We start from the raw sequence: 72,089 nt of genomic DNA on the forward strand, positions 1-72,089 counted from the left end.
TTTTTACTTCAATGGCGCAAGCACCTACCTAGCTCTCGAAAACCCTTCTTCTCGGTACATAGGGTTTTCAGCGGTTACATTTAACCACGGTTGGCTCCATGTGAACTACAATTCCATCGCTGTGTTTTAACGTTTAAACATGTCAATAATCAAACCGGTTTTCGGAACATATGCTGATATGACCCTTATATTTCATATCACTGAGAAACAAATGTATGCACGCATGACTGTAAGTCGCTTTGAATAAAAGCGTCTGCTAAATGGCATATTATTATTATATTATTATAAATAATCTTTCAAATAAAAAAGATACACTGTAGCAGTTTTGTACAGATCAACAGCTGTGTGTGCCTCCAATTGACGAACGACACTTCCTCCTCAGTTACGCTTACACACAGGTGTTCGGAGCACGCTAGATAGCTAATTAGCATAGGTGGGCGTCTATGTCTTCCATCTGTCTTCCGTAAACAAGCAATGTAACATGGCGATATGGCCGTGTGGGAACACTAACCCTAACCCTATAAAGGTGTATAGTAATATAACCTTTTGTTTTTGGAAAATGATTTATTGCTTTTATGAAAGATATGTTCCTTATGTTTCCAAAACAGTACAGCAAGCGATGCATTTTAATGTTCAGAATGAGCGTCTGGGATCTTAACAAAACTCCCCCGACCAGAAGATACTATCGTCAATAGGCGCTAAAGCGGTTAGCGTCTATGAATAGGTTAGCGCATACCATGCATGTTTTAATCATTTACCACTTCTATCGCTGCTGTGACAAAGTCAAATTCCATTTAGATTAGTGACTAAGCAAATACCACTGCATTTGATTTGTCATCATCTCAAGTCTCTAACAAGTGTAGTAGCCTAGCCTAAAGGCCTACATGTCCCCAAGACATGCAAACAATCTAATATGAAACACACAAATTACTGACAGAGATGGGAATGCCTATTTCATATGTTAATGGTTAGTGAACTGTATCTCTTTCTGCTCTTTAGGTTGCAGGGATGAAGCAGGAAAAGACTCAATGGAAGGATTTCCTAGAGAATATCAGTGTTCTGCAATGGATACTGACCTTCCTCTTATTAGGTGAGACCCCACATCTGCCTGTGTGTGTGTGTGCGTGCGCACGAGTTTGTGTGAGAGAGAGAAACCTGCTGACTGACTGGCATTGAGCAAATTGTATGTGTCATATTTTGCATCCCTTCCTGTGGACTCACTCACCATCCCCTATTCGTCAGGTCTGGCTTGTATTGGGTTGATGGTGTACCTTATGTTTACCTCTCTGTGCCCGCTGCTTACTCTCTACTTTATATGGCAGCTGAAGGACTGGCACACACCTGAAAGAGGTACTGTCATACTGAATGTTGCCCTGAATTCTTGAATGTTGTACATTTATCAAGTAAGACTAATTTATTTTAGGGTCTCTTTTAAAGTGATGCTCCAGAACTTTTGTATAATTTCAGCCAGTAGTTTTGAAAGTGGTGCTCACAAGCCAAAACGGGTCCCCATTTTTTTGTGTACTACATTATCCAATTGTGTACTACGTCATCCAATTGTGACTCCTGAGTGGCGCAGTGGTCTAAGGCACTGCATCGCAGTGCTAACTGTGCCACTAGAGATCCTGGTTCGAATCCAGGCTCTGTCGCAGCCGGCCGCGACCGGGAGACTCATGGGTGGCGCACAATTGGCCCAGCATCGTCCAGGGTAGGGGAGGGAATGGCCGGCAGGGATGTAGCTCAGTTGATAGAGCATGGCGTTTGCAACGCCAGGGTTGTGGGTTCAATTCCCACGGGGGGCCAGTATAAAAAATATTTAAAAAAAAAAAATATATATATATATATATATATATATATATATATATATATATATATATGTATTCACTAACTGTAAGTCGCTCTGGATAAGAGCGTCTGCTAAATGACTAAAATGTAAATGTAAATGTGTACTACGTTGGCCATTTCGTATTATCTGTTATGTCCTGCAAAAAATGATATGTTACGTCTTGCAATTTGTATATGTTACAAATCCAATCGTACAATATCTTACGAATTTGTTGTGCTTAAGATCCCGGACTGCATCTTTAACTCTCAAGTAAACAAAAAATCTCATACCTGAACTTGTGTAACTCATTTGCTTCTGTGACAGTTCTGCTCTGTCACCACCAGGGGGCAGGAGAACTGCATTTGTGAGAAAATGGAAAGTGTGGAAGCATGTTAGGGTCTACTTCCCAATGAAGGGACACCACATGACCAAAAGTATGTGGACACCGGCATTAATATGGAGTTGGTCCCCCCTTTGCTGCTATAATATCCTCCATTCTTCTGGGAAGGCTTTCCACTAGATGTGGGAACAGAGCTGCAGGGACCATTTAGCCACAAGAGCATTAGTGAGGTCCGGCACTGATGTTGGGCGATTAGGCCTGGCTAACAGTCGGCGTTCCAATTCATCCCAAAGGTGTTCGATGGGGTTAAGGTCAGGGCTCTGTGCAGGCCAGTCAAGTTCTTCCACGCCGATCTTGACAAACCATTTCTGTATAGACCTAGCTTTGTGCACAGGGGCATTGTCATGCTGAAACAGGAAAGGGCCTTCCCCAAACTGTTGCCACAAAGTTGGAAACACAGAATCATCTAGAATGTAATTGTATGCTGTAGCATTAAGATTTCCCTTCACTGGAACTAAAGGGCCTAGCCCGAACCATGAAAAACAGCCCCAGACCATTATTTATCCTCTACCAAAGTTTAAAGTTGGCACTATGCATTCGGGCAGGTAGTGTTCTTCTGGCATACGCCAAACCCAGATTCATCCGTCGGACTGCCAGATGGTGAAGCGTGATTCATCACTCCAGAGAACGCATTTCCACTGCTCCAGAGTCTAATGGCGGCGAGCTTTACATCACTCCAGCCGTCGCTTGGCATTGAACATGGTAGGCTTGTGTGCGGCTGCTCGGCCATGGAAACCCATTTCATGAAGCTCCTGACGAACAGTTCTTGTGCTGACGTTGCTTCCAGAGGCAGTTTGGAACTCGGGTGGGGGGTATTGCAACCGAGGACAGACGATATTTACTCTTCGGTCCCGTTCTGTGAGCTTGTGTGGTCTACCACTTCGCGGCTGAGCTGTTGTTGCTCCTAGAAGTTTCCACTTCACAATAATAGCACTTACAGTTGACCGGGGCAGCTCTAGCAGGGCAGAAATTTGACGAACTGACTTGTTGGAAAAGTGGCATCCTATGACGGTGCCACTTTGAAAGTCACTGAGGTCTTCAGTAAGGCCATTCTACTGCCAATGTTTGTCTATGGAGATTGCATGGCTGCGTGCTCAATTTTATACACCTGTCAGCAACGGGTGTGGCTGAAATAGCCGAATCCACTCATTTGAAGGGGTGTCCACATACTTTTGTATATATAGTGTATGTATGGTGAATATGACAAGCTTTCTAAACTGACAAGATATTTTTTGGTCTTAATCATTTTAAACACCCCTCTATTATTTTTACAGCATTGAACACTGAGTTTCTACACATTAATAAGTCCCAGCTTCTATTCCCCAATCTGTATCTCTCTCTCCTCCAATCTGTCTCTCTCTTTGCCTCTGCTCAGTTGGTGCTAAAAGTGAGAAAGGCAATGCGGTAGTGATTGTGATAGGGGACGCTGCGGAGTCTCTTCTGAGTCTGCTTGGGGTCAACACTGTGGTTATGAAGCAGAGGCAAGGCATTGTCTGAGTGGCCCTGGAGTTTGGGTGAGTTATCTATTTATGGATGGACCCGTAGTGAGAGGCCACAAATGCACAAGAAAGCACAGTGTTGTAGTTATAAAATAATACAACCATACATCACATAGCTACATCATTGATCCCTAGATCCACCCAGTGGGTCAGTTCTAATCTCTCTTGTTGTTCCTCAGTGCTGACCTGATGCCTGTCTACTCGTATGGGGAGAACAATATATTCCGCCAGGTGACCTTCTCAGAGGGCAGTGTGGGCTGGAGGTTACAGCAACTCTTGAAGAAGATCATGGGCTTTGCCCCCTGTCTGTTTGTGGGTGAACACTGGTTCTGGATTCCTTACCACTGTCCTGTCACCACTTTCGGTCAGTTACCATGTCAATGAAATACCTTGCTTAGCTTACTATTATGTTTGTAATTTTGAAAATGTCTTATGATCCACAATCTCTTCCACAGAATCGCCTTCGGTAACTGAGGTATAGTTTTTTTCTGTTACACAGTAATGTGCAGAAGAAGTGGCTTCTGAAGTATTTTAGTAAGTTGATAGATACTTTTGTAATTCACTATATTAGAAAAACGCTTTGAGTGCTCTGATTGTAGAACGCAGTGCTTGTGTAGCTTTGAACAAATGCTCTAACTCTACTTTGGTGTACAGTCGTGGTCAAAATTTGTGAGAATGACACAAATATTAATTTTCACAAAGTCTGCTGCCTCAGTTTTTATGATGGCAATTTGCATATACTCCAGAATGTTATGAAGAGTGATGCAATGAATTGCAAAGTCCCTCTTTGCCATGAAAATGAACTTAATCCCCAAAAAACATTTCCTGCCACAAAAGGACCAGCTGACATCATGTCAGTGAATCTCTCGTTAACACAGGTGAGAGTGTTGACGAGGACAAGGCTGGAGATCACTCTATCATGCTGATTGAGTTAGAATAACAGACTGGAAGCTTTAAAAGGAGGGTGGTGCTTGAAATCATTGTTCTTCCTCTGTTAACCATGGTTACCTGCAAGGAAACACGTGCCGTCATCATTGCTTTGCACAAAAAGGGTTTCACAGGCAAGGATATTGTTGCTAGTAAGATTGCACCTAAATCAACCATTTATCGGATCATCAAGAACTTCAAGGAGAGAGGTTCAATTGTTGTGAAGAAGGCTTCAGGGCGCCCAAGAAAGTCCAGCAAGCACCAGGACCCTCTCCTAAAGTTGATTCAGCTGCGGGATCGGGGCACCACCAGTGCAGAGCTTGCTCAGGAATGGCAGCAGGCAGGTGTGAGAGGTGTGAGGTGAAGACTTTTGGAGGATGGCCTGGGGTCAAGAAGGGCAGCGAGGAAGCCACTTCTCTCCAGGAAAAACATCAGGGACAGACTGATAGTCTGCAAAAGGTAGTGGGATTGGAATGCTGAGGACTGGGGTAAAGTCATTTTCTCTGATGAATCCCCTTTCCGATTGTTTGGGGCATCCGGAAAAAAGCTTGTCCGGAAAAGACAAGGTGAGCGCTACCATCAGTCCTGTGTCATGCCAACAGTAAAGCATCCTGAGACCATTCATGTGTGGGGTTGCTTCTCAGCCAAGGGAGTGGGCTCACTCACAATTTTGCCTAAGAACACAGCCATGAATAAAGAATGATCCCAACACATCCTCCGAGAGCAACTTCTCCCAACCATCCAAGAACAGTTTGGTGACGAACAATGCCTTTTCCAGCATGATGGTGCACCTTGCCATAAGGCAAAAGTGATAACTAAGTGGCTCGGGGAACAAAACATCTACATTTTGGGTCCATGGTCAGGAAACTCCCCAGACCTTAATCCCATTGAGAACTTGTGGTCAATCCTCAAGAGGCGGGTGGACAAACAAAAACCCACAAATTCTGACAAACTCCAAGCATTGATTATGCAAGAATGGGCTGCCATTAGTCAGGATGTGGCCCAGAAGTTAATTGACAGCATGCCAGGGTGGATTGCAGAGGTCTTGAAAAAGAAGGGTCAACACTGCAAATATTGACTCTTTGCATAAACGTAATGTAATTGTCAATAAAAGCCTTTGACACTTATGGAATGCTTGTAATTATACTTCAGTATACCATAGTAACATCTGACAAAAATATCTAAAAACACTGAAGCAGCAAACTTTGTGAAGACCAATACTTGTGTCATTCTCTCAACTTTTGACCACAACTCTACAGTATGTACAGTAACATAGTGTTAAGTGTCTCACTCTGCTTCACCCATTGTTTCTTTGTGTATTCCTCTCCAGTGGGTAGTCCTATCCCAGCGCCAAAGCAGCCTTCCCCCACTCAGGACTATGTGAATGACGTACTTTGTCATGGTGCCCTTCTGTGCCTATCAGTCAGATGCTGTAGCCTACCGATCTTTGCAGTGAGACTACTTGAATGAAAGGAACGCATTCCAACTCAGGATCTGATCCAGCGATGTCCCAATCATTGATCCCGGGATATACAAAGCTGCCAGACTATTCATTTTTGACTGTATTTACTGTAAGAATGACTACAAGGGAACAGTGCATGTGCTTTAAATGTGGCAATAACTTAACCATGAATCTGAATACCTCTAAGATACACTCTCCATTTAATAACAAACAGAGATGTATTGTGTGACTTAGGGTTTATAAAAAAACACTGTGCATACATGTTGAGTACAATCAATCAGACTTTGTAGTCACCTGCAGCATCTGAGCGGTTTATCTGGGATCATAACATTCTTTCATTTATAATAACTCAACCATTGTTTGAATAACTTCCAGTTACTTGCAGTTGAGCTGCCAAGTACTGACTATTTGTAATAGAGTAATATATTGAAAGTATGACTTTCTGCTGATATCCATTTCAATAAATATGGCTTGTGGTGAGGGTCCACTTTGACCATGGGATTTTGCCTCAAGTTCAGAAATGTGTTTCATGGGATTTTGCCACAAGTTCAGAAATGTGTTTTTGGCTACTGCTCAAAAGTAGCCCGTCTAAAGTGTTTGTAAATATATTGTCTATCTATGAAAAAATACTAATGGCCCAAGTGCTGGTTTAAGGTTTTAATAATTAGTGTCCTTTCTTTGCTTTTAGACAAATATCACTCATACAAGGTATTTTTTGTTGTTGTTGATAACTCAAAAAATCTCACTGAGGCATCAAAGGTGCCCTGTTAATAAAATCAGGATTTTAATCTATACTGAACAAAAATATAAACGTAACATATAAATTGTGGGTCCCATGTTTCATGAGCTGAAATAAAATATCCCAGAAATTTTCTGTACACACAAAAAGCTTATTTCCCTCTAATTTTGTGCACAAATTTGTTTACATCCCTGTTAGTGAGCATTTCTCCTTTGCCAAGATAATCCATCCACCTGACGGGTGTGGCATATCAAGAAGCTCATTAAACAGCATGATCATTACACAGGTGCACTTTGTGCTGGGGACAATAAAAGGCCACTCTAAAATGTGCAGTTTTGTCACACAATACAATGCCACAAGTTTTGAGGGGGCGTGCAATTGGCATGCTGACTGCAGGAATGTCCACCAGAGCTGTTGCCAGATAATTTAATGTTAATTTCTCTACCATAAGCTGCCTCCAACGTCATTTCAGAGAATTTGGCAGTACGTCCAACCGCCCTCACAACCGCAGACCACGCGTAATCACGCCAGCCCAGGACCTCCACATCCGGCTTCTTCACCTGCAGGATCATCTGAGACCAGCCACCCGGACAGCTGATGAAACTGAGGAGTATTTCTGTCTGTAATAATTCCCTTTTGTGGGGAAAAACACATTCTGATTGGCTGGGCCTGGCTCCCAAGTGGGTGGGCCTATGTCCTCCCAGGCCCAGCCATGGCTGTGCCCTGCACAGTCATGTGAAATCCATAGATTAGGGCCTAATTAATTGATTTCAATTGACTGATTTCCTTATATTAACTTTAACTCAGTAAAATCGTTGTAATTGTTGCATTTAGATTTTTGTTCAGTATATGATTGCCAAATTCAGGCCTAGGCTGAAGCGCAGACACACACTATGGAGCGAACACCATTCACTTTCTGAGTTCTCTCTATCTCATGCAGGGGCTCCCATCGGATCACCACATGCCTGTTGCGACAGCAACAGCACTGGACCCATTCAGCCACTGTCTGGTGCTATGGAAGGGAGTCATACAGCTCATTCAGACTGACTGGACGGGAGTCATATAGCTAATTCAGATGGACTGGACGAGAGTCATATATCTCATTCAGACGGACTGGACGGGAGTCATACAGCTCATTCAGACAGACTGGACGGGAGTCATATAGCTCATTCAGACTGACTGAACGGGAGTCATATATCTCATTCAGACGGACTGGACGGGAGTCATACAGCTCATTCAGACAGACTGGACGGGAGTCATATAGCACATTCAGACTGACTGAACGGGAGTCATATATCTCATTCAGACTGACTGGACGGGAGTCATACAGCTCATTCAGATACTCTGATGCTGCACAAAAAAGAAACCTGTCCTTCAGTTGATGACAGGAGGACATAGGATCAAGCAATAGAATGAGGCAGCCATTCACACGTACCAGCAGAGAGCATCACACTGTCCACTTCAGACACCTGTGAGAGAAGGAGGGAGAGAGGGAGTCATGGTAAAATTGTGCTAAATTAAGAGTGGAATAAAAAATAAAAACATATGCCATTTAGCAGACGCTTTTATCCAAAGCGACTTACAGTCATGTGTGCATACATTTTTACGTATTGGGTGGTCCCGGGAATCGAACCCACTACCCTGGCGTTACAAGCGCCATGCTCTACCAATTGAGCTACAGAGGACCACTGAAAAGCTCTCACAAGTTCTACCCATCATAGCACTAACAACACTAAACCAAAAGAGAAGAGCCCTCTGCAGTGCCAGTGGTGTACCTGGTCTCATGATGTGTGCCCAGGCAGCGGACACAGCAGTAGCGTGCCCCACAGGAAATGCAGGTGTAGGGAGACGGGAAGCCACACACGGCACAGAAGTGGCGCTGCGGCAGTTTGGAGGGCTCGGCACAGGCAGTCAGGTAGTTAGGTCCCTCATTCCCACTTAGTTCCTACAGGGAGCAGGTGGGATAGGGAAGGAAACTGAGAAGGATTGTGAAGAGAAGGAGCAGATGATTGAAGAGAGGGGAGGAAAGCAGAGCTGCAGAGGTGCCTGACTTATGGACCTCACCTCTTCCTCCAGTACAGCCTGGAAGTTCTTCCGAAATCTCAATTTGAAATGATCTCCTCTTGTCTTCTTCCTCTTCTTGCCTGATGACATGAGTTGAGTGAGCCATAAATAGACAGAGCAATCATTGCAAAACGTATTGGATTTTGGATTATTAGTAATATTATAATCAGGTCTACATCACTGATCAGATTATGTTTGCTTTACCAGACTCATTGCTGTCATCAAACTGAGGGAGCCTCTTGGCCAGCTGGGGTAGGCTGGCATGAGGATCATCCTGGAAATTGTCCTTTTCAAGTGCCTCTAGTTGTCTGGTTAAGCGTCGCTGGCGCGTAGCGCAGTCCAAAACACGCCGCTGGCCTGGGTCCTGGGAGCGCACTGTATAAAAAAAAAAAAAAAAAAAAAAAAAAACGTGATAGAAAAAATATATATATTTGAAAAAATAACTACTTTTGTATGAATTGTTGTAATCAATTAAGAGGACACTGTACAATAAATATGTAAAGTATTGTAAATTATAATGGTGGGTTTTGAATTTGCCCCGGACCGTTGAGATGCGCGCGGAGGATGAGCGATATACCGTTTTTCTTGGCATTGTGATAGCTAATTGGAGAGCGTGCTAATGGAATCTCATTAGTGTAGCCTACGGACGTGCTACTAGTAATACTTTTTTTCTTGCAATTTATCAACAACATTAGAGTAGATCAATATGTTTAAGAATACAAACGCCACCAAACATTACCTGCTATTTTCTTTTCCACCATCGCTGCATAATAATTTCACGGGTGGGCGTGAGGGACATTTTATTGCTGTTGGACCATAATGACGCGTTTTCGATTGCAATAAAACCTCATTTTCATGAGAAGAAAAACTGATTACTGATATCTATATGTAAACATTATCTATTTTCCTAATAGCTATCTACTGTCGTCTAAATATGAAAAAGACTATATTTAGCCTAGTCTAAATGATCCTACATGACATAGTTTACTGCATGTGGTAAGGTGTTAAGGGACAAAATGAAACTTTGGTTCTGGTGTTTAATTTCTATTCCAAGTTATAGAGAAGCTTTGCAGGAACACAAAACACTATTTCATGAGGATGTGATTTACCATTGCTGAGATATCTTATTTTGAAATGATTGGAAAAGGTTGTGCAGAGGTCAGTGTTAATCCCTAGTCAAGAATGGCACCAAATCACCTGTTTGGAATGTTTTATTCAACACGTTTTGTTCAATATCTCAAGATAGGGTGGTCATATTGTTATGATGATTCAAATTAAAGTAAAATGTATTCAATTAAAATGCTATATTATGCAAATTACGCATACAAATGACAGAATACATAATTATAGCAATTTAAGACCAATAATTGAAGGTAGGGTGGTCATATTATGAACTAACAAATATTCGTGCTTTATGCATAACAGAGTTTGTAACAATTTATGAAATTAGAATACAACTTCTTATACTATGTTATGCAAATTAGATAATATGTTACTTAGTCTGTACGGAATTAACAAAAAAAACAGCATGTTTAGCCAATTAATTTAAAGTAAGGTGGTCATATTATTAACATATATTGACAAGTAAGGTGCCTCCCATGTGTGCACACACACCAGTGGTGGTAGGAGAGTACATATAATTGGGATTACGTAATAATGAACAAAAAGCAGGGTTACTATTTAAGCAATAAAGCCAGAGGGGGTGTGGTATATGGCCAATATACCACGGTTAAGGGCTGTTCTTACGCAAGACTCAATGTGGAGTGCCTGGACACAAGATATATTGGCCATATACAGTGCATTCGGAAAATATTCAGACCACTTGACTTTTTCCACATTTTTTTGTGTTACAGCCTTATTCTAAAATGGATTGAATAATGTTTCTACAACTTGATTGGAGTCCACCTGTGGTAAATTCTATTGATTGGACATGAAAGGCACACACCTGTCTATATAAGGTCCCACAGTTGACAGTGCATGTCAGAGCAAAAACCAAGCCATGAGGTCGAAGGAATTGTCCGTAGAGCTCTGAGACAGGATTGTGTTGAGGCACAGATCTGGGGAAGAGTACCAAAACATGTCTGCAGCATTGAAGGTACCCAAGAACACAGTGGCCTCCATCATTCTTAAATGGAAGAAGTTTGGAACCACCAAGACTCTTTCTAGAGCTGGCCGCCCGGCCAAACTGAGCAATCGGGGGCGAAGGGCCTTGGTCAGGGAGCCCGATGGTCACTCTGACAGAGCTCCAGAGTTCCTCTGTGGAGATGGGAGAACCTTCCAGAAGGACAACCATCTCTGCAGGACTCCACCAATCAGGCCTTTATGGTAGAGTGGCCAGACGGAAGCCACTCCTCAGTAAAAGGCACATAACATCCTGCTTGGAGTTTGCCAAAAGACACCTAAAAGACTCTCAGACCATGAGAAACAAGATTCTCTGGTCTGATGAAATCAAGATTGAACATTTTAGCCTGAACGCCAAACGTCACGTCTGGAGGAAACCTGGCACCATCCCTACGGTAAAGTCAAGGTGTCTGAATACTTTCTGAATGCACTGTATATGGCCAATATATTGAACAAGTTGAGGAGACTAAATTACTCCATGATACCTTAGATTGTAAACTGTCATGGTCAAAACATATAGATTCAATGGTTGTAAAGATGACACCACACTCCAAAAAGCAAGTCCTGCAGGCTCGAGTTTAGTCTTATCTTGATTATTGTCCAGTCATGTGGTCGAGTGCTTCAAGGAAAGACCTAGTTAAGCTGCAGCTGGCCCAGAACAGATCGGCACGTCTTGCTCTTCACTGTAATCTGATATAAATACTATGCATGCCAATCTCTCCTGTCTAAGAGTTGAGGAGAAACTGACTGCATCACTTCTTCTTTTTATAAGAAACATTAACGTGTTGAAAATCCCAAATTGTTTGCATAGTCAACTTACACACACACTTACCCCACCAGAAATGCCACCAGGGGTCTTTTCACAGTCCCCAAATCCAGAACCAATTCAAGAAAGCGTACAGTATTATATAGAGCCATTATTGCATGGAACTCCGTTCCATCTCACATTGCTCAAATGAACAGCAAACCTGCTTTCAAAAAACAGACAAAACAAACACCTCACAACGCCTCTCCCCTATTTGACGTAGATCGTTTGTGTGTATGTATTGATATGTAGGCAACGTGTGCCTTTAAAAAAAGATTGATGTAGTTCTGTCCTTGAGCTGTTTTTGTCTATTAATGTTCTGTATTATGTCATGTTTTGTGTGGACCCCAGGAAGAGTAGCTGCTGCTTTTGCAACCGCTGATGGGGATCCTAATAAAATAACAAATACCAAATGGTGGTTGCAGCCTCATGCTGTGGGGATGTTTTTCAGCAGCAGGGAGACTAGTCAGGATCGAGGGAAAGATGAACGGAACAAAGTACAGAGAGATCCTTGATGAAAACCTGCTCCAGAGCGCTCAGGACCTCAGACTGGGGCGACGATTCACCTTCCATCAGGACAACGACCCTAAGCACACAGCCAAGACAACGCAGGAGTGGCTTCGGGACAAGAGCTGCCCAGCCAGAGCCCAGACGTCAACCCGATTTGACATCTCTGGAGAGACCTGAAAATAGCTGTGCAGCGATGCTCCCCATCCAACCTGACAGAGCTTGAGAGGATCTGCAAAGAAGAATGGGAGAAACTCCCCAAATACAGGTGTGCCAAGCTTGTAGCATCATACCCAAGAAGACTCAAGGCTGTAATCGCAGCCAAAGGTGCTTCAACAATGTACTGAGTAAAGGGTCTGAATACATGTAAATGTGATATTTCCGTTTTTTTAATTGATACATTTGCAAACATTTCTAAAAACCTGTTTTTTCTTTGTCATTATGGGGTATTGCGTGTAGATTGATGAGGAAAAAATAATAATTTAATCCATTTTAGAATAAGGCTGTAACGTAACAAAATGTGGAAAAAGTCAAGGGGTCTGAATACTTTCCGAATTCACTGTACCACAAACCCTAGTGGTGCCTTATTGCTATTATAAACTGAACACCAATGTAATTAGAGCAGTACAAATAAATGTTTTGTCATACACGTGGTATACGGTCTGATATACCATGTCTGTCAGCCAATCAGCATTCAGGGTTCGAACCACCCAGTTTATAATTACCAATTAGTTAGGCTGTATATATCACAGTTATGTTGTATTCAGTAGTCCAACTAATTAGGCCTAGAGTGCCAAATAATACACCCAACCCTGTGCTTGTGCCACCTGAATACACACACACACCACACAGCCCACACACACAGCATCCCCACACACTTATACAGCACCCCCACCACCACACACCCACACACAGCCTAACACAGACACACACTTCTCAGCATCCCCACACACTCACACATAGCCTAACATAGACACACACTTCTCACTAAGTCTGGACTGTAACACAGAAGGCTACTAGTCTAATAACATACAGTGGGGAAAAAAAGTATTTAGTCAGCCACCAATTGTGCAAGTTCTCCCACTTAAAAAGATGAGAGAGGCCTGTAATTTTCATCATAGGTACACGTCAACTATGACAGACAAATTGAGAATTTTTTTTCCAGAAAATCACATTGTAGGATTTTTAATGAATTTATTTGCAAATTATGGTGGAAAATAAGTATTTGGTCACCTACAAACAAGCAAGATTTCTGGCTCTCACAGACCTGTAACTTCTTCTTTAAGAGGCTCCTCTGTCCTCCACTCGTTTCCTGTATTAATGGCACCTGTTTGAACTTGTTATCAGTATAAAAGACACCTGTCCACAACCTCAAACAGTCACACTCCAAACTCCACTATGGCCAAGACCAAAGAGCTGTCAAAGGACACCAGAAACAAAATTGTAGACCTGCACCAGGCTGGGAAGACTGAATCTGCAATAGGTAAGCAGCTTGGTTTGAAGAAATCAACTGTGGGAGCAATTATTAGGAAATGGAAGACATACAAGACCACTGATAATCTCCCTCGATCTGGGGCTCCACGCAGGATCTCACCCCGTGGGGTCAAAATGATCACAAGAACGGTGAGCAAAAATCCCAGAACCACACGGGGGTACCTGGAGAGAGCTGGGACCAAAGTAACAAAGCCTACCATCAGTAACACACTACGCCGCCAGGGACTCAAATCCTGCAGTGCCAGACGTGTCCCCCTGCTTAAGCCAGTACATGTCCAGGCCCGTCTGAAGTTTGCTAGAGTGCATTTGGATGATCCAGAAGAGGATTGGGAGAATGTCATATGGTCAGATGAAACCAAAATAGAACTTTTTGGTAAAAACTCAACTCGTCGTGTTTGGAGGACAAAGAATGCTGAGTTGCATCCAAAGAACACCATACCTACTGTGAAGCATGGGGGTGGAAACATCATGCTTTGGGGCTGTTTTTCTGCAAAGGGACCAGGACGACTGATCCGTGTAAAGGAAAGAATGAATGGGGCCATGTATCGTGAGATTTTGAGTGAAAACCTCCTTCCATCAGCAAGGTCATTAAAGATGAAATGTGGCTGGGTCTTTCAGCATGACAATGATCCCAAACACACCGCCCGGGCAACGAAGGAGTGGCTTCGTAAGAAGCATTTCAAGGTCCTGGAGTGGCCTAGCCAGTCTCCAGATCTCAACCCCATAGAAAATCTTTGGAGGGAGTTGAAAGTCCGTGTTGCCCAGCGACAGCCCCAAAACATCACTGCTCTAGAGGAGATCTGCATGGAGGAATGGGCCAAAATACCAGCAACAGTGTGTGAAAACCTTGTGAAGACTTACAGAAAACGTTTGACCTGTGTCATTGCCAACAAAGGGTATATAACAAAGTATTGAGAAACTTTTGTTATTGACCAAATACTTATTTTCCACCATAATTTGCAAATAAATTCATAAAAAATCCTACAATGTGATTTTCTGTTTTTTTTCTTCTCATTTTGTCTGTCATAGTTGACGTGTACCTATGATGAAAATTACAGGCCTTTCTCATATTTTTAAGTGGGAGAACTTGCACAATTGGTGGCTGACTAAATACTTGTTTTCCCCACTGTAGCTTACTTCTAAGGTAGGCCTACAGCTGAGTTGGTTTACATTGTAATGTTATTTTTGGTGTTGATGAGTTACTCTGATGAAGGGAGGATAAACTGCACCATTTCCAGCAAATAATTAGCCTAGGCTCAGAAGAGACAGCGTGAGCTGCCTGTTAGCCAGCTGCACAGAAAGATAGATTGGACACATTTTCAATTCACTGGTATTTAGCTATGTTTTTATTGATTGTAGTGCTGAATAAAATATATAAACCACTGAATTCTGTTTATATGCTTATATAAAGTTGATGCAACCACTTTGGTCAAATTCCCCAAGAGTGCTTCTAATTCAAGTTCCATCTGACTTCCAATGTACTATGATGAGGCGTAAAAGAGCTCTGTGTAGCTGTGTCAGCATTAGGTTGCTTCCTAAAAATATGATTGTTTTGCAATATTCCAGTAAGAAAACAGAATGGAAACTAATAGCTATAAACTCAACAGAAATGAAGGCAGAAGTTACCCCACTGGGCAAAAACTGGTTGAATCAATGTTGTTTCCATATAATTTCAACCCAAAAAATCTATGTGATGACATCAACGTGGAAAAACTGATTTGATTTGCAAAAAGTCATCAAAGGGCATTGTCTTTTTTTCACCCAACTTTTAACCAGTGGTGTAAAGTACTTAACTAAAAATACTTTAAAGTACTACTTAAGTCGTTTTGGGGGGTATTTGTACTTTACTTTACTATTTATATTTTTGACAACTTTTACTTTTACTCCACTACATTCCTAAAGAAAATAATGTACTTTTTACTCCATACATTTTCCCTGACACCCAAAAGTACTCGTTACATTTTGAATGCTTAACGGAACTGAAAAATTGTCCAATTCACACTTATCAAGAGAACATCTCTGGTCATCCCTACTGCCTCTGATCTGGCGGACTCACTAAACACAAATGCTTCATTTGTAAATTATGTCTGAGTGTTGGAGTGTGCCCTTGACCATCCGTAAATTAAAAAACAAGAAAATTGTGCAGTTTGCATTGCCTAATAGAAGTAATTTGAAATGACTATAATGACTATAATGGACTATAATGACCCCATGCTGACCCTAACCTACTGTGCAAGTGTCCTGTGACTACTGTCCAAAGTAAGAGATCATTTTCTGAGGAAATATGGTAAGAGAATTTAAACTTCAAGCTTCAACTTAACCCCACCCCCACAGTTCACAGAATTCATAAGGACTACTCAAACATTGAACTCTTCACAAACCAATCTCTAACAGTTGCAGCAATCAATGGCAGATACAAAAGAATTGCGCCAAGAGCTAATCGCTATGGATGAAAATGAAGATAAAGCATGGTGGAGACCAGGTATAGAAAATTACTGTATACTATGTATTGAATTGGAACCTTGTGACTGCAGGATTGCCAAGAAAGGGGACATAAGATAAAGCAACATCACCATGTATGGGCCAGGGGCAAAATTAAAGTTAATATATATTTCCAGAATCCTCTCATGGGTACGGTCATCTGCTGCCTGCTGGCCGGTCCCAGTGGTACCTGTGTGCAGCACTATGTGTTACCCTCACTCTCTCCTTGTCTCTGCTTATCCTGATGCCCAGTCGCTGTGAGTAATGTACATGGTTTCTCAACAAAGGATATATTATAAATCAGGATATGAGCTCTAACAAATCCTCCTTTTATTACCCATATATAGTCTATATCAACATTTCGTGATTTATTTACCTGTTTTATCATCATGGTAATTTTCTGTAGTTGGCAGTGTGGACAGAACATTATCTGATTTGGAGAGATCAGTGTCAAATCTGACTGAATCTGTGTCCCTTCACTTATCAAAACTACATGAGAAAGGTTGGTCCATATTCAATTCCTTATTGATCATTGGTTATCTTGGACATTGTTGCAGTGTTTAGGAATCAGGATAGATTAGATTAAAATATATAGAACACCTTATCATCACTATAATAACGATAGCATACATTGTTGTTATGTAGTTAAAAACAATAGCTACAGGAGCATAAGTGAAATTAGAAAATAATGCAAATGTATAACATTAAACAACACAACAGTTCAATTCCATGGTCTACAATCCAATGGTTCAGGACAGAAGGTATCCGACTAAACTCAACGATTTATGGAGTTGTGCTGCGACTAGTGTGGGCGGACTGGAGCATCGACGTCATATAAAATGCATTTTTTATCCAAAACGATTGATTTCAGCACCCAAAGCATAGCCCACTATTACGTGTCGCGGAACAACTACATCGTAAATGGTAGAGTTGAGTTTAATCGGCAAGACAGAAGATTACATAATGTTTGTGTTATCATCACGTCCATTTTCTGCAGTTGGTAGTCTGGAAATGAAGTTATCTGATTTGAAGAGATCAGTATCAAATCTGACTGAATCTGTGTCCTTTCACTCATCCAAACTACCAAAGAAAGGTTGGTCCATATTCAATTTCTTATTATTGGTTATCATGGACATTACTGTATCAGATTTTTCAGTCTACTTGTCAGTTGCAGTGCTTGGGATACATTTTGATTAAAATATAGTCATCATGACTATGATTTGATCTCTGACACGCTCTTAACCCCTGTCCCTAGATTAGTCCTATTAAAGCTCAGTATTATATAATAGTTATCTTCAGGTGTCAAGCTCTTCAAATGTACTGTATACAGTGTTAGTGTATCCATCCGTATCTCTCCTACTTGTTAAAGGTGAAGTGGGCTGTCCTGATGGCTGGTATCTTCACAACTCCAGCTGCTACTTCTTCTCTGCCTACAAGGCATCATGGTACACAGCCCGAGACTCCTGTAGGGATATGGATGCCACACTGCTCATCCTGACTGACGAAGAAGAGTGGGTGCGTCACAGTTACACACACCTATAGCGTTCATTACAACTTCTTTGTTCTTTGCATTTAGTTCATTTTCAAAGTGGTTCAGTATAGACGCTGAAGATTATTACGGAACTAGTGTAATTCGGGACTCTGAGGGCTTTACACTGCCCTATTCATCAAATGCATTTCGACATTGCTTTAGAAGACCCTGTCCTGACACACTCATTCCTGCTGTAATAGGGCTTCGTTAACAGAATTAGTAATGGTCGCTACTTTTGGCTTGGCCTGTCAGATGAGAGGACAGGAGAGTGGGAGTGGGTCAACGGGAGTCCTTACATCATGGACCGTAGGCAAGTACAATTAAGTCATTATGAGTGGGACAAATATATAAATGCTTAATGTGATTTCCCTTCTCATTGTATGTTGGGTGCTTACTGTATTTTCACTGTGTGTTTGCAGCAAATGGGTACCAGGCCAACCTGATAACTGGGCGGGGCATTCTATAGGGGGCACAGAGGACTGTGCCCATATCTCCATTTCTGGGAAACTCAATGACAACCACTGCACCGTTACCTATCCATTCATCTGCAAAGCCACAACTAATAAAGCTGAACATTTCTAGGCTTTATAATAATATGCCATTTAGCAGACGCTTTTATCCAAAGCGACTTAAAGTAATGTGTGCATACATTTTTACATATGGGTGGTCCCGGGGATCGAACCCATTACCCTGGCGTTACAAGCGCCATGCTCTACCAATTGAGCTACAGAGGACCACATACATTTTTACGTATGGGTGGTCCCGGGGATCGAACCCACTACCCTGGCGTTACAAGCGCCATGCTCTACCAATTGAGCTACAGAGGACCACTTTATGATAACACAAATATAACAGTAACAGGATTGGATTGAAATCATACTTATGAAGATGTAAAAATGACCCTTTTAAGCAAGTCCTGTTTTCTATTTGATTGTCACATTTGTGGATTTCTGAATACCGAAATGTATGGTCTGCTGTATTTCTAATCTAACACTCCTATATAAAAATAAATATATATTTGTAATTTTTTAGTTTTTATTGAGGACATTTTCTTACAATTCAAGTTTGTTCCAATTGCACTGAGCCTGTGCTCTGCAGACATTGAAAAAAATAAAAATGCTGAATCATCACTTTACATAAGGGGATGAGACAGGGAAACTACACAATGATTAGAAACATAAAGAAAATATTATAATAAAATGAATAGTCTAGAAGAAGTCGATGTCATCAGGTGCATCCAGGTCACGATATTCAATGATGTTGCGTGGATCTCCCCGGGACATTCTAAAGGAAACAGACAGGATGCCGAGCGGAGGGAAACAGCATAGATATGGGAAAGAGTGAAAGAAAAATGAGGTTTCTAAATGCAAATAAGTCATTAGCAGAAAAGGAGAAGCAAGTTGTGCTATGTTTGTCCATAACTGACCAAGGTCTCACCTGTTGTTGCGGGGTTTACCAGGGTAGCCACCACCCTGTCCACGGAAGTTGTCATAGTTACCCCGGCCGCCTCCGTACTGGTTTGGTGGGTAAGGAGGTCCACCTTGAAGAGAAAGGTACAGTATGTGTCATGTCAGAACACCTGAGAGCTGCAACCAAATTAATTACATAGTTGTAAACTGCCTTTGTACAAAATGTCTCAGGACAAGCGCTGATGTAAAAAGGACTTAATTAATCAATGTGATTGATAATATGACAGGAGGTGAGGAGGTAGAGGCTCACCTCCGTAACCCATGACAGGAGGACGAGGCTGACCGGGCCCGAAGCCCATGAGGCCCTGAGGAGGGAAGGGCATGCCTGGAGACAGAACACCTACAGAAAGATGGAGAGACAATGACAGAAAGTCAGTGGGAAAATAATATACACAAAAGATTCAATGATACAGCATCACCTACACCTAAACTATTCAGAAGCATTTGATATCCGAGGGCCTGTTCAGGAAGAAGTAACGTTACAGAACGTTAAAATAAAAATGGGATGGTGTAGAACAGATATGACTGTCTGTCAGAGAGAACAGGGAATCGTGTCAGCTCTATTGATTATATTTCTATGTGCAACGTGTCCCTCACCTTGTCCTGGGCCGAGCGGAGGAGGGGGTTTCATCTCTGGGAGTGAAGGTCGCTTGGCATCCATCAGGAAGTTGTTGAAAAACACCACCTCCCTTTTCACCTCCTCAATTTTGTCCCCGTGTTTGTTCAGGATGTGCTTGCGCACAAACTCTGGGCCCTGGCCAGGCAGAGGGAACCAATTAATTCACATTTTAATCTGCACAACACCATGGCAAGGGAGATAAAGACCAGTACATGCTCAATACTCTTTATGTTTCCAATATTTACTTCCATCCTAATACAGACAGACACACAAACACAAACAGACACACACCTTGAACTTCTTGCCACTGAGGGGGCAGAGCCACTTGTCCTTGCCCAGCTCCTGGGTGTTGGCCAACACAAACTTCTCCACCTCCTGCTCCGGATCCTTCCGGCCCATCTTGCCTGCCTCCTCCTCCGATAGCTTCTCCTTCACACTGAACAGGGGGCTCAGCCTCTCCTCAAATGTCTTCTGCCACTCCAACACTGGGGGCATGACAGGGGGAGACAGTCAGTCAATAGCGTGTCAGTGTATGATGCCCAGCCAGTGTTGAATATACAGTAGTGTGCTGCTCACCTTCCCCGTGTGCGATGCGATTGGGAGGGATGGGCCCGCGCACATGGATCATGCCACAGCGGTTGGGCATCTCATCCTCGCTGGGGTACTCGCAGTTGTTGTAGTAGTCAATGGAATGGACAATACGCAGGTACAACAGAAGACGGTCCAACACCTGGGAAGACATGAAGAAAATCAAGTCAACTGTTTAGACAATTTACTTTGTCCTTTTTATTTTACCATTTGACTACCTGTACTTAAGCTTCAGACAAAACCCACGCAGTTCACTGCCTAAAAAGAGCGTGTAAAGCTGCTGTGTATCTGAGTGTGAGCCAAGGCAGATGGCCGGACCTTGACCAGCTTGTCGTCCCTTTCCACAGTGATCTCTGCTGGGTAGCCCTCCTTGGTGCCCTCCTCTGCGTCAGCTCCGCCCACACTGCCCAGTAGCTCCTCCTCCTCAGCGCTCACCTCCTCTATCAGGTAGTCAGTGATGTTCTTCAGGATGGGGTTCTGAGCCGCCACCTGACACAACCACACAATACAATATTAAACATCCAAGAAACTCATGATATGTATCGCAAAGAACACCAATTGCTTTCTCTGTGTGTGTACCTCCACAGCAGACACTGCCTCTCCACGGGCCTTGTGGCTCCACAGCCTGCCTCTGTGGTCCAGGGAGTGGATGAGTTTGGCTGACAGCTTGATGTCGTTTCGCAGCACCTGCTTGTGCTGAGTGATACCATTGACGTTGCGGACCCTCCGGGCCAGGTCTCTGTTCACCCCCGGGGCCAGCTCACAGTCACGTAGCTACACACAGCAGAGAGGGCACATACAGGGTCAGAAGGCACTCACTAACCAGCTGTGTGACTCAAGTGCAATATCTTGCTCATCACCGGGTTCCAGTTCCAGAACTACCTAATTTTGTCTTGATTACAGATGTTGTTAAACTCACTCTGATGTTCTGGAGGTTCCAGCAGGTCTCCTTGATGTTGACACTACGGTCAAATGTCACCCAGCAGCGACGGAAGAACCTGACATTGGATGGAGAGGTGGTTAGAGGTATACAAACATAAAAATGAATGACAGAAGTTCAATTTTTAACAGTCCACTATAGACCATTAGCAGCATGGAGCAGCAGAGGGGGTCAGGCTGTTGGTCTGGTCAGATGGAAGTGGAACTAACCTGCGCTCTGGTTGGGGATCAGACAAACACACTCGCATGAACCCAGGATATCTCCGACACAGCTGAGGAGGCAGAAACAACACGTTAGTTCTTCCTCTTGGATGCCTACAGTCATTGCGTGTGTGGGTACAGCTGTATCTAAGTGAGTCCCTTGCATCAACGTAACTTTTCATACAGAAATTCAGAGTGTAATTCTGACAGGCCATTCAAGTGTTCAGTATGATTGTACAGTCAGATTGATTGAACTCACAGCTATGATCTCTGCCTTGGAGATGGTGGGGGCGATGCTCCTCATGAAAAGAGAGCAGGTCCTGTGGAGAGGCCGGGGTCTCGGGGGCTGGTCATCCTTGGGTTTCTTCTCTTCCTTCTCCCTCTCTCTTTCCTTTGGTTTCTCCTCTTTGCTTTTTTTTCTGTCAGCTACACAATTTGAGGGGTGCAGAGAAGTCATTACTAGAGACTCTTAAAAATATATTTGAATACTATATTTTTTTTTACAGTGACCCCATCGCGGTCTTGTTATCGCTTACCTTCACCCTCTTCTTCCTCATCTTCATCCTTGTCCTCCCCTTCCTCATCCTCACCCTCCTCCCTCTGTGCAGGTTTATCACAGGAATGATGGGAGTTGGAGTCCGAGTCGGAGTCACTCTCAGAGGCACTGGCCTCATCTTCACTGTCTCCACTGTGCTTCCTCTTCCTCTTCTTACTCAGCTAACACACACGGGAAGGAAAATAGGTGGTGGTAAGGGTCAATAGATCCATATCAATTAGCCCAAATCCTAACTTGAGATCTGTCTGTAAGTCCTGTACAAATTTCCCATTGTCATCAATACAAGATTACACAAACGTTCTCACAGATCTCAAGCTAGCATTCGGCCACTTTAAGAGCACCACATTCATTCTAAAGACAGAAAGAGCGAATAAGACATGGGTGCTAGACACTAACCTTCTTAGGCTCAGGCACAACCTCTTTGCTTTTCGTCTCTTTTTCTCCTTTCTCCTCTTTCTCTTCTCCCTCACTCCCTCCTGCCTCACCACCACCGTTTGCACCCTTCTCCGTGCTGCAGGCATCATTCTCCTCCTGTGGCAGAGTTAGCTTAAATCAATGACCAGCTGACAAGAGGACTTCCTGTTCTGAAGGGCAAGAGTAGTGCAGGCCAGGGCAAAGAAAAAGTGGTTACGACAAGAGACAGCATACCTTCTCTTTGTCAGCTGGGGGTTTGCAGTCATTGTCCACATCCTTATCCTTGGGCTCCTCTTTTTTGGGGGGCTCAGTTCCCGGACCCCCAGCTGCCGTCCTGTCAGCTCGCTCTCTTTCCTCTTCCTCCTCAGACGGCAGCTCCAGGATGCGCAGGTCATAATCTGTCCCTCCCTCCATCTTTATCACAGCTTAAGGACAGAGGAAAGGACCGGGTTAGGATATAGAACTTGAGGTTACTAATACTCACCAACAAATACAAACACTTCACTCCTCCTGACACTGCTTAAAGCTAAGGTTGACATCAAAGAGAGAGATGAATGAAGCCATTAGAGACCCCTCCCACGACTCTACCTGCATCCAAGACCTTCATGATGGCCTGGGCCTTCTCTATGTCCAGGGAGACAGTGTCGAACCAGCCGTTCTCCATTAGGAACATGTAGACATTCAGCCGGTTCTGCAGGGCACTGTGGGACTCAGCCTTCCGCCGGCCCGCCTCATCCGGGTGGTACTTGGATCGGAACCTGCGTTCACAACAATGTCCCCAAAAAGGCACGGGAGAGAGACGGGCAGGGATGGAGTGGAGGAATGTTAAAGAAAGCACTTGTATGCATGGCCAGGCCAAATAAACTGGCCTACAGCACTGAACTGGGCCCTATCTACTTCAGTTCTATACCCACACAGTAAATCAAATGAAACATAAATAAATACTAAGGACACCTGTTTTTTTTTTTTTTTACCTTCCTGAATCCTGCAATGTCTTATTAGGGGGGAAACAGCATGTCCATCAATTAAATGCAACTATCTAGGCCTACTCAAGTGACTACCATATGAAGAAACATTTTGGTTCCTCCCATGAAAATGCTAGGCGCTCTCTGAGGTTTGAGGTGCTACTGTAGATTCTTCACAAAGCTTGCATGGTGTTATGTTTGTGTGTGGGTATAGCTGTTTGTGAAACATATCAGGATGCTTTAGGTCAACTCACCAAAAATAAGGCAGAAAGGCAAAAGGGACACATAAAATACATTTGAAAAAGAACATAACAGTTCAGAAGGGCAAATTTGCCATGGTGTGGACTAAATTTACCTTTTCTTCTCCCAGTATAAAAACACACATAAATACTGAGAGGGGTCTCTTCTGTAAAAATGCGCTCCACTTCACCCCCCTACTGTGTTTGTGTGCACACAATTTCGTTTTCGGGATTCGATTTGATCCAAATATAAAAACAAAATGGGGGAAAAAAAGCATCACATAAAGAAAAGAAAAAATATTTCCATGCGCGCAAAGTGGTTTATTTGTCTGTCTAGCTAGGATCCCTGGTACTGTATGTCTAAGAGCAACTGCATTGTTCGCAGTGCAAGCCCTATCTGTCTAACAACGATTCCTGCGAGGAGTTCCAGTTTTTCTCGTCTTCAAAAACCTTGTTGTGAAGGGCAGGGGAGGAGTGGGAAGGAAGGAGGTTTGGTTAAGTTAAGAAAACAGCATTGACATTGTATGATCCCTGGACACACCGGTGAAAATATTATGATTAGCACCATAGACAATTGTATTCTATTTAGAACTGTGACAACTGACAATCCAATCAGACTGACTTCAGCGCTAAATCTTTATATCCTGTTTACTAGCTAGGCTATTTACTGACATCTATACCCATGAAGGTGCCCGCCCATTGTAATAACATAATATTCTTATCTAAAAGTGGCATGGTATGCATGATAAGAAAATACTTAGTATTTTGGGCAGGCTTAACTCTTTCAATAACAGATAAAAGCCGTTTTGGGAAAAAAATGAAGTATGTCCAGGATCTTTTAAATACACCAATTCATCCATACCATTTTTCAATTACACTCAACTCATATATGTCTTGATATTGCACCCTGTCAAGTATAGGCCTAACATCTTTCACAAACTACTGTCTTTACCAAGCCATTAACGAAAGGCTCCAATCTCAACTATCAGATCTATTTGACAGACAATTTTTGTGAATAGAGGGGTTGTCAGTGTAGCCAGCCTAATTCATAGCACACTGATTATCAATACTAATAATAGTTCAGCAAAGGCTATGATAAACGTACCACTCTTCATCTTTGTGAGCAAGGAAGAAGTCCTGCATCTGCTGCCGTCGGAAGTCTATCTTGTACTCATTGTAACGTTTGACTGCCTCAGTCTCATCCACAGAGTCATCCAGGGACAGCAAGAACTCCTTAAAGCTCTTCATCACTGGAGGAGGCGGGCCCAGATCCATATCATGGATGTTACCTAGTCTAGTAGACACATGACAGGGTAAAAAAAAAGAAGAGTGAAATAACGATGACCTAAGGGCAAGATAATATTTTGGGTGGAACAGTCCAGTGTTAGTTTCGGCTGCCATTTTAGATTTAGTCTTAAAATACCTTTTAGTCATATCATCCTTCGTTAGATTTTAGTTATTATCGACTAAAACTCTGGACAATGTCTAGTTTTAGTCCGACATTTTAGGTCACATAATATTAAATAATGAATATTTAGGCTACCTCTAACTTCCATCATGTGCACATTCAGATAGCCTTGACCAACTAGGCCTATACTATCCCCTCCTATGCCTTAGCTGACAACATTGATATTGTGGCAGATTGTAACCAGCTCATATTTCCTTCCCATCATAACCGTCAATGGGGTAAATAACAGTGGTTTGAAAAGGGGAGAATGAGCTTTACATGAACGCCAGAAGTATTACTATACTCCTAATATTCAATTTGCATTTGCGGACCGCAGCACGGGAGCGGCAACACAGAGGAATGAATAACAGCGCACATGGGAAAACATAATTTCTGATGTGGTCAAAGCAAATATTGCCTACATGGAAGAGAGAGTAAACATTGTTTCTAGTTGACGTAAGTTACAAATCAAGTGTCCTGGCTTCGCATCAGTTCAAAATATTGACGAGTGACTGAAGTGACCACCTGGGAGCTGTGTGGGAGAATACTGTATTCTAGTCATGGCTCATCCTAGATAACTACTGCTGTACTCACCTTTTCTATTAATATGCTGTCTTTACACACACACACACACACACACACGCATGCAGGCGTATACAAATACTACCAGTCAAAAGTTTAGAACACCTACTCATTCAAGGGTTTTTCTTTATTTTTACATTGTAGAATAATAGCAAAGACATCAAAACTATGAAATAACACATATGGAATCATGTAGTAACCAAAAAAAATTACATTTTAGATTCTTCAAATAGCCACCCTTTACCAAGAGTGTGCAAAGCTGTCAAGGCATTCTCTCAACCAGCTTCATGAAGTAGTCACCTGGAATTCATTTCAATTAACAGGTGTGCCTTGTTAAAAGTTAATTTGTAGTATTTCTTTCCTTCTTAATGCGTTTGAGCCAATCAGTTGTGTTGTGACAAGGTGGGAGAGGGTATACAGAAGATAACCCTATTTGGTAAAAGACCAAGTCCATATTATGGCAAGAACAGCTCAAATAAGCAAAGAGAAACGACAGTCCATCATTACTTTAAGACATGAAGGTCAGTCAACACGGAAAATTTCAAGAACTTTGAAAGTTTCTTCAAATGCAGTCACAAAAACCATCAAGTGCTATGATGAAACTGGCTCTCCTGAGGACTGCCACAGGAATGGAAGACCCAGAGTTACCTCTGCTGAAGAGGATAAGTTCATTAGAGTTACCAGCCTCAGAAATTGCAGCCCAAATAAATGCTTTACAGAGTTCAAGTAACAGACATCTCAACATCAACTGCTCAGAGGGGACAGTGTGAAACAGGCCTTCATGGTCGAATTGCTGCAAAGAAAACACTACTAAAGGACACCAATAAGAAGAAGACACCTGCTTGGGCCAAGAAACACACGCAATGGACATTAGACCGGTGGAAATGTGTCCTTTGGTCTGGAGTCCAAATTTGAGATTTTTGGTTCCAACCGCTGTGTCTTTGTGAGACGCGGTGTGGGTGAACGGATGATCTCCGCATGTGTATTTCCCACCGTAAAGCATGGAGGAGGTGGTGTTATGGTGTGCTTTGCTGGTGACACTGATTTATTTAAAATTCAAGGCACACTTACCAAGAAGTGATGGAGTGCTGCATCAGATGACCTGGCCTGCACAATCCCCCGACCTCAACCAAATTGAGATGGTTTGTGATGAGTCAGACCGCACAGTGAAGGAAAAGCAGCCAACAAGTGCTCAGCATATGTGGGAACTCCTTCAAGACTGTTGGAAAAGTATTCCAGGTGAAGCTGGTTGAGAGAATGCCAAGAGTCTGCAAAGCTGTCATCAAGGCAAAGGGTGGCTATTTGAAGAATCTCAAATATAACATATTTGTTTAACAATGTAGAAAATAGTAAAAATAAAGAAAAACCCTTGAATGAGTAGGTGTTCTAAAACTTCTGAGCGGTAGTGTATAACACACACAAAAATATATAACGCAACATGTAAAGTGTTGGTTCCATGTTTCATGAGCTAAAATAAAAGATCCCAGAAATGTCCCCATATGCACAAAAAGCTTATTTCATTTTGGCCACACATTTGTGTACATCCCTGTTAGTGAGCATTTTCTCCAAGAAGCGGATTAATCAAAATGATCATTACACAGGTGCACCATGTGCTGGGGACAATAGAAGGCCACTAAAATGTGCAGTTGTGTCACAATGCCACAGATTGGGTCTCAAATTGAGAGGGAGCGTGCAATTGGCATGCTGACTGCAGGAATGTCCACCAGAGCTGTTGCCAGATAATTTAATGTTAATTTCTTTACCATACTCCGCCTCTAACGTCAGTTTAGAGAATTTGGCAGTACATCCAACCGGCCTCACAACCGCAGACTACGTGTAACCACGCCAGCCCAGGACCTCCACATCCGGCTTCACCTGCGGGATCGTCTGAGATCAGCCACCCAGACAGCTGATAAAACTGTGGGTTTTTACAACCGAAGAATTTCTGCACAAACTGTCAGAAACCGTCTCAGGGAAGCTCATCTGCGTGCTCGTCGTCCTCACCAGGGTCTTGACCGGACTGAAATTAGGCGTCGTAACCGACTTCAGTGGGCAAATGTTCACCTTTGAAGGCCACTAGCATGCTGGAGAAGTGTGCTTTTCACAGATAATCCCGGTTTCAACTGTACCGGGCAGATGGTAGATGTTGTGAACAGAGTGCCCCATTGTGGCGGTGGGTTTATGGTATGGGCAGGCATAAGCTACGGACAACGAACACAATTGCATTTTATCTATGGCAATTTGAATGGATAGAGATACCGTGATGAGATCCTGGAGGCCCATTGTCGTGCCATTCATCCGCCACCATCACCTCATGTTTCAGCATGGTAATGCACGGTCCCATGTCGCAAGGATCTGTACACAATTCCTGGAAGCTGAACATGTCCCAGTTCTTCCATGGCCTGCATACTTAGCAGACGTCACCCACTGAGCATGTTTGGGATGCTCTGGATCGACGTGTACGACAGCGTGTTCCAGTTCCCGCCAATATCCAGCAACTTCGCACAGCAATTGAATTGGGACAACATTCCACAGGCCACAATCAACAGCCTGATCAACTATGCGAAGGAGATGTGTGGTGCTGCATGAGGCAAATGGTGGTCACACCAGATACTGACTGGTATTTTTATCCACAACCCTTTTTTTTTTTTTAAAGGTATCTTTGACCAACAGATGTCTGTATTCCAAGTCGTGAAATCCATAGATTAGGAACCTAATTAATTTATTACAATTGACTGATTTCCTTATATGAACTGTAACTCTGTAAAATATTTGAAATTGTTGCATGTTGCATTTATATTTTTCTTCAGTGTACATTATATGTATACATTCATATTCCGGTCTCTGAAGTTGCTCATTCTGACATTTCTTAATTATGTGTGTATTTATTATGTATTGCTAGGTATTACTGCACTGTTGGAGCTAGAAACAAGCATTTCGCTGCAACTGCAATAACATCTGCAAATGCGACCAATAAACTGATTTGAGAGCCAGGCAGATCAGCTCAATCAGACCGCACAACTGAAATATGTAAATTCTGCCAATGAGAGGATTGTATGACATTTTCTGCATGCATGCATGCACGTTTAGGATTGGACAAAACAGAAAAGGAGATTCATGTCAAATTAAATGTCCATTAGTCTCACATGGAATTTTCGTCTTGTCACAGTTTTTTTACAGGACTCGTTATCATCATAGTTTTTGTCAGGAAAAATAGGTAGTTGACAAATATTTTTAGTCATAATTGTGGTTGACAAAATTAACACTGGAACAATCACAGCTTCAGTCAGGGACATGGTGCCATTTGATGGTAATCTGCTTTCCACAGACGACTTAACGGCATCTCTGCATGAACAGGTTAGTTGTGCCCAGTCTACTCTCCTCACCTTGCCTGGATGGGGATGCCATGGTGAGGCTGCATGAGGTGCAGGTCAGGGTGGCCCCAGGGCTGTGGAGGGGCGTAGCTGGGGCCTCCGCCACCACCGTAGCCCAAGTCATACCCCCCATGGTAGGGATCTCCTCCATGGTCATCCCTGATCAAAACAGAGGGAGGATTAGCTCAAACATTTTAGACTTAAAGACAGTGCTGTAGATTCATTTGATTCTCACCAGTCTCTCCTCATGCGTTTTTGTTGGGGACTCATGTCGTGCCTGGGTGGGGAGAACCTCTCCCTGCGACCCCTCTCGTAGTCCCGATACTCCCCCCGGCTACGCCGCTCCCTGCCCCTGTCCCACTCCCTGGCAGATGGGCGCCAGTAAACAGAAAAAGCAAAAAGATACATGTGAAATACCACGCATGACATGGATTGGAAATGTTCTCTCATTTCGAACAGTCACTTCCCATGTTGGGGGTGAGGGAATACAGTCTATTCCCTCTTCCTCACCTGTCATTCCAGTCATCCCTACGCCTGTCCTCTCTCTCTCGGGAGCGGTCATAGTTGTCGCTCCTCTCACGACGGAACTTGTCTCTCCTTCTGCGATCATATTCATCATCACTGTCTGCCATCGCCCTACATTTTAAGTCAGTCGACAAATTAGCATAAACATTCAAATGGTAAGTGGTAGCTAGCTATGTAGGTACCAAGCAAATGAAATATATCAAATTACATTGGCCCTTAACTAGTAATATAATCAACTGAACATCTACATTACTTTGTCCTTCTTTGTGTCGCAAAGCATTTGCCTCGTGATCGAGCTCTGCTAGTGCTGTTCCTGGGAATCACGAGAAGTTGGCTAACCAACATCTTGCATGACATTTGAAGTAGCTACGAAGACACTAACTAAACCCCTTTTGTCTGATGGTGTCGTTACCTAGCTGTTTATGTTACTAGCTAACAGTGTTCGAGCCGTGTTAGCGAGCTTGAATATTAGTTTTTCAAAGTAGGTTTAGTGAAATTAGCTAGCTAAAGTTACTTCTTTCTCAATGGTAGCCAGTTGTAGCTTAATTAGGTACTTCCAATTTACTGGTATCTTAGTTTACATTTTCAGAGTAGCAAGCTAACGTTAGCTACCTTCCCCAACGCTGTAGCTAAGTTAGCTAGCTAACTATCGTTAGCCGTTATTTGGATGTTGCTAGCTAGTACTAATAGCGGCAAACAAAGCAAGGTTGGTGCCTTTACTAGGCCCAGGCCGAATGCCTTATTTTACGTGCTACAAAGCGTAATATGCTGTTGCTTCCTGTACGTAACATCAACGTTAGTATAGCTACATCCCTTGACAGCATGATATTAAACTTTATAGAAAATTAACTTTATAAAAAATAATGTTATTTTTAGCAGACCTGTTTGCTCTCTCTTTCTGGCGTGATATGGCGCAGCAGCTTCTTCTTCTTCTTCAGTGGGTTTTATCGGCGGTTGGCATCCAACGTTATGGTGCATTACTGCCACCTACTGAACTGGAGTGTGGGACCAGAGACATGGAGAACCTAAATCCTACCTATCAGCCCCGTTGCTCTTAAAAAAGATAACAAAATATTTGGGACTATATCCAATGACGTGATACTCAATATACTCTTTAAACTCATTTACTGTATCCCCTTCTCCCTCATACTAGATCTCATCCTCTCTCTTTCCCTCTGATACTGCCCACACCGTAGCAATACATGCTCCACGGTCTCTGTTTCCTGACAATAATCACACTTTCCTGTTGAATGCTTTCCTATCACATTTAATGTCTTATTCAACTGGCTGTGTCCCACCCTTAATCTTGTAAAAAATAGCCTCCTCTCTTCTGTCCCTTTCTGCCATCCTCCCCGACTTTCCTCTGTACTAATAAATGCCTTCCCTTATTATCTCTATTCCACTGCTCCTGCCATCTCTGCACCATCACTGTATATGTCAGTCTTTTTGCCTCTGCCTTGCTCATTGAAACTTCAACGTCAACATCCCCACTACTAAGTACTTGTTTAGCCAGTACATCTACTGCCTCGTTCCCCTCCACCCCCACATGGGCTGGGACCCAAGTAAATCTTATCTGTATACCCATCTTTTTAATCCTGCCATGGGTTTGTAGAAACTCATAAAGCAGGTCTTGTCTGCTACGTGAGCTAAAGGACTGGAGACTCATTAACACAGCACATCACCAACGAACTATCATGGTCCAAACACACCAAGACAGTCGTGAAGCGGGCACAACAAAACCTATTCCCCCTCAGGAGACTGAAAAGATTTGACATGGGTCCTCAGATCCTCAAAAAAGTTATACAGATGCACCATCGAGAGCATCCTGACTGGTTGCATCACCGCCTGGTATGGCAACTGCTCGGCCTCCGACTGCAAGGCTGTCACGTTTGTTTATAGACGGGACGGACCAAGGCGCAGCGTGATATGCATACATGTTTATTTATACTGAATAAACACCACGACAAAACAACAAATGAAATGAAACGTGAAGTCCAAGGTAGACAAACAACATACCTCACACGGAACAAGATCCCACAACCCACTAGTGCCAATAGGCTGCCTAAGTATGGTCCCCAATCAGAGACAACGAGCGACAGCTGCCTCTGATTGGGAACCACACCGGCCAACATAGATCTAGACATACTAGAATATCAACATAGAAATATACAACATAGAACATACACACCCTGACTAAACATATACGAGTCCCCTGAGTCAGGGCGTGACAGTACCCCCCCCCCCCCCCCCCCAAAGGTGCGGACTCCGACCGCGCCACATAAACATAACAGGGTAGGAGCCGGGTCGGCATTCCGCCTCGGAGGCGGATCCGGGCGTGACCACCACTTACTCTCCGCCTCCCTGTTGCGCCCCTGGTCTGGTCTGGACCTCGGCGTGCTGCTTCCCCTCTCCTTCCTCCCACGAAGTACCAAGCCCTGTCTGGACCCTGGTGTGGGAGACCCCGAACCTGGAGAGGGGCTGACGTCTGGGTCTGGACTGGAACCGCTGACTGGAGCTGGACCCGACGACGGTGGATCGAACTGCTCTGGCTCCGGAGTGGAGCCGCTGTCCGGAGCTGGATCAGGCACCGGTGGAGCGGACTGCTCGGGCTCCGGAGTGGAGCCGCTGACCAGAGCTGGACTGGACCCCGGTGGAGCGGATTGCTCTGGCTCCGGAGTGGAGCGGCTGACCGGAGCTGAACTGGGCACCGGTGGAGCGGACTGCTCTGGCTCCGGAGTGGATCCGCTGACCGGAGCTGGACTAGAACCCGGTGGAGCGGATTACTCTGGCTCCGGAGTGGAGCAGCTAACCGGAGCTGGATCAGGCACCGGTGGAGCGGACTGCTCTGGCTCCGGAGTGGAGCAGTTGACCGGTGCCGGAACAGGCACCGGTGGGACAGGCACGGGCCGTGCCGGACTGGACACACGCACCACAGGCTTGGTGCGAGGAGCAGGAACAGGCCGGACCGGGCTGGCGACGCGCACCACTGGCTTGGTGCGAGGGACAGGAACAGGCCGGACCGGGCTGGCGACGCGCACCAGTGGCTTGGTGCGAGAGGCAGGAACAGGCCGGGCCGGGCTGGCGACGCGCACCACTGGTTTGGTGCGGGGAGCAGGAACGGGCCGGACCAGGCTGACGACGCGCACCATTGGCTTGGTGCGGGGAGCAGGAACAGGCCGGACCGGGCTGGCGACGCGCACCACTGGCTTGGTGCGGGGAGCAGGCCGGACCGGGCTGACGACGCGCACCATTGGCTTGGTGCGGGGAACAGGAACAGGTCGGACCGGGCTGGCGACGCGCACCACTGACTTGATGCGATGAGCAGGAACGGGCCGGACCGTACTGGGAACACGCACCACTGGCTTAGTGCGGGGAGCAGGAACGGGTCGGGCCGTACTGGGAACACGCACCACTGGCTTAGTGCGGGGAGCAGGAACGGGTCGGGCCGTACTGGGAACACGCACCACTGGCTTAGTGCGGGGAGCAGGAACGGGTCGGGCCATACTAGCGACACGCACCACTTGCTTGGTGCGAGGAGCGGGACTGGGTTCCTTTATTAATCCCCGCTCCTTCTGCTGCCTAACCAGCTCCTCTCGCCGTGCCTCTACACCTTCCTTCTCCCTTTTTGCCTCCTGTAGCTCCTCCCTCTGACCGAATAACTCCTGCTCCCTCTGAACCAATAGCCCCCGTAACATGGTGGCCTCCTCTCCTAACCTGCAGATCCGCCCTGTCGCTGCCTCCTGCTGCCTCGTCGTCCACACCGTGTGCCCCCCCAAAAATGTTTCTTGGGGTTGCCTCTCGGGTCTCCGTCGTCGGCACTCCTCTTCCCGTGAGGACTCCTCTGGGAGCCCCCACGAGTTAGGGAACAGACACTCGTCGTCATCCTCCGACTCCTCAGTGTAATACTGTACCCACTCCTCTTCCCAAGGTCGTAGGGACCCAATCTGAAACCCAACCGGGTGCAGTGGTCGGGGCTCTTCTCTATCGCTCCCCGACCACCCCTTTAGTCTCCCCCCAAAAAAATTATTGGGGCTGCTTCTCGGGCCTCCTCCTCGGCCGGCTTCCGTGTTGCCGTTGCTCCTCTCCTGCCTGGGCATCTACCATCGCCCATGGCCCTTTCCCCGCGAATATCTCTTCCCATGACCACCATTTACCCACCCATTCGCTCTTCCTGGGCACGCTGCTTGGTCCTCGTTTGGTGGGATCTTCTGTCACGTTCGTTTATAGACGGGACGGATCAAGGCGCAGCGTGATATGCATACATGTTTATTTATACTGAATAAACACCACGACAAAACAACAAATGAAACGAAACGTGAAGTCCAAGGTAGACAAACAACATACCTCACACGGAACAAGATCCCACAACCCACTAGTGCCAAAAGGCTGCCTAAGTATGGTCCCCAATCAGAGACAACGAGCGACAGCTGCCTCTGATTGGGAACCACACCGGCCAACATAGATCTAGACATACTAGAATATCAACATAGAAATATACAACATAGAACATACACACCCTGACTCAACATATACGAGTCCCCTGAGTCAGGGCGTGACAAAGGCACTACAGAGGGTAGTGCGTACGGCCCAGTACATCATTGGGGTCAAGCTTCCTGCCATCTAGGACCTCTATACCAGGCGGTGTCAGAGGAAGGCCATAAAAATTGTCAAAGACTCAAGCCACCCTAGTCATAGACTGTTCTCTCCGCTACCGCATGGCAAGCGGTACCGGAGCACCAAGTCTAGGTCCAAAAGGCTTCTCAACAGCTTCTACCCCCAAGCCATAAAACTCCTGAACAGCTAATCATGGCTACCCGGACTATTTGCACTGTCCCCCCCCCCCCCCCACCCCACCCATCCCCCTCTTTTATGCTGCTGCTACTCTGTTGACTATTTATGCATTTTATGCATCACTTTATGCATCACTTTAACTCTACCCACATGTACATATGACCTCAATTACCTCGACTAGCCGGTGCCCACGCACATTGACTCTGTACCGGTACCCCCCTGTATATAGCCTCCCTACTGCTATTTTATTTTACTGCTGCTCTTTAGCTATTTGCTTTTATTTTTTATTTTTCTTAATTAACACTTTTTTATTTTACATTTTTCTTTAAAAAACTGCATTGTTGGTTAAGGGCTTGTAAGTAAGCATTTCACTGTAATGTCTACACCTGTTGTATTCAGCTCATGTGGCAAATACAATTTGATTTGATTTGACATGAATCAGAGCAAATAACTACTCTGTCTTGTTTGACTTCCTCCACCCACTGCAAGGCCAACAGTATGGCCATCAGCTCCACCGTACATACAGCCAGATGATCTGTAATACGTTTCCTGACTTCCACCCCACATTCCTGCACTACAAATGCTGACCCAGTACGTCCTGTCCTTGGATCTTTTTAACCATCTGTGTAAATGGCCACAAAATCCTGATACACAGTATCCAGACATCTCTTAAACAAATCAGATGGATCAACACTCCCCCTATCTTTCTGTAATCTCTCCAACACTTCTAGATCAACTACTGGAGGCGGGAGTAGCCATGGTGGATTTACAGAAATAGCTACAGTTGGACTAAACTCCCTTCCATACAGTCCCATCTCCTTCGCCTGGGTATTCTCATGTTCCCAGCATTCCTGTAAAATCCCTTTCGCAGGATGAGACACCCCATGTCCTTGGAGGTTGACCCAATAATTCATTGCCAGCTGCTGTCTCCTAATCTGCAATGGCAAACCCCCCATTTCCACCTGTAATGCAGCCACTGGGGAGGTCCGAAACGCCCCACTACATATTCTGAGTCCTTGCCCCTGTATGACATCTAATCTTTCCAATGAGATCCGGGCTGCCGAACCATATGCTATACTGCCATAGTCTATTACAGATTGGATCAATGCAACATACATGGTCTTCAATGAGGAACGCCCAGCCCCCCACTCCTTCCCCATCAGACAACGCATCACATTCCTAATTGACCTGGCCCAGGTATCCTGGATGGATATAGATCTCATTCCGTCAGTAGAGGATGCCTGGTTGTTCTTTAAAAGTAATTTCCTCTCAATCTTAAATAAACATGCCCCATTCAAGAAATACAGAACTAAGAACAGATATAGCCCCTGGTTCTCCTCAGACTTGACTGCCCTTGACCAGCACAAAAACATCCTGTGGCGTACTGCATTAGCATCAAATAGCCCACGCGATATGCAACTTTTCAGGGAAGTTAGGAACCAATATACACAAGCAGTCAGGAAAGCAAAGGCTAACTTTTTCTAACAGAAATTTGCATCCTGTAGCACTAACTCCAAAAACTTTTGGGACACTGTAAAGTCCATGGAGAATAAGAGCACTTCCTCCCAGCTGCCCACTGCACTGAGGCTAGGAAACACTATCACCACCGATAAATCTACAATAATCGAGAATTTCAACAAGCATTTTGCTACGGCTGGCCATGCTTTCCACCTGGCTACCACTACTCCGGCCACCAACTCTGCACCCTCCGCTGCAACTTGCCCATGCCCCCCCCCCCGCTTCTCCTTCACACAAATTCAGCTGATGTTCTGAAAGAGCTGCAAAATCTGGACCCCTACAAATCAGCTGGGCTAGACAATCTGGACCCTTTCTTTCTAAAACTAGCCGCCGAAATTGTCGCAACCCCTATTACTAGCCTGTTCAACCTCTCTTTCGTAACGTCTGAGATCCCCAGAGATTGGAAAGCTGCCGCAGTCATCCCCCTCTTCAAAGGGGGTGACACTCTAGATCCAAACTGTTACAGACCTATATCCATCCTGCCCTGCCTTTCGAAAGTATTTGAAAGCCAAGTTAACAAACATATCACCGACCATTTCGAATCCCACCGTACCTTCTCCGCTATGCAATCCGGTTTCCGAGCTGGTCATGGGTGCACTTCAGCCACGCTCAAGGTCCTAAACGATATTATAACCGCGATCGATAATAGACAGTGCTGTGCAGCCGTCTTCATCGACCTGGCCAAGGCTTTCGACTCTGTCAACCACAGCATTCTTATTGGCAGACTAAATAGCCTTGGTTTCTCAAATGACTGCCTCGCCTGGTTCACCAACTACTTCTCAGATAGAGTTCAATGTGTGAAATTGGAGGGCCTGTTGTCTGGACCTATGGCAGTCTCTATGGGGGTGCCACAGGGTTCAATTCTTGGGCCGACTCTTTTCTCTGTGTATATCAATGATGTCGCTCTTGCTACTGGTGACTCTCAGATCCACCTCTACGCAGACGACACCATTTTGTATACATCTGGCCCTTCATTGGACACTGTGTTAACAAACCTCCAAACGAGCTTCAATGCCATACAACACTCCTTCAGTAGCCTCCAACTGCTCTTAAACACTAGTAAAACTAAATGCATGCTCTTCAATCGAACGCTGCTGGCACCCGCCCACCCGACTAGAATCACCACTCTCGACGGGTCTAACCTAGAGTATGTGGACAACTACAAATACCTAGGTGTCTGGTTAGACTGTAAACTCTCCTTCCAGACTCACATTAAGAATCTCCAATCCAAAGTTAAATCTAGAATCGGCTTCCTATTTCGCAACAAAGCCTCCTTCACTCATGCTGCCAAACATGCCCTCGTAAAACTGACTATCCTACCGATCCTCGACTTCGGCGATGTCATTTACAAAATAGCCTCCAACACTCTACTCAGCAAATTGGATGTAGTCTATCACAGTGCCATCCGTTTTGTCTCCAAAGCCCCATACACTACCTGTCACGTTCGTCGAGGAGTGAAGGAGACCAAGGCGCAGCGAGTGAAAAGAACATGTTGACTTTATTACTTAAAGCAACCAAAAACAACAAACCAAAGCGACGAATGAGAAGTCCAATAGTGACAATAACTAAACAGGAACAAAAACCCACAATGCCCACAGGAAAACAATCAGAATAAATATGGCTCCCAATCAGAGATAACGAGCCGACAGCTGACACTCGTTACCTCCGATTGGGAGTCATTGACCAAACCTAGAAAAGAACCCCACAGAACTGCAAACAAGAAATACACCCAAAACCCAACATAACCAAACCAAACCCCAACAAAACAAATACACCCTGGCTCAAATATAAAAGTCCCGGAGCCAGAGTGTCACAGTACCCCCCCCTAAAGGTGCGAACTCCGGGCGCACCAGCATCCAGTCTATGGGAGGGTCTGGGTGGGCGTCTGTCCACGGTGGCGGCTCTGGCCCTGGTCGTGGTCCCCACCCCACCTTAGTCACTATCCGCTTCCGTAGCCTCCTCCATATGACCACCCCCCAACTAAACCCCACTGGATTAAGGGGCGGCACCGGACTAACGGGCAGCACCGGACTAAGGGGCAGCACCGGACTAAGGGGCAGCACCGGACTAAGGGGCAGCACCAGGATAAGGGGCAGCACCGGGCTAAGGGACAGCACCGGACTCAATGGCGGATCCTGGCTGGCTGGCTCTGGCGGATCCTGGCTGGACGGCTCTGGCGGATCCTGGCTGGACGGCTCATGGCTGGCTGACGGATCTGGCTGCTCATGGCTGGCTGACGGATCTGGCTGCTCATGGCTGGCCGACGGATCTGGCTGCTCATGGCTGGCCGACGGATCTGGCTGCTCATGGCTGGCCGACGGATCTGGCTGCTCATGGCTGGCTGACGGATCTGGCTGCTCATGGCTGGCTGACGGATCTGGCTGCTCATGGCTGGCCGACGGATCTGGCTGCTCATGGCTGGCCAACGGATCTGGCTGCTCATGGCTGGCCGACGGATCTGGCTGCTCATGGCTGGCGGAAGGCTTCGGCTGCTCCTGTCTGGCGGAAGGCTCTAGCGGCTCCTGTCTGGCGGAAGGCTCTAGCGGCTCCGGTCTAGCGGACGGCTCTGAAGGCTCATGGCAGACGGGCGGCTTTGCAGGCTCAGTACAGACGGGCGGCTTATGCAGCGCTTGGCAGACGGGCAGTTCAGGCGCCGTTGGGCAGACGGGCAGTTCAAGCGCCGTTGGGCAGACGGGCAGTTCAGGCGCGGTTGGGCAGACGGGCAGTTCAGGCGCCGTTGGGCAGACGGCAGACTCTGGCCGGCTGAGACGCACTGGTGGCCGGATGCGTGGTGCCGGAACTGGAGGTACCGGGCTGAGGACACGCATCTCAGGGCTAGTGCGGGGAGAAGGAACAGGGCATGCTGGACCCTGGGGACGCACATAAGGCCTAGTGCGTGGTGCCGGAACTGGTGGTCCCGGGCTGAGGACACGCATCTCAGGGCTAGTGCGGGGAGCAGCAACAGGGCATGCTGGACCCTGGGAACGCACATAACGCCTAGTGCGGGGAGAAGGAACAGGGCATGCTGGACCCTGGGGACGCACATAAGGCCTAGTGCGGAGAGCAGCAACAGGCCGGACCGGGCTGGCGACGCGCACCGTAGGTTTGGTGCGAGTGGCAGGAACAGGCCGGGTCGGGCTGGCGACGCGCACCATAGACTTGGTGCGGGTGGCAGGAACAGGCCGGACCGGGCTGGCGACGCGCACCGTAGGTTTGGTGCGAGTGGCAGGAACAGGCCGGGTCGGGCTGGCGACGTACACCGCAGGCTTAGTACGTGTGGCAGGAACAGGCCGGGCTGGGCTGGCGACGCACACCGTAGGTTCTGTGCGTGGAGCAGGAACAGGCCGGGCTGGGCTGGCGACGTACACCGTAGGCTTAGTACGTGGAGCAGGAACCGGCCGGGCTGGACTGGCGACGCACACCGTGGGCTTGATGCGTGGAGTAGGAACAGGCCGGTCCGTACTGGGAACACACACCACTGGCTTTAACTGGGGATCAGGAACGGGCCGGACCGGACTGGTAACACACATCAGTCTCTCACGCCGTGCCGCAACAACTTCCCTTCCTCTACTCGCCAATGGCTCCCGTAATCCGATAGCCTTCTCTCCACATCTCCCTGTGGCAGCCTCCTGCTGCCCAACCGCCCAAGCCATGTGCCCCCCCCCAAAAACTTTTTGGGGTTGCCTCTCGTCCCTCCGACGATGGCCCTGCCGACGCCGTTGTTCCTCTCTCCGTCGCCTCTCCACTGTCTCGCTCCATGGACGGCGATCCATCCCCTCCAGGATTTCCTCCCAAGTCCAGGACCCTTTTCCGTCCAAAATCTCCTCCCATGTCCAGACCTTTGGAGCTGGGTCCTGTTGCCGCTTGACACGCTGCTTGGTCCTCTTATGGTGGGTTTTTCTGTCACGTTCGTCGAGGAGTGAAGGAGACCAAGGCGCAGCGAGTGAAAAGAACATGTTGACTTTATTACTTAAAGCAACCAAAAACAACAAACCAAAGCGACGAATGAGAAGTCCAATAGTGACAATAACTAAACAGGAACAAAAACCCACAATGCCCACAGGAAAACAATCAGAATAAATATGGCTCCCAATCAGAGATAACGAGCCGACAGCTGACACTCGTTACCTCCGATTGGGAGTCATTGACCAAACCTAGAAAAGAACCCCACAGAACTGCAAACAAGAAATACACCCAAAACCCAACATAACCAAACCAAACCCCAACAAAACAAATACACCCTGGCTCAAATATAAAAGTCCCGGAGCCAGAGTGTCACACTACCCACCACTGTGACCTGTACGCTCTTGTTGGCTGGTCCTCACTACATGTTCGTCGTCAAACCCACTGGCTCCAGGCCATCTATAAATCACTGCTAGGCAAATCCCAGCCTTATCTTAGCTCATTGGTCACCATAGCAGCACCCACCCGTAGTCTGCGCTCCAGCAGGTATATCTCACTGGTCATCCCCAAAGCCAACACCTCCTTTGGCTGCCATTCCTTCCAGTTCTCTGCTGCCAATGACTGGAACGAATTGCATAAATCTCTGAAGCTGGAGACTCTTATCTCCCTCACTAACTTTAAGCATCAGTTGTCAGAGCACCTTCCCGATCACTGCACCTGTACACAGCCCATCTGAAAAAAGCCCACCCAACTACCTCATCCCTATATTGTTATTTATTTTGCTCTTTTGCACCCCAGTATCTCTATTTGCACATAATCTCTTGCACATCTAGCATTCCAGTGTTAATACTAATTGTAATTATTTTGCACTATAGTGTCACGATCGTCACATGATGAAGCGGACCAAGGCGCAGCGTGATAGGCGTACATACTTTATTTAAGTACACACACGAACAAAAACAACAAACCAAACGATACGTGAAGTCCTAGGTTAACACCAAAACAAACCTTACGGAACAAGATCCCACAATGACTAGTGAAAACAGGCTGCCTAAGTATGGTTCCCAATCAGAGACAACGAGCTACAGCTGCCTCTGATTGGGAACCACCCTGGCCAACATAGATCATCACGAACTAGAACACAAACCTAGAAAACTAAACAATAGAAAATCCACACCCTGGCTCAACATTTAATAGTCCCCAGAGCCAGGGCGTGACAGTACCCCCACCCCCAAAGGCGCGGACTGCGACCGCGCCAACGAAACACAACAGGGGAGGGGCCGGGTGGGCATTCCGCCTCGGAGGCGGATCCGGCTCCGGGCGTGACCACCACTCTATCTCTACCCCCCTGTAGCGCCCCTGGTCTGGTCCCGCTGGCCGGAGCTGGACTGGACACCGGTGGAGCGGATTGCTCTGGCTCCGGTGTGGAGCAGCTGACCGGTGCCGGACCAGGCACCGGTGGAACAGGCACGGACCGTGCCGGACTGACGACGCGCACCACTGGCTTGGTGCGGGGAGCAGGAACAGGCCGGACCGGGCTGACGACGCGCACCATTGGCTTGGTGCGGGGAGCAGAAACAGGCCGGACCGGGCTGGCGACGCGCACCACTGGCTTGGTGCGGGGAGCAGGAACGGGCCGGACCGGGCTGACGACGCGCACCATTGGCTTGGTGCGGGGAGCAGGAACAGGCCGGACCGGGCTGGCGACGCGCACCACTGGCTTGGTGCGGGGAGCAGGCCGGACCGGGCTGACGACGCGCACCATTGGCTTGGTGCGGGGAGCAGGAACGGGCCGGACCGGGCTGACGACGCGCACCATTGGCTTGGTGCGGGGAGCAGGAACAGGCCGGACCGGGCTGGCGACGCGCACCACTGGCTTGGTGCGGGGAGCAGGCCGGACCGGGCTGACGACGCGCACCATTGGCTTGGTGCGGGGAGCAGGAACAGGCCGGACCGGGCTGACGACGCGCACCATTGGCTTGGTGCGGGGAGCAGGAACAGGCCGGACCGGGCTGACGACGTGCACCATTGGCTTGGTGCGGGGAGCAGGAACAGGCCAGGCCGGACCGGGCTGGCGACGCGCACCACTGGCTTGGTGCGGAGAGCAGGTACAGGCCGGACCGGGCTGGCGACACGCACCACTGGCTTGGTGCGAGGAGCGGGACTGGGTTTCCTCATAAACCTCCGCTCCCTCTGCTGCCTAACCAGTTCCTCTCGCCGTGCCTCCACACTCTCCTTCTCCCTCGTGACCAGTGGCCCCCGTAACCTAGCGGCCTCCTCTGCTAACCGGCTGAACCGCTCTATCGCGGCCTCCTGCTGCCTCGTCGTCCACGGCGTGAGCCCCCCCCTAATTTTTTTTGGGGCTTGTCTCTCCCCCGTGAACATGGCCTCCATGGCTCTCGCCAGACTCTCACTCTTCTCCTCCCAAGTCCATCCTCTCTCCTCTTCACACTGCTTGATCCAGTTGTGGTGGGATCTTCTGTCACGATCGTCACATGATGAAGCGGACCAAGGCGCAGCGTGATAGGCGTACATACTTTATTTAAGTACACACACGAACAAAAACAACAAACCAAACGATACGTGAAGTCCTAGGTTAACACCAAAACAAACCTTATGGAACAAGATCCCACAATGACTAGTGAAAACAGGCTGCCTAAGTATGGTTCCCAATCAGAGACAACGAGCTACAGCTGCCTCTGATTGGGAACCACCCTGGCCAACATAGATCATCACGAACTAGAACACAAACCTAGAAAACTAAACAATAGAAAATCCACACCCTGGCTCAACATTTAATAGTCCCCAGAGCCAGGGCGTGACATATAGCCTATTTATTGCCTTACCTCCATAACTTGCTACATTTGCACACACTGTATAAATATTTTCTGTTGTATTTTAATTTTTTTGACTTTATGTTTTTTTACCCCATATGTAACTCTGTGTTGTTGCTTTTATCGCACTGCTTTGCTTTATCTTGGCCAGGTCGCAGTTGTAAATGAGAACTTGTTCTCTGGCTTACCTGGTTAAATAAAGGTGAAATAAAAAAATATATATATACAAAAAATACAAAATATTTTAGCACTTTCTTACACTTTCCCACCACTCTCTCGATGTGTTCTGCCCAGGTCAGTCTAGTGTCAAAGTACCCCAAGGAACCTGAAGGCCCCCACCCTCTCCAAGTTTCTCCCATATAACCTCAAGCATACCTCATCTCCCACCTTCCTCCTGGTAAAGAACACTGTTTGAGTTTTCTCTACAGAGAACCTGAATCCCCACATTAATGCCCACCGCTCTACCTCATCAATTGCTTCCTGTACCTTCCTGACTATGTATGGCACATTTCTTCCCCTCTTCCATAAGGCTCCATCATCTGGAAATAACGACCTCCCTATATCCGGCTGTACCTGAGGGTAAACATCATTGATCATGATTGAGAACAACAGAGGACTATTCACGCTCCCCTGTGGTGTACCGTTATCCACCAGGTAGCTGCCTGATAAAGACTTCCCCACCCTCACCTGGATAGACCTTCCAAACAGGAAATCCTTTATCCAGTTGTACGTTCTTCCTCCTACCCCCATAATATAAATATTGATTAACAACCCCTCCTTCCACATCATTTCATATGCCTTCTCCACATAAAAAAAGACAGCTACAACAGTCTCCTTGTTCACCTGAGCCTTCCTAACCTCTGCGTCTAAGCAGAGCACTGGATCCATAGTTCCCCTCCCCTTCCTAAACCCACTGTGATGTGGTGATACTAGCGCTCTGCTCTCCAGGAAGTAGGTTAGCCTCTCCGTAATCATACGTTCCATAATCTTACATACATGTGATGTTAAAGCTATTGGCCGATAGCTTGTTGGCCTCGTTGGATCCTTCCCGGGCTTCCGGATTGGTACCACTACTGCCTTCCCCTCCTCCCACACTCTGTTGTACAACACCAATACCTTATCCAGTGCCTCATCACTAAGCTGGGCCAACATAACATAGCACACCTCATCTTTCCCAGGTGAAGTTAACCCAGCCTTACCTATTGCTCTTTTCAACTCTGCCATGGTAAATGGTGCATTCAACGCATCATTTAAACCCTCCCTCCTATCCAGCACTCCAGGATGCTCATCTCTCATTCTCTCTCTCCCCCTCTACCCCTCCTCTGACAGATTTGCAGAGCTATGCACTTGGACAAATGCTTTGGCCATCATCTCTGCCTTCTCCTCATCTGTTACTGCCACATCCTTCCCACTCGTCAACACTGGATAATCCCACTCCCTTCTGACCCCACTCATCTTCTTAATCATCCCCCACACTTCTCCCACAGGTGTCACCCTTCCCAATGGTGTCACAGAACCAATGCCAACATGACCTCTTTGCCTGATGGATAGTTTTCCTCACCAGGGCCTGGGCCTACTTATACTGAATCAGATGTTGGAAGGTATGCGCCCTTTTCAGTACTCTAAATGCCCTGTTCCTACTCCTCACCATTGCCCCACATTCCTCCGTCTACCATGGGACTGCTTTCCTCCTCCTCCTCCCTGAACTCTTAGATATAGCCTCAGTAGCTGCCCCCACTAACGCTGTTCTCACCCAGTTATTCATACTATCCACATCCCCTCTCATATCCACCCGAGCCATCACCTGCTCACTCAGCTCCTGAAACTGATCCCACTTTGCCCTTCCAAACACCCAGCTGCCTACTCCATCCACTAACACCTCCTCCTCCCTCCGGCCTACTGTGCATACTATGGGGTAATGATCACTCCCTACTGTCGACTCCTCCCATACCTCCCACTCACATATTCCTGCCATCGCACTAGATACCAGAGTGAGGACCGAGGCAGACTCTTTCCCTGTGGCTACATCAATCCTGGTCCCTCGGACATCATTCAGGCACACCAGATCTTTCTTTTCTATCAGATTTTCCATCACTTGGCCATTTCCATCCATCAGTCACCCCCCCCCCCCCCCCCCAAAGCGTGTTGTGGGCATTAAAATCCCCACACCACATTACCTTACTTCTTTCCTGGCCCTCCACCCTCTCCAGCACTTCCAGGTGCAATATCTGACATGGATTATAGTTGTTCACTACCACTAGCACCCCTCCTCTCAACCATACCTCCACCACCACATATTCCTGTTCAATACCCTTGCCTATCATCCTGTAGTGAATTGCTTGATTTATGAAAGTGGCACATCCCCCCCCCCCCCCCCCTCCCCCTATATCTCTGTCCCTACGAACCACTACACAACCCTGTATGATAAACTCCACAGTCGGTTTGAGCCATGTTTCCTGCACACAAATCACATCAGGCTTAGCTGGCATATCTATAATGAACTGCTTGAACTCCTGCCCATTAGCTAACAGGCTTCGAGCATTCCACTGTAGTACTACCACCATATCTAAGATCCAATAATATATGACTCCACCCTCGGCAGATTGAGGTAATCTCGAAGCTCTTCCCATGTCAACCCTGTCATACTCAAATGACTCCCAGCAGCTTTCACTATTACCTTAATCCTCTCTGTTTTAGACTCTACTTTTTCAGTGCTATTGATAGCTCCTGCTATGAACGTCACCAGCTTTCTCTTTTCTATGTATACCTGCCCCGTAATCCCCGGTCTAGATGCTCTTACCCATCTCTCCCTTGAACCTATATCTCCCTGGACCACCCTCACTGCCTCAGCATATGACACCCTTCTCTCCACTCTCACTTGTTGCACCTCCACTGCCTGCTTCATAGCCTCACACCCACTATATGCCACACAATGAGCACCCCCACATTTGCAGAAATTTGGTTGTACACCATCTCCACACTTCCCATGCTCATGCTCTCCTCCACACCTGGTACACCTATTTTTCTCTTTACAGACTGTTGCCACATGCCCAAACCTCTGGCATTTATAACATCTTAAAGGCTTCGGTACATAAGACCTCACATAATAACTCATATATCCTATTGTTACTTTATTTGGCAGTACTCGGTCCTTGAAATGTAACAGAATAGACGTGCTATCTACCCTAACTCCACCCCAGCAGCAGCAGCTTCTTCTTCTGACAGAGTTTAAGGGAGGTTGGCATCCAATATGTTACATTACCGCCCCAACTGGACTATACTATAAATCCATTATAATTTGTGATACAAAATGGAAAAACGGAAAACAAATAGGTTTTTAAATGAAACCCTTCCAACTAACAATACACTCATTAAAAACCCACTACCCCATTCCACTACTTTGACCCTATATGCTCTTGCATCATGCCAACGGCCTGGGAGGATGGGACTCCACCACTCAACACACCCTGTAACTCTTCTGAAGTCAAATCTCCTATGCCCAAATACTTCTCTGCAGCTGCCACCACATCTACTTTCTGTGATTTACGTTCCATTTCTATGGTACAGTTGATAACCATTGCTATGAATGCTAAGAAGCCAACCTTACTGAAACATATATCACTCGTTGGCCTATCGCTCTATGCTGGCACAGATCTACTACTCACATCAGTGGAGGCTGCTGAAGGGAGGACGGCTCATAATAATGGCTGGAACGGTGCAAATGGAATAGCATCAAACACATAGAAACCATGTGTTTGATACCATTCCACTACGCACCAGCCATTACCACTAGCCGTCCTCCCCAATTCAGGTGCCACCAACCTCCTGTGACAGGGATCGTCTCAGGATCCCTCACCCTTGACCCATCCTCCTCTAGTTTATTTCGCTGGCGGGAAAGGCACACCCTAAGCATCGCGCCAATAGGGTTAACACACTTGGTGCGAATTGTAACGTGGCTCATATAGCGACGATCGCTACACTGCCCTCTCCGAACAGGAAGGCACGACCCTGTGCTTCGACTACTCAACCTCCTGTTGAGTAGTCATGTTGGGTCTGTGCGTTCCGATGGCCTCACAGCCACCAGGCCACTTCTGACACCATTGTAGCGAATGGCGGGCAGGAAAGCCTAACACTCTACGCGTCACACCAATAGGGAACCAACCCACTTGGTGGGAATTGTACCGTGGATCATATAGCGAGGATCGATACCCCAGATTTTAGGTCTAAATGTGTGCTAAGCAGTTACAGCGGTGCATGTGACTCAGATCACAGGGCATTATCCTGCCTGCTCCCATACTGTGTAGCCAACTCCTCTATCATTAGCTATGTTTCTATTAACTTGTCCAGTGATTATTTTTTTTACATGTAAAAGTTCGCATAGAAAACAAATGCCACAATTGCCTGCTAGGTTGCGTTACCATTTAACTATCTTGTGTCTATAAAAACAGATTAACGTAATGACGTCACACTTTTAAAATAATTTTTCGCAAAAATCTACAGTGTCGAATAGAATTGTAGTGGCTGAAGTATTTTCATTAACCATTTAGGCAAATTGCTCATTAATAAATTGGCGACAGACTGTATGCCCTCCCACCTATCTGTTTCATGTCTCAGGTAGCCCGGGAAAGCCAGAATGGATAGAATGCAATAATTTACAAATATTTGCCATATTCTAATAATTCTCATGTGCCAACATATCGCCAAGGTCCGTGCCATGGTGAAACTTGCACTCCTGTAGATCTGAAATAATTGGATGGTGAAACTTGCCAGCTAACTCGAAAAGCAAGTCGAAGCAATTCAGGCATTCTTGAAAGTCAGGACAATCCTTGTCCTGCAAAGAAACATACTTTTTATAGTTGAAAAAAAAGATTTAGCAAGCAGTAGACCAGGGATAGGCAACTTTGATTGGGGTGGGGGCCACAAAAGATCTGACCTCACCATAAGGGTGAATCAATGGGGGCCCCGCGGGCTGTACTTCGACCATGATTACTACAAGCTTAGATAGCTGGCCCCTAGATTAATTTACCAATCTACATTTTTTAGTTGACATGGGCTAATTGAGTGACTATCAGTGACTGCCATAACAAGAGAAAAACTGATGATGCACAACCAAATTTCGAAATTGCACCTTGTGTATTCTACTATTCTAACTTGCAACAGTAAATTGAGACCAAGGGCCTTCAAAAGGGGGGCTTCGGGCCAATGCCGCCAGTTGCCCATCCCTGCAGTAAACATTTAGAGTGGAGCTTTATTTAGTTATGCGGTGACATCACGTGCCCCGCATACCTTCAAAATGATTTGGCAATCATCATTTATTCGAAAAACACCCATTTCCATCATAATTTATCACAATAAAGAAACATTTACCATAAAAAATCCATCCCTGTCGAACAGATACCATTTTTGTAGATCTTTAGAAAATGTCTCCTATACAGTGCATTTGGGAAGTATTCAGACCGCTTTACTTTTTCCACATTTTGTGACGTTACAGCCTTATTAAAAAAAATATTCCCCCTCATCCATCTACACACAATACCCCATAATGACAATACGAAAACAGGTTTTTAGAATTTTTTGCAAATGTATTAAAAATAAAAACGGAAATACCTTATTTACATAAGTATTCAGACCCTTTGCTATGAGACTCAAAATTGAGCTCAGGTGCATCCTGTTTCCATTGATCATCCTTGAAATGTTTCTACAACTTGATTGGAGTCCACCTGTGGTAAATTCAATTGATTGGACATGATTTGGAAAGGCACTGCCTATATACACTTATTCCAAGATGGCGTAGCAGTGCGGTCGTGTATTCTGTTGTGTCCTCATGTAAATAGCCTGTTTTTCAGTTTTTTGTATTTTTTCGTATATATTTCTCTATCTCACTTTCCATTCGTTAACTAAATATACTTTCCTGCAACACGCCTCACCCAATGTGGAACGGATTCTATTATTTCTTTATACCTTTTATCAAGAACCTATGGCTGAAACTAGCCAGCTAGCCAGCTAACTAGCTACTTGCTATTAGCCACCATTAGCGGTCTTCACCACTGTCCGTGACCTGCACTACCTACCAGCCAGCTCTAGCCTGGACAATTATCGGCCAGTCTGCACAGCGTGCTATCGACCCAGAGCATATCGGATTTTCTGCCGGAATCACTGAATCACTGGACCTTAACACCGGATCATCGCAACTAGCTAGCTGCAACCGAATGGCTGTTGTAGGCTAATCACCACTGTCCCGAAGCACCAGCTAGCTGCAACCGAATGGCTGTTGTTGGCTAATCACCACTGTCCCGAAGCACCTATTGCTGTTCACTGGACCTTATGATCACTCAGCTACACAGCTGATGCCTGCTGGACTGTTCCTTTACACGGTACCCCATCCTGTTTATCTGTTTAGCCTCAGCCCAAACTTTCGTCGCCATTACCAGTTGTTGTCTTAGCCCTCTCGAATAACACCTGTGATTGCATTATGCCTCTCTCCCATGTCAATATGCCTAGCCTATTGCTGTTTGGGTTAGTTCTTATTGTACTATTTCACTGTAGAGCCCCCAGTCCAACTCAACCTGCCTCAGATAGCTCCTTTGTCCCACCCCCCATACACGCGGAGACCGGCTCAATCGGTGCCTCCAGTGATGCTATCTCTTTCATCGTTACCCAATGCTTAGGTGTACCTCCACTGTACTCATATCCTTGTCTGTACATAATGCCCTGAATCTATTCTACAACGCCCAGAAATCTGCCCCTTTTATTCTCTGTACCCAACGCACTAGAAGACCAGTTCTTAAAGCCTTTAGCCGTACCCTTATTCTATTCCTCCTCTGTTCCTCTGGTGATGTAGAGGTTAACCCAGGCCCTGTAGCCCCCAGTATCACTCCTACTCCCAAGGCGCTATCATTTGTTGACTTCTGTAACCGTAAAAACCTTGGTTTCTTGCATGTTAACATCAGAAGCCTCCTCCCCAAGTTTGAGTTATTCACTGCGTTAGCACACTCTGCCAACCCTGATGTTCTAGCAGTGTCTGAATCCTGGCTTAGGAAGGCCATCAAAAATTCAGAAATGTCCATCCCCAACTACAACATTTTCCATCTAGATAGAACTTCCAAAGGAGGCGGAGTTGCAATCTACTGTAGAGATCTATCATACTATCCAGGTCTGTGCCCAAACAGTTTGAGCTTCTACTTCTAAAAATCCACCTTTCCAGAAATAAGTTTCTCACTGTTGCCGTTTGCTACAGACCCCCCTCAGCCCCCAGTTGTGCCCTGGACACCATATGTGAATTGCTTGCCCCCATCTATCCTCAGAGTTCGTACTGCCTGGTGACCTAAACTGGGATATGCTTAACACCCCGGCCGTCCTACAATCTAAACTAGATGCCCTCAATCTCACACAAATTATCAAGGAACCTACCAGGTACAACCCTAAATCCGTAAACATGGGCACCCTCATAGATATCATCCTGACTAATTTACCCTCTAAATACACCTCCGCTGTCTTCAACCAGGATCTCAGCGATCACTGCCTCATTGCCTGCGTCCGTAATGGGTCCACGGTCAAACGACCACACCTCATCACTGTCAAACGCTCCCTAAAACACTTCAGCGAGCAGGCCTTTCTAATTGACCTGGCCCGGGTATCCTGGATGGATATTGACCTCATTCCGTCAGTAGAGGATGCCTGGATGTTCTTCAAAAGTGCTTTCCTCTCCATCTTAAATAAGCATGCCCCATTAAAAAAATGCAGAACTAAGAACAGATATAGCCCCTGGTTCACCCCAGACTTGACTGCCCTTGACCAGCACAAAAACATCCTGTGGCGTACTGCATTAGCATCGAACAGCCCCCGCGATATGCAACTTTTCAGGGAAGTCAGGAACCAATATACACAATCAGTTAGGAAAGCAAAGGTTAGCTTTTTCAAACAGAAATTTGCATCCTGTAGCACTAACTCCAAAAAGGATTGGGACACTGTACATTCCATGGAGAATAAGAGCACCTCCTCCCAGCTACCCACTGCACTGAGGCTAGGAAACACTGTCACCACCGATAAATCTACGATAATCGAGAATTTCAATAAGCATTTTGCTACGGCTGGCCATGCTTTCCACCTGGCTACCACTACCCCGGCCACCAACTCTGCACCCTCCGCTGCAACTTGCCCATGCCCCCCCGCTTCTCCTTCACACAAATTCAGCTGATGTTCTGAAAGAGCTGCAAAATCTGGACCCCTACAAATCAGCTGGGCTAGACAATCTGGACCCTTTCTTTCTAAAATTAGCAGCCGAAATTGTCGGAACCCCTATTACTAGCCTGTTCAACCTCTCTTTTATATCGTTTGAGATCCCCAGAGATCGGAAAGCTGCCGCGGTCATCCCCCTCTTCAAAGGGGGTGACACTCTAGATCCAAACTGTTACAGACCTATATCCATCCTGCCCTGCCTTTCGAAAGTATTTGAAAGCCAAGTTAACAAACAGATCACCGACCATTTCGATTCCCACCGTACCTTCTCCGCTATGCAATCTGGTTTCCGAGCTGGTCATGCGTGCACCTCAGCCACGCTCAAGGTCCTAAACGATATAATAACCGTGATCGATAAAAGACAGTACTGTGCAGCCGTTTTCATCGACCTAGCCAAGGCTTTTGACTCTGTCAATCACCGCATTCTTATTGGCAGACTAAATAGCCTTGGTTTCTCAAATGACTGCCTCGCCTGGTTCACCAACTACTTCTCAGATAGAATTCAATGTGTCAAATCGGAGGGCCTGTTGTCTGGACCTATGGCAGTCTCTATGGGGGTGCCACAGGGTTCAAATCTCGGGCCGACTCTATTCTCTAGCTTCCAACACTCTACTCAGCAAATTGGATGTAGTCTATCACAGTGCCATCCGTTTTGTCACCAAAGCCCCATATACTACCCACCATTGTGACCTGTACGCTCTCGTTGTCTGGCCCTCACTACATATTCGTCGCCAAACCCACTGGCTCCAGGTCATCTATAAATCACTTCTAGGCAAATCCCTGCCTTATCTTAGCTCATTGGTCACCATAGCAACACCCACCCGTAGTATGCGTTCCAGCAGGTATATCTCACTGGTCATCCCCAAAGCCAACACCTCCTTTGGCCGCCATTCCTTCCAGTTCTCTGCTGCAAATGACTGGAACGAACTGCAAAAATCTCTGAAGCTGGAGACTCTTATCTCCCTCATTAACTTTAAGCATCAGTTGTCAGAGCACCTTACCGATCACTGCACCTGTACACAGCCCATCTGTAATTAGCCCACCCAACTACCTCATCCCCATATTGTTATTTACATTGTTATTTATTTTGCTCATTTGCAACCCAGTATCTCTATTTGCACATCATCTTCTGCACATCTATCACTCCAGTGTTAATACTAAATTGTAATTATTTTGCACTATGGCCTATTTATCGCCTTACCTCCATAACTTACTACATTAGCACACACTGTATATAGATTTTCTACTGTGTTATTGACTGTACGTCTTGATAATTCAATATGTAACTCTGTGTTGTTGTTGTTTTTTATCGCACTGCTTTGCTTTATCTTGGTCAGGTCGCAGTTGTAAATGAGAACTTGTTCTCAACTGGCTTACCTGGTTAAATAAAGGTTAAATAAAAAAACTAACAAAACATAAAATAAGGTCCCACAGTTTGCAGTGCATGTCTGAGCAAAAACAAGCCATGAGGTCGAAGGAATTGTCCGTAGAGCTCCGAGATAGGATTGTGTTGAGGCACAGATCTGGGGAAGGGTACCAAAAAATGTCTGCAGCATTGAAGGTCCCCAAGAACACAGTGGCCTCCATCATTCTTAAATGGAAGAAGTTTGGAACCACCTAGACTCTTCCTAGAGCTGGCCGCCCAGCCAAACTGAGCAATCGGGGGAGAAGGGCCTTGGTCAGGGAGGTGACCAAAAGCCCGATGGTCACTCTGACAGAGCTCCAGAGTTCCTTCTCTGGAGATGGGAGAACCTTCCAGAAGGACAACCATCTCTGCAGGACTCCACCAATCAGGCCTTTAGAGTGGCCAGACGGAAGCCACTCCTCAGTTAAAGGCACATAACAGCCCGCTTGGGGTTTGCCAAAAGACACCTAAAGGACTCTCAGACAATGAGAAACAAGATTCTCTGATCTGATGAAACCAAGATTGAACATTTTAGCCTGAACGCCAAACGTCACGTCTGGAGGAAACCTGGCACCATCCCTACGGTAAAGTCAAGGTGTCTGAATACTTTCTGAATGCACTGTATATGGCCAATATATTGAACAAGTTGAGGAGACTAAATTACTTCATGATACCTTAGATTGTAAACTGTCATGGTCAAAACATATAGATTAAATGGTTGTAAAGATGGGGAGAGGTCTGTCCGTAATAGAGGAGATGCTCTGCTTTTTTGACACCACACTCCAAAAAGCAAGTCCTGTAGGCTCGAGTTTAGTCTTATCTTGATTATTGTCAAGTCATGTGGTCGAGTGCTTCAAGGAAAGACCTGGTTAAGCTGCCCAGAACAGAGCGGCACGTCTTGCTCTTCATTGTAATCAGAGGGCTGATATAAATACTATGCATGCCAGTCTCTCCTGGCTAAGAGTTGAGGAGAAACTGACTGCATCACTTCTTCATTTTAAAAGAAACATAAAAAAGTTCCATAGTCAACTTACACATGCCACCAGGGGTCTTTTCACAGTCCCCAAATCCAGAACCAATTCAAGAAAGCGTACAGTATTATATAGAGCCATTATTGCATGGAACTCCAATCCATCTCACATTTCTCAAATGAACAGCAAACCTGGTTTCAAAAAACAGACAAAGCAACACCTCACGGCACAACGCCTCTCCCCTATTTGACATAGATAGTTTGTGTGTATGTATTGATATGTAGGCTACGTGTGCCTTTAAAAAAAGATTAATGTAGTTCTGTTCTTGAGCTGTTTTTGTCTATTAATGTTCTGTATTATGTCATGTTTTGTGTGGACCCCAGGAAGAGTAGCTGCTGCTTTTGCAACAGCTAATGGGGATCCTAATAAAATACCAAATACCAAATGGTGGTTGCAGCCTTATGCTGTGGGGATGTTTTTCAGCGCCAGGGACTGGGAGACTAGTCAGGATCGAGGGAAAGATGAACGGAGCAAAGTACAGAGAGATCCTTGATGAAAACCTGCTCCAGAGCGCTCAGGGCCTCAGACTGGGGGCGAAGGTTCACCTTCCATCAGGACAATGACCCTAAGCACACAGCCAAGACAACGCAGGAGTGGCTTCTGGACAAGTCTCTGAATGTCCTTGAGTGAATACTTATGTAAATGTTGTATTTCCGTTTATAATTTTTGCAAACATTTCTAAAAACCTGTTTTTGCTTCGTCATTATGGGGTATTGTGTGTAGATTGATGAGGGAAAAAAACAATTGAATCAATTTTAGAATAAGGCTGTAACGTAGCAAAATGTGGAAAAAGTGAAGGGGTCTGAATACTTTCCAATTGCACAGTCGTGGTCAAAAGTTTTGAGAATTACACAAATATTAATTTTCACAAAGTCTGCTGCCTCAGTTTTTATGATGGCAATTTGCATATATTCCAGAATGTTATGAAGAGTGATCAGATGAATTGCAATTAATTAATTAATTTGCCATGAAAATGAACTTAATCCCCCAAAAACTTTTCCACTGCATTTCAGCCCTGCCACGAAAGGACCAGCTGACATCATGTCAGTGATTCTCTCGTTAACACAGGTGAGAGTGTTGATGAGGACAAGGCTGGAGATCACTCTGTCATGCTGATTGAGTTAGAATAACAGACTGGAAGCTTTAAAAGGAGGGTGGTGCTTGAAATCTGGAAGCTTTAAAAGGAGGGTGGTGCTTGAAATCATTGTTCTTCCTCTGTTAACCATGGTTACCTGCAAGGAAACACATACCCGTCATCATTGCTTTGCACAAAAAGGGCTTCACAGGCAAGGATATTGCTGCTAGTAAGATTGCACCTAAATCAACCATTTATCGGATCATCAAGAACTTCAAGGAGAGAGGTTCAATTGTTGTGAAGAAGGCTTCAGGGCGCCCAAGAAAGTCTAGCAAGCGCCAGGACCCTCTCCTAAAGTTGATTCAGCTGCGGGATCGGGGCACCACCAGTGCAGAGCTTGCTCAGGAATGGCAGCAGGCAGGTGTGAGTGCATCTGCACGCACAGTGAGGCAAAGTCTTTTGGAGGATGGCCTGGTGTCAAGAAGAGCAGCGAGGAAGCCACTTCTCTCCATGAAAAACATCAGGGACATACTGATATTCTGCAAAAGGTACAGGGATTGGACTGCTGAGGACTGGGGTAAAGTCATTTTCTCTGATGAATCCCCTTTCCGATTGTTTGGGGCATCCGGAAAAAAGCTTGTCCGGAGAAGACAAGGTGAGCGCTACCATCAGTCCTGTGTCATGCCAACAGTAAAGCATCCTGAGACCATTCATGTGTGGGGTTGCTTCACAGCCAAGGGAGTGGGCTCACTCACAATTTTGCCTAAGAACACAGCCATGAATAAAGAATGGTACCAACACATCCTCCGAGAGCAACTTCTCCCAACCATCCAAGAACAGTTTGGTGACAAACAATGCCTTTTCCAGCATGATGGCGCACCTTGCCATAAGGCAAAAGTGATAACTAAGTGGCTCTGGGAACAAAACATCGACATTTTGGGTCCATGGCCAGGAAACTCCCCAGACCTTAATCCCATTGAAAACTTGCGGTCAATCCTCAAGAGGCGGGTGGACAATCAAAAACCCACAAATTCTGACAAACTCCAAGCATTGATTATGCAACAATGGGCTGCCATCAGTCAGGATGTGGCCCAGAAGTTAATTGACAGCATGTCAGGGTGGATTGCAGAGGTCTTGAAAAAGAAGGGTCAACACTGCAAATATTTACTCTTTGCATAAACGTAATGTAATTGTCAATAAAAGCCGTTGACACTTATGGAATGCTTGTAATTATACTTCAGTATACCATAGTAACATCTGACAAAAATATCTAAAAACACAGAGGCAGCAAACTTTGTGAAGACCAATACTTGTGTCATTCTCAAAACTTTTGACCACGACTGTATATGCTTTCAGAGTGACATCAAACTTTTTCAAAAAGGGCAAGTACACAACTGATGTGTTACGCCTTTTTTACTAACTGAATGTCTTTTATAACTGGAAAGTAAAAAAAGAATGTATGTGTGGGGTGAACTCTTATTGAAAGAAAAACAGTTAGGAAGCATATTGTAGCCGGACTTGTTGAGCTATGCTCCATGTTAATTAGCCTAATGACTATACGCTGAGGCATATGCTTATACAGTGGGGGGAAAAAGTATTTAGTCAGCCACCAATTGTGCATGTTCTGTTAGGCCTACTGCTGCTAGGTAGCTCTCTCTGCTCTCCCCCTCCCCTCTGTCTGTCCTTGATTGCAGGAGTGAAGTCTGGTGTGCGGGAGTCAGGGTTCCAGCTGCAGCTCATTCACCATAATCACCTCAGCCTTAAAGACCCGGTCAAACTTGCCACTCATCGTCAGATCATAGTCAAGACTACCATGTTAGTTTCGCTGTTGACTCAACCTGCTTGTTTTCGGCCTGTTCTAGTTACTTTTCTCCTGTGCCACAGATTATTGGAACCTGACTCCTGCCTCCGCTTCACTCCTGCCACCACCATCCTGCTTTCCACTACCGGACCTTCCTTTTGGACTCACCACGGACACTAGGACGTTACGGTACCACTCCTGCTCTGAACCTGGATCTGTAACCCTCCCTGTAAACCAGGACTTGCTCTTCCCCTATTATTGGAAACCTGGACAAATTGAACTTTGTAAATAAACCTGTTAAACCTTCTCTGGCTCGGTGTAGTTGTCTGCATTTGGGTTCAAATCCAGTTGAATCGTGAATGTTCTCCCACTTAAAAAGATGAGAGAGGCCTGTAATTTATCATAGGTACACGTCAACTATGACAGACAAAATGAGAAAAATAATTCCAGAAAATCACATTGTAGGATTTTTAATGAATTTATTTGCAAATTATGGTGGAAAATAAGTATTTGGTCAATAAAAGTTTCTCAATACTTTTATATACCCTTTGTTGGCAATGACACAGGTCAAACGTTTTCTGTAAGTCTTCACAAGGTTTTCACACACTTGCTGGTATTTTGGCCCATTCCTCCATGCAGATCTCCTCTAGAGCAGTGATGTTTTGGGGCTGTCGCTGGGCAACACAGACTTTCATCTCCCTCCAAAGATTTTCTATGGGGTTGAGATCTGGAGACTGGCTAGGCCACTCCAGGACCTTGAAATGCTACTTTGGTCCCAGCTCTCTGCAGGTCATTCACTAGGTCCCCCCCATGTGGTTCTGGGATTTTTGCTCACCGTTCTTGTGATCATTTTGACCCCACGGGGGTGAGATCTTGCGTGGAGCCCCAGATCGAGGGAGATTATCAGTGGTCTTGTATGTCTTCCATTTCCTATTAATTGCTCCCACAGTTGATTTCTTCAAACCAAGCTGCTTACCTATTGCAGATTCAGTCTTCCCAGCCTGGTGCAGGTCTACAATTTTGTTTCTGGTGTCCTTTGACAGCTCTTTGGTCTTGGCCATAGTGGAGTTTGGAGTGTGACTGTTTGAGGTTGTGGACAGGTGTCTTTTATACTGATAACAAGTTCAAACAGGTGCCATTAATACAGGTAACGAGTGGAGGACAGAGGAGCCTCTTAAAGAAGAAGTTACATGTCTGTGAGAGCCAGAAATCTTGCTTGTTTGTAGGTGACCAAATACTTATTTTCCACCATAATTTGCAGATAAATTCATAAAAAATCCTACAATGTGATTTTCTGGATTTCTTTTCCTCAATTTGTCTGTCATAGTTGACGTGTACCTATGATGAAAATTACAGGCCTCTCATCTTTTTAAGTGGGAGAACTTGCACAATTGGTGGCTGACTAAATACTTTTTTTCCCCACTGTAAATGAATCAATGGGTTTTCGACATAGTTAGAAACGACTGAGGCATTGTGACTGGTCCAATCCATTGACCATAACCATTCATGGCTGAAATGGAACTGCAGGGCTGGTAAACTGCTGGGGAATAATGCAAATTCATGCTAATGGTACAGTATGAGTCACTAGTTCTGTAGTTAGTTGGTAATGAACAGGACATTTATCTTTCAAGAAATTGCCTTTCTACAATTATTTTGATTTCAAAGACCATTGTGAATCATATGACCATTATTCTTCACTTTCCAACTCAGATAGGCAATACACCATTCCTGCTACTCATGGTACTTTGGTGGCGCGAGAGGGGTATTTATGGTTTTCTAACTGTTTGATTTTGATTTTACCTTTATTTAACTAGGCAAGTCAGTTAAGAACAAATTCTTATTTACAATGACGGCCTACACCGGCCAAACCCGGACGACGCTGGGCCAATTGTGCGTCGCCCTATGGGACTCCCAATCACGGCCGTTTGTGATACAGCCTTGGAATCAAACCAGGGGGTCTGTAGTGACGCCTCAAGCACTGAGATGAGATGCAGTGTTTAGACCCCTGCGCCACTCGGGAGTGTCGATAGGCAGTTGATTCATTGCTGATAAAAACTCAAGACTTAAAACAGAAGCCCAAATTGTGTGTGTAATTTATTTTTATGGCACCAACTTCTAATGTCACCAGACTACATAAATCTTCAGCAAAGTGAGTAAGGTGGTTATGGAAAAGCAGAAGTGAATGAAGAAGACATATACAGTTACATATCACTTCAAACTTGGTCCCTATACTCGGCCTGAGCACCACAGAAGCTTTTAGCCGTGATTACTATTGTGACTAATGTTTTGATCATGTGCTTAAAAGTACATTTTGACAAAATACCTTCATCCAACACAAGTGATTTCAAATATATACATCATGTCATATGAGAGAACAGTTCACTATATAATTTGTCAACAAATAGTTGCGTATTCTGGTATTCCTAGGATGGCAATGTATACAGACAATCAACAAATTGCATACAGAAAGCAATAGATTCATAGCTGTGATGGAGACAAATGTAAATATGTAACATACTGTAAGTACTGGTATCCCTCTTCTCCTGCTCATTTCAGGGAGTGTATTTTGATGCGTGTGCATATGATCCTATAATGTTATATACAATGCATGGTTGCCTACCTTGATCCTAAAGTATGCACTGTATGTAAAAGGCTACACAGGAAGAAAAACAAACAGTATGTTACATGTGTAACAGTCCCTTAAAATACGCACTATCCTCCTAACAATAATCTGTACTTTTACAAGTAGACAAAGGCTGATGTAAGGAGAGTTTTACCAAGAATTCTGAAATGTCAATTCCATTCAGAGTGAATGTGTTCCTATTCCTGAGTTTGTTTAACTTCTTCAGAAAGCAGATGGAATCTCTTTTAGAGAGACGATATTATACACTGCTCAAAAAAATAAAGGAAACACTTAAACAACACAATGTAACTCCAAGTCAATCACACTTCTGTGAAATCAAACTGTCCACTTAGGAAGCAACACTGATTGACAATAAATGTCATATGCTGTTGTGCAAATGGAATAGACAACAGGTGGAAATTATAGGCAATTAGCAAGACACCCCCAATAAAGGACTGGTTTTGCAGGAGGTGACCACAGACCACTTCTCAGCTCCTATGCTTCCTGGCTGATGTTTTGGTCACTTTTGAATGCTGGCGGTGCTTTCACTCTAGTGGTAGCATGAGACGGAGTCTACAACCCACACAAGTGGCTCAGGTAGTGCAGCTCACCAGGATGGCACATCAATGCGAGCTGTGGCAAGAAGGTTTGCTGTGTCTGTCAGCGTAGTGTCCAGAGCATGGAGGCGCTACCAGGAGACAGGCCAGTACATCAGGAGACGTGGAGGAGGCCGTAGGAGGGCAACAACCCAGCAGCAGGACTGCTACCTCCGCCTTTGTGCAAGGAGGAGCAGGAGGAGCACTGCCAGAGCCCTGCAAAATGACCTCCAGCAGGCCACAAATCTGCATGTGTCTGCTCAAACGGTCAGAAACAGACTCCATGAGGGTGGTATGAGGGCCCGACGTCCACAGGTGGGGGTTGTGCTTACAGCCCAACACCGTGCAGGACGTTTGGCATTTGCCAGAGAACACCAAGATTGGCAAATTCGCCACTGGCGCCCTGTGCTCTTCACAGATGAAAGCAGGTTCACACTGAACACGTGACAGACGTGACAGAGTCTGGAGACGCCGTGGAGAACGTTCTGCTGCCTGCAACATCCTCCAGCATGACCGGTTTGGCGGTGGGTCAGTCATGGTGTGGGGTGGCATTTCTTTGGGGGGCCGCACAGCCCTCCATGTGCTTGCCAGAGGTAGCCTGACTGCCATTAGGTACCGAGATGAGATCCTCAGACCCCTTGTGAGACCATATGCTGGTGCGGTTGGCCCTGGGTTCCTCCTAATGCAAGACAATGCTAGACCTCATGTGGCTGGAGTGTGTCAGCATTGATGCTATGGACTGGCCCGCCCGTTCCCCAGACCTGAATCCAATTGAGCACATCTAGGACATCATGTCTCGCTCCATCCACCAACGCCACGTTGCACCACAGACTGTCCAGGATTTGGCGGATGCTTTAGTCCAGGTCTGGGAGGAGATCCCTCAGGAGACCATCTGCCACCTCATCAGGAGCATGCCCAGGCGTTGTAGGGAGGTCATACAGGCACGTGGAGGCCACACACACTACTGAGCCTCATTTTGATTTGTTTTAAGGACATTACATCAAAGTTGGATCAGCCTGTAGTGTGGTTTTCCACTTTAATTTTGAGGGTGACTCCAAATCCAGACCTCCATGGGTTGATACATTTGATTTCCATTGATAATTTATGTGTGATTTTGTTGTCAGCACATTCAACTATGTAAAGAAAAAAGTATTTAATAAGATTATTTCATTCATTCAGATCTAGGATGTGTTATTTTAGTGTTCCCTTTATTTTACCAAGAAGGAGAGTGATGGAGTGCTGCATCAGATAACCTGGCCTCCACAATCACCCGACCTCAACCCAATTGAGATGGTTTGGGATGAGTCAGACAGCAGAGTGAAGGAAAAGCAGCCAACTAGTGCTCAGCATATGTGGGAACTCCTTCAAGACTGTTGGCAAAGCATTCCAGGTGAAGCTGGTTGAGAGAATGCCAAGAGTGTGCAAAGCTGTCATCAAGGCAAAGGGTGGCTAAATATATTTTGATTTGTTTAACACTTTTTAGGTTAATACATGATTCCATATGTGATATTTCATGGTTTTGATGTCTTCACTATTATTCTAAAATGTAGAAAATAGTAAAAATAAAGAAAAACCCTTGAATGAGTAGTTGTGTCCAAACCTTTGACTGGTACTGTATATACAGTGGGGAGAACAAGTATTTGATACACTGCCGATTTTGCAGGTTTTCCTACTTACAAAGCATGTAGAGGTCTGTAGTTGTTATCATAGGTACACTTCAACTGTGAGAGACGGAATCTAAAACAAAAATCCAGAAAATCACATTGTATGATTTTTAAGTAATTAATTTGCATTTTATTGCATGACATAAGTATTTGATACATCAGAAAAGCAGAACTTAATATTTGGTACAGAAACCTTTGTTTGCAATTACAGAGCTCATACGTTTCCTGTAGGTCTTGACCAGGTTTGCACACACTGCAGCAGGGATTTTGGCCCACTCCTCCATACAGACCTTCTCCAGATCCTTTAGGTTTCGGGGCTGTCGATGGGCAATACGGACTTTCAGCTCCCTACAAAGATTTTCTATTGGGTTCAGGTCTGGAGACTGGCTAGGCCACTCCAGGACCTTGAGATGCTTCTTACGGAGCCACTCCTTAGTTGCCCTGGCTGTGTGTTTCGGGTCGTTGTAATGCAAGATCTCGCGATACATGGCCCCATCCATTCTCCTCTCAATACGGTGCAGTCGTCCTGTCCCCTTTGCAGAAAAGCATCCCCAAAGAATGATGTTTCCACCTCCATGCTTCACGGTTGGGATGGTGTTCTTGGGGTTGTACTCATCCTTCTTCTTCCTCCAAACACGGCGAGTGGAGTTTAGACCAAAAAGCTCTATTTATGTCTCATCAGACCACATGACCTTCTCCCATTCCTCCTCTGGATCATCCAGATGGTCATTGGCAAACTTCAGACGGGCCTGGACATGCGCTGGCTTGAGCAGGGGGACCTTGCGTGCGCTGCAGGATTTTAATCCATGACGGCGTAATGTGTTACTAATGGTTTTCTTTGAGACTGTGGTCCCAGCTCTCTTCAGGTCATTGACCAGGTCCTGCTGTGTAGTTCTGGGATGATCCCTCACCTTCCTCATGATCATTGATGCCCCACGAGGTGAGATCTTGCATGGAGCCCCAGACCGAGGGTGATTGACCGTCATCTTGAACTTCTTCCATTTTCTAATAATTGCGCCAACAGTTGTTGCCTTCTCACCAAGCTGCTTGCCTATTGTCCTGTAGCCCATCCCAGCCTTGTGCAGGTCTGCAATTTTATCCCTGATGTCCTTACACAGCTCTCTGGTCTTGGCAATTGTGGAGAGGTAGGAGTCTGTTTGATTGAGTGTGTGGACAGGTGTTTTTTATACATGTAACGAGTTCAAACAGGTGCAGTTAATACAGGTAATGAGTGGAGAACAGGAGGGCTTCTTAAAGAAAAACTAACAGGTCTGTGAGAGCCGGAATTCTTACTGGTTGGTAGGTGATCAAATACTTATGTCATGCAATAAAATGCAAATTAATTACTTAAAAATCATACAATGTGATTTTCTGGATTTTTGTTTTAGATTCCGTCTCTCACAGTTGAAGTGTACATATGATAAAAATTACAGACCTCTACTTGCTTTGTAAGTAGGGAAACCTGCAAAATCGGCAGTGTATCAAATACTTGTTCTCCCCACTGTATATACAGTACCAGTCAAAGGTTTGGACACAACTACTCATTTAAGGGTTTTTCTTTATTTTTACTATTTTCTACATTTTAGAAGACATCAAAACCATGAAATAACACATATGGAATCATGTATTAACCTAAACAGTGTTAAACAAATCAAAATATATTTAGCCACCCTTTGCCTTAATGACAGCTTTGCACACTCTTGGCATTCTCTCAACCAGCTTCACCTGGAATGATTTTTCAACAGTCTTGAAGGAGTTCACACATATGCTGAACACTTGTTGGCTGCTTTTCCTTCACTCTGCTGTCCGACTCAACCCAAACCATCTCAATTTGGTTGAGGTCGGATGATTGTGGAGGCCAGGTTATCTGATGCAGCACTCCATCACTCTACTTCTTGGTAAAATAGCCCTTACACAGCCTGGAGGTGTATTGGGTCATTGTCCTGTTGAAAAAATAAATGATAGGGTCGCTAATCCCAAACCAGATGGGATGGCGTATCGCTGCAGAATGCTGTGGTAGCCATGCTGGTTAAGTGTGCCTTGAATTCTAACTAAATCACAGACAGTGTCACCAGCAAAGCCCACCCTCACCATAACACCTCCTCCTCCAAGCTTTACGGTGGGAACTACACATGCGGAGATCATCCGTTCACCCACACCGCGTCTCACAAAGACGGAGGTTGTCAAAGACACGGAGGTTGGAACCAAAAATCTCAAACTTGGAATCATCAGACCAAAAGGACAGATTCACACCGGTCTAATGTCCATTGCTCGTGTTTCTTGGCCCAAGCAGGTCTCTTCTTATTATTGGTATCCTTTAGTAGTGGTTTCTTTGCAGCAATTCGACCATGAATACATGATTCACACAGTTCCCTCTGAACAGTTGATATTGAGATGTGTCTGTGACTTGAACTCTGTGAAGCATTTATTTGGGCTGCAATTTCTGAGGCTGGTAACTCTAATGAACTTATCCTCTGCAGCAGAGGTAACTCTGGGTCTTTCATTCATGTGGCGGTCCTCATGAGAGCCAGTTTCATCATAGCGCTTGATGGTTTTTGCGACTGCACTTGAAGAAACCTTCAAAGTTCTTGACATTTTCTGGATTGACTGACCTTCATGTCTTAAAGTAATGATGGACTGTCGTTTCTCTTTGCTTATTTGAGCTGTTCTTGCCATAATACAGACTTGGTCTTTTACCAAATAGGGCTATCTTCTGTATACCCCCCCTACCTTGTCACAACACAACTGATTGGCTCAAACGCAATAAGAAGGAAATAAATTCCACAAATTAACTTTTAACAAGGCACACCAGTTAATTGAAATGCATTCCAGGTGACTAACTCATGAAGCTGGTTGAGAGAATGCCAAGCGTGTGCAAAGCTGTCATCAAAGCAAAGGGTCTCTATTTGAAGAATCTCAAATATTTTTTGATTTGTTGAACACTTTTTTGGTTACTACATGATTCCGTATGTGTTATTTCATAGTTTTGATGTCTTCACTATTATTCTACAATGTAAAAAATAGAAAAATAAAGAAAAACCCTTGAAAGAGTAGGTGTGTCCATACTTTTGACTGGTACTGTATGTACAGTGGGGAGAACAAGTATTTGATACACTGCCGATTTTGCAGGTTTTCCTACTTACAAAGCATGTAGAGGTCTGCAATTTTTATCATAGGTACACTTCAACTGTGAAGTCCAGAAAAATCCAGAAAATCACATTGTATGATTTTTAAGTAATTAATTTGCATTTTATTGCATGACATAAGTATTTGATCACCTACCAACCAGTAAGAATTCCGGCTCTCACAGACCTGTTAGTTTTTCTTTAAGAAGCCCTCCTGTTCTCCACTCATTACCTGTATTAACTGCACCTGTTTGAACTCGTTACCTGTATAAAAGACACCTGTCCACACACTCAATCAAACAGACTCCAACCTCTCCACAATGGCCAATACCAGAGAGCTGTGTAAGGACATCAGGGATACAATTGTAGACCTGCACAAGGCTGGGATGGGCTACAGGACAATAGGCAAGCAGCTTGGTGAGAAGGCAACAACTGTTGGCGCAATTATTAGAAAATGGAAGAAGTTCAAGATGACGGTCAATCAACCTCGGTCTGGGGCTCCATGCAAGTTCTCACCTCGTGGGGCATCAATGATCATGAGGAAGGTGAGGGATCAGCCCAGAACTACACGGCAGGACCTGGTCAATGACCAGAAGAGAGCTGGGACCACAGTCTCAAAGAAAACCATTAGTAACACACTATGCCATCATGGATTAAAATCCTGCAGTGCACGCAAGGTCCCCCTGCTCAAGCCAGCGCATGTCCAGGCCCGTCTGAAGTTTGCCAATGACCATCTGGATGATCCAGAGGATGAATGGGAGAAGGTCATGTGGTCTGATGAGACAAAAATAGAGCTTTTTGGCCTAAACTCCACTTGCCGTGTTTGGAGGAAGAAGAAGGATGAGTACAACCCCAAGAACACCATCCCAACCGTGAAGCATGGAGGTGGAAACATCATTCTTTGGGGATGCTTTTCTGCAAAGGGGACAGGACGACTGCACCGTATTGAGGGGAGGATGGATGGGGCCATGTATCGCGAGATCTTGGCCAACAACCTCCTTCCCTCAGTAAGAGCATTGAAGATGGGTCGTGGCTGGGTCTTCCAGCATAACAACGACCCGAAACACACAGCCAGGGCAACTAAGGAGTGGCTACATAAGAACCATCTCAAGGTCCTGGAGTGGCCTAGCCAGTCTCCAGACCTGAACCCAATAGAAAATCTTTGGAGGGAGCTGAAAGTCCGTATTGCCCAGCGACAGCCCCGAAACCTGAAGGATCTGGAGAAGTTCTGTATGGAGGAGTGCGCCAAAATCCCTGCTGCAGTGTGTGCAAACCTGGTCAAGACCTACAGGAAACGTATGATCTCTGTAATTGCAAACAAAGGTTTCTGTACCAAATATTAATTTATGCTTTTCTGATGTATCAAATACTTATGTCATGCAATAAAATGCAAATTAATTACTTAAAAATCATACAATGTGATTTTCTGGATTTTTGTTTTAGATTCCATCTCTCACAGTTGAAGTGTACCTATGATAAAAATTACAGACCTCTACATGCTTTGTAAGTAGGAAAACCTGCAACATCGGCAGTGTATCAAATACTTGTTCTCCCCACTGTATATATATACACACACACTACCGTTCAAAAGTTTGGGGTCACTTAGAAATGTCCTTGTTTTTGAAAGAAAAGCAAATTTTTTGTCCATTAAAATAACATCAAATTGATCAGAAATACCGTGTAGACATTGTTAATGTTGTAAATGGCTATTGTAGCTGGAAACGGCAGATTTTTTATGGAATATCTACATAGATGTACAGAGGCCCATTATCAGCAACCATCAGTCCTGTGTTCCAATGGCACGTTGTGTTTGCTAATCGAAGTTTATCACTTTAAAAGGCTAATTGATAATTAGAAAACCCTTTTGCAATTATGTTAGCACAGCTGAAAACTGTTGTGCTGATTAAAGAAGCAATAAAATTGGCCTTCTTGAGACTAGTTGAGTATCTGGAGCATCAGCAATTGTGGGTTCGATTACAGGCTCAAAATGGCCAGAAACAAAGAACTTTCTTCTGAAACTCGTCAGTCTATTCTTGTTCTGAGAAATGAAGGCTATTCCATGCGAGAAATTGGCAACAAACTGAAGATCTTGTACAACGCTGTGTACTCCTCCCTTCACAGAACAGCGCAAACTGGCTCTAACCAGAATAGAAAGAGGAGTGGGAGGCCCCAGTGCACAACTGAGCAAGAGGACAAATTCATTAGAGTGTCTAGTTTGAGAAACAGATGCCTCACAGGTCCTCAACTGGCAGCTTCATTAAATAGTACCCGCAAAACACCAGTCTCAACGTCAACAGTGAAGAGGCGACTACGGGATGCTGACCTTCTAGGTAGAGTTGCAAAGAAAAAAACATATCTCAGACTGGCCAATAAAAATAAAAGATTAAGATGGGCAAAAGAACACAGACACTGGACAGATGAAGATTGGAAAAAAGTGTTATGGACAGACGAATCGAAGTTTGAGGTGTTCGGATCACAAAGAAGAACATTTGTGAGACGCAGACCAAATCAAAAGATGCTGGAGGAGTGCTTGATGCCATCTGTCAAGCATGGTGGAAGCAATGTGATGGTCTGGGGGTGCTTTGGTGGTGGGGGTAAAGTGGGAGATTTGTACAGGGTAAAAGGGATCTTGAAGAAGGAAGGCTATCACTCCATTTTGCAACGCCATACCCTGTGGACGGCGCTTGATTGGAGCCAATTTCCTCCTACAACAGGACAATGACCCAAAGCACAGCTCAAAACTATGCAATAACTATTTAGGTAAAAAGCAGTCAGCTGGTATTCTGTCTATAATGGAGTGGCCAGCACAGTCACCGGATCTCAACCCTATTGAGCTGTTGTGGGAGCAGCTTGACCGTATGGTACGTAAGAAGTTCCCATCAAGCCAATCCAACTTGTGGGAGGTGCTTCAGGAAGCATGGGGTGAAATCTCTTCAGATTACCTCAACAAATTGACAACTAGAATGACAAAGGTCTGCAAGGCTGTAATTGCTGCAAATTGAGGATTCTTTGACGAAAGCAAAGTTTGAAGGACACAATTATTATTTCTATTAAAAATCATTATTTCTAACCTTGTCAATGACGACATTTCCTATGCATTTTGCTATATTTCTTATTCAAACTTATTTCATGTATGTTTTCATGGAAAACAAGGACATTTCTAAGTGACCCCAAACCTTTGAACGGTAGTATATATATATATATATAAAAACAATATCACAGGCCCAGTTATGCCAAAAATAAACAGAGAGAAAACATTACAAATTAAGAACTCAGTTTTTTTTTTTTTATAGAAGAGGTTTAAATAAAATTACACTGGACAAATTCGGACCTTTTAAAAGGAGTAAAAGTAGTTAAAAGAAACGATGCTGGACAATAAAAACGTATTACAGTGAAGTTTACAAATATATATATTCTCCTTTGACATGCCCTGATTACTGGTCCAGGGCAAATTAACAGTCCAACAGATCCATCAGAGAAAGAAAAAAACTCCATAAAACAGTGAGAGAAACTCCCCATAGAGTAAATTATACTCCCACTTACCCACAATATCATGAAAGAAACCAGTTACAGAGATGCATACAGGTTACTGTATACTACTAGCATGGGGAAGAGATCTTATTAGTGAGACAGCAGCACTGTAGTTTCCTTTCAACTGGTGAATGAGTTGAGTCTCTACTCAATCACTACCAAAAAAATCCACTGTCCAAGTTTAACATGCTACATTGATTTTACACAGTCATCTCAGGTGGGTTATCTCCTGGTATGTTCACTGAAAATAAGAATTTGGGGTATGTCAATTGTCAAGTAGTACATTGACAGGATTTCTTCAACCAAATACCTACAGTTAAAGGGAAATTTCAAAAAGATTCAACTTCATATTCATCATCACCAGCACCACCCCAACATCAACATACAGTATGTGAAAATGGCACGTTTCTATGTTTTGTAGTAAAAAAGATAGAGGAAGATAAGCGTTTCCAATTACATCATCAACCAATTAGTAGACAATTAGTAGGCAATAACTACTCATAATTGGTTAAAATTACACGATGCACACTGATGATGTCACTGGAAACACCTATCTTTCTTACTACAAAACATAGAAACGCGCAATTTTCACATATGTTGATGTTGGGGTGGTGCTTGAGATGAAGAATATGAAGTTGAAAAATTATGATATTTCCCTTTAAGATTGAGACTACCTGGCAGTCGAATCATTTTGCACAAATATAAAGTTTAGGAGGGGGGGTGGGAGGTTAGAGTGCACTGGCACAGACAAAGCAAAATGTTTACATTTACATTTACGTCATTTAGCAGACGCTCTTATCCAGAGCGACTTACAAATTGGTGCATTCACCTTATAGCCAGTGGGATAACCACTTTACAATGTTTTTTTTTTTTTTGGGGGGGGGGGGGGGGGGGGGGGGGGTTGGGGTAAGGGGGGGGGTAGAAGGATTACTTTATCCTATCCCAGGTATTCCTTAAAGAGGTGGGGTTTCAAATGTCTCCGGAAGGTGCCGAGGGGTGCGCTCGGTGTCAGCTTCGCCCTCCCCCCCTCTTCGTCTCTGTTTAACTTTACTGTACTTATCAATATGTGCCTCATGTTTTAGACAGGTTTAAAAAGGACTGCTAAAATGTAGCAGAATCTTGGCTTCATATTAACATCTTAGAGCTAGCAACATTGATAAAATATGTAAAAATCTAAGTGACAATAGTGTTCTAGAAAGTCTATGGCTGAGCCACAGCTCCATAAACCAGTTAAACTTTTTAGTGTGATAAAAACACACTGGGTGACAAGACTGGATCTTTTCAGCTAGCACAAAGTAATTTAATCTCAGCTGCCTCCAGGCTCTCAGACCCCCACTGTGCCCCTACCAATGAGCTGGGCAGTGTCATCGTCTGAGGGGTGGGAGTCCACCCCTCCCTCCTCAGTATCAGAGTCTGACTCCTCCTGAGGGGAGTAGTAGCCCTCATATTCCAGGATGGGCGAGTCACAGTGAGTGGGAGAGCCTAGGCACTGGGCGGTGGTTACTGTAGTGACAGTGGCAGAATAGGCCCCTGGATTGCCAGAGGGGAAGCCTGGGTTGGAGGGGCGGAGCAGAGGGGTGCGCTCGGTGTCAGCTTCGCCCTCCCCCCCCTCTTCATCTCGACCACTTGCCCTCTCATCCTCAGACTCGGACTCAGAGTACTCCGGATTGGGCCGGGTTACACGTTGTTTGCACACAGGGCAAGTTTTCTTAGTCCCTGTAAGCCAGGGATCCACACACTTGCTGTGGTACGCTGAAGAGATTACAGAAATAAAACAGTTACTGCAACCATATGACCTTGGAACTGTGAGAAAAACATATGCGAGTTACAGTGACAAACATTATAACTTATAATTACCGTGTGAGCAAGGCAAAACTCGCAGTTTGTCTCCCTCTTCATACTCATCCAGACAAATAGCACAAACATCATATTCATCACCTAGAAAAATAATAAGATTCACATGTACAGTGGGGAGAACAAGTATTTGATACACTGCCGATTTTGCAGGTTTTCCTACTTACAAAGCATGTAGAGGTCTGTAAATTTTATCATAGGTACACTTCAACTGTGAGAGATGGAATCTAAAACAAAAATCCAGAAAATCACATTGTATGATTTTTAAGTAATTAATTTGCATTTTATTGCATGACATAAGTATTTGATCACCTACCAACCAGTAAGAATTCCAGCTCTCACAGACCTGTTAGTTTTTCTTTAAGAAGCCCTCCTGTTCTCCACTCATTACCTGTATTAACTGCACCTGTTTGAACTCGTTACCTGTATAAAAGACACCTGTCCACACACTCAATCAAACAGACTCCAACCTCTCCACAATGGCCAATACCAGAGAGCTGTGTAAGGACATCAGGGATACAATTGTAGACCTGCACAAGGCTGGGATGGGCTACAGGACAATAGGCAAGCAGCTTGGTGACAAGGCAACAACTGTTGGCGCAATTATTAGAAAATGGAAGAAGTTCAAGATGACGGTCAATCACCCTCGGTCTGGGGCTCCATGCAAGTTCTCACCTCGTGGGGCATCAATGATCATGAGGAAGGAAGTATTTGATACATCTAAAAGCAGAACTTAATATTTGGTACAGAAACCTTTGCTTGCAATTACAGAGATCATACGTTTCCTGTAGGTCTTGACCAGGTTTGCACACACTGCAGCAGGGATTTTGGCCCACTCCTCCATACAGACCTTCTCCAGATCCTTCAGGTTTCGGGGCTGTCGCTGGGCAATACGGACTTTCAGCTCCCTCCAAAGATTTTCTATTGGGTTCAGGTCTGGAGACTGGCTAGGCCACTCCAGGACCCTGAGATGCTTCTTACGGAGCCACTCCTTAGTTGCCCTGGCAGTGTGTTTCGGGTCGTTGTCATGCTGGAAGACCCAGCCACGACCCATCTTCAATGCTCTTACTGAGGTAAGGAGGTTGTTCGCCAAGATCTCGCGATACTTGGCCCCATCCATCCTCCCCTCAATACGGTGCAGTCATCCTGTCCCCTTTGCAGAAAAGCATCCCCAAAGAATGATGTTTCCACCTCCATGCTTCACGGTTGGGATGGTGTTCTTGGGGTGGTACTCATCCTTCTTCTTCCTCCAAACACGGCGAGTGGAGTTTAGACCAAAAAGCTCTATTTGTCTCATCAGACCACATGACCTTCTCCCATTCCTCCTCTGGATCATCCAGATGGTCAGACCTTGTGTGCGCTGCAGGATTTTAATCCATGACGGCGTAGTGTGTTACTAATGGTTTTCTTTGAGACTGTGGTCCCAGCTCTCTTCAGGTCATTGACCAGCTCCTGCCGTGTCGTTTTGGGCTGATCCCTCACCTTCCTCATGATCATTGATGCCCCACGAGGTGAGATCTTGCATGGAGCCCCAGACCGAGGGTGATTGACCGTCATCTTGAACTTCTTTCATTTTCTAATAATTGTGCCAACAGTTGTTGCCTTCTCACCAAGCTGCTTGCCTATTGTCCTGTAGCCCATCCCAGCCTTGTGCAGGTCTACAATTGTATCCCTGATGTCCTTACACAGCTCTCTGGTCTTGGCCATTGTGGAGAGGTTGGAGTCTGTTTGATTGAGTGTGTGGACAGGTGTCTTTTATACAGGTAACGAGTTCAAACAGGTGCAGTTAATACAGGTAATGAGTGGAGAACAGGAGGGCTTCTTAAAGAAACACTAATAGGTATGTGAGAGCCGGAATTCTTACTGGTTGGTAGGTGATCAAATACTTATGTCATGCAATAAAATGCAAATGTATTACTTAAAAATCATACAATGTGATTTTCTGGATTTTTGTTTTAGATTCCGTCTCTCACAGTTGAAGTGTACCTATGATAAAAATTACAGACCTCTACATGCTTTGTAAGTAGGAAAACCTGCAAAATCGGCAGTGTATCAAATACTTGTTCTCCCCACTGTATGTGTAAATGCATTGTAATGCTAACTGTAATGTAATGATAACAGGAGCAGACAATCAGATTGTTCTTTTTGTTATTCAGGTTTCTCAACATTCTAGAGAAGAAATAGAGTACTGCTGTTCCAGAATGTGTTTGACCAGTTATACTGGTGACTGATTCTCATTTGAATGTGTGGTGGGACACTCCCTCTCGTTACCTTTAGTGAACTTGTGAATGGGGATCCTCTTTAGTTGTTCCTTGGTCAGCTTATTT

The 72,089-nt window shown here is 45.2% G+C and overlaps 4 protein-coding genes and 1 pseudogene across 8 annotated transcripts in view; 2 read left to right on the forward strand and 3 right to left on the reverse strand.

Annotated features, from left to right (window-relative positions):
• Positions 1-489: 489 nt before the first annotated feature.
• Positions 490-7,918, forward strand: LOC311136307 (diacylglycerol O-acyltransferase 2-like; annotated as a pseudogene). The gene is made up of 8 exons: positions 490-495; positions 1,000-1,090; positions 1,243-1,350; positions 2,170-2,259; positions 3,601-3,739; positions 3,904-4,088; positions 5,982-6,073; positions 7,793-7,918. The product of its transcript is annotated as a diacylglycerol O-acyltransferase 2-like (transcript).
• znhit1 (zinc finger, HIT-type containing 1) lies at positions 6,758-9,677 on the reverse strand (the record flags this gene model as incomplete). Its single annotated transcript, XM_084169598.1, has 5 exons — positions 6,758-8,321; positions 8,628-8,797; positions 8,917-8,996; positions 9,121-9,291; positions 9,656-9,677. The coding sequence occupies 5 exons, from the start codon at positions 9,675-9,677 to the stop codon at positions 8,300-8,302; spliced, it is 465 nt and encodes a 154-aa protein (XP_084025724.1). The 3' UTR covers positions 6,758-8,299.
• Positions 9,678-16,246: 6,569 nt separating this feature from the next.
• On the forward strand, positions 16,247-18,437 carry LOC311136308 (uncharacterized protein; the record flags this gene model as incomplete). The annotated part of the gene is made up of 7 exons (XM_084170432.1): positions 16,247-16,325; positions 16,462-16,581; positions 16,731-16,826; positions 17,322-17,417; positions 17,700-17,839; positions 18,056-18,165; positions 18,275-18,437. The coding sequence occupies exons 1-7, from the start codon at positions 16,250-16,252 to the stop codon at positions 18,435-18,437; spliced, it is 801 nt and encodes a 266-aa protein (XP_084026558.1). The 5' UTR covers positions 16,247-16,249.
• A 458-nt stretch (positions 18,438-18,895) lies between these two features.
• LOC311136554 (serrate RNA effector molecule homolog) lies at positions 18,896-30,715 on the reverse strand. Of its 2 annotated transcripts, XM_084170730.1 has the most exons (20): positions 30,655-30,715; positions 29,759-29,884; positions 29,484-29,627; positions 29,261-29,407; positions 24,951-25,139; positions 23,230-23,399; positions 22,876-23,066; positions 22,624-22,758; positions 22,208-22,388; positions 21,931-22,097; positions 21,681-21,742; positions 21,451-21,529; positions 21,111-21,305; positions 20,850-21,020; positions 20,520-20,673; positions 20,235-20,428; positions 19,922-20,078; positions 19,575-19,664; positions 19,293-19,395; positions 18,896-19,139 (listed from the first exon to the last, which is right to left on the reverse strand). In XM_084170730.1, the coding sequence occupies exons 2-20, from the start codon at positions 29,878-29,880 to the stop codon at positions 19,064-19,066; spliced, it is 2,727 nt and encodes a 908-aa protein (XP_084026856.1). In that variant the 5' UTR covers positions 29,881-29,884; positions 30,655-30,715; the 3' UTR covers positions 18,896-19,063. The 2 variants fall into 2 exon arrangements, with proteins under 2 accessions (XP_084026856.1, XP_084026855.1); XM_084170729.1 differs by lacking the exons at positions 29,261-29,407; positions 29,484-29,627; positions 29,759-29,884; positions 30,655-30,715 and adding an exon at positions 26,946-27,028.
• Positions 30,716-68,818: 38,103 nt separating this feature from the next.
• LOC311136555 (E3 ubiquitin-protein ligase RNF167-like) overlaps positions 68,819-72,089 on the reverse strand; it is a 6,831-nt gene continuing 3,560 nt past the window's right edge. For 2 of the 3 annotated variants that reach the window (XM_084170731.1, XM_084170732.1), the window contains exons 8-10: positions 72,034-72,089; positions 69,766-69,846; positions 69,140-69,660 (exon numbers count right to left, since the gene is read on the reverse strand). The exon at positions 72,034-72,089 is cut by the window's right edge and continues 38 nt beyond it. In XM_084170731.1, the coding sequence (XP_084026857.1) occupies positions 69,233-69,660; positions 69,766-69,846; positions 72,034-72,089 (565 nt within the window). In that variant the 3' untranslated portion in view covers positions 69,140-69,232. Of the gene's footprint in view, positions 69,661-69,765; positions 69,847-72,033 lie in introns of all 3 variants that reach the window. The other variant, XM_084170733.1, reaches the window with a different exon arrangement.

Source organism: Coregonus lavaretus (assembly GCF_964263955.1).
Source record: "Coregonus lavaretus genome assembly, chromosome: 10".
Classification (NCBI taxonomy): Eukaryota; Metazoa; Chordata; class Actinopteri; order Salmoniformes; family Salmonidae; genus Coregonus; species Coregonus lavaretus.

Coding starts and splice junctions, on each gene's coding strand:
- LOC311136554 (XM_084170730.1), bottom strand. CDS start 29,880: ATGGCAGACAGTGATGATGAATATGATCGCAGAAGGAGAGACAAGTTC. Junction 22,098..22,207: donor TGAGGAAGAAGAGGGTGAAG/GTAAGCGATAAC, acceptor CAAATTGTGTAG/CTGACAGAAAAAAAAGCAAA. Junction 20,674..20,849: donor GGGACGACAAGCTGGTCAAG/GTCCGGCCATCT, acceptor ATGTCTTCCCAG/GTGTTGGACCGTCTTCTGTT.